The sequence below is a fragment of the Chelon labrosus genome (assembly GCF_963514085.1).
Source record: "Chelon labrosus genome assembly, chromosome: 9".
In the NCBI taxonomy this organism is placed as follows: domain Eukaryota; kingdom Metazoa; phylum Chordata; class Actinopteri; order Mugiliformes; family Mugilidae; genus Chelon; species Chelon labrosus.
In genome coordinates this window covers 13,471,793-13,543,881 of record NC_140359.1, presented here as the reverse complement: position 1 = coordinate 13,543,881, position 72,089 = coordinate 13,471,793, and the positions used below count along the sequence as shown (strand labels likewise).

Genomic DNA, 72,089 nt, shown 5'->3' with positions numbered 1-72,089 from the left:
GCCCGGAGTTATAGATTTAGATTTTTACTTCTACCATGGGTAATTCTCCCTGACAGGCTAAAGTGACTAAGTAACATTGCGTGTACTGGGGAAACTGCAACTGGCTTATCTTTGAACGTGATTATCTTTATATAATTTTGGCTGTCTGTAAAGCGGAATGAGTCACTATCTGAGGGCTATGTTTTCTCTTTTTTCTGAGCCGCACACAACACACAAAGCCTTGGATGGGCGTTTTCACATTGGACTGAAGATGTGCTTCACACTTTCCCATAAAATGGTAATAGAGGTTTCACTTGTGCTGTGCTGCACCAGTCGATCCGTTTTAATGACTCACCTGTTACTTTTGCACGGTTTACTGTATTACTTTCGAAACTGCGTGTGCTTTGGAAAAGGCATCCAGTCCCACTGTGTCATTAATTTCATTAGAGTTGTATTTTGTTTGCATCTCAAGTTGAAGTCTGTATTATTTTATCATTTCCCGGCATTTCACAAGAACTCCCTTGTCTTCTCTTCTCGTCTGCTTTTATATCAGTCTAGAATTTCATGGCATCATAAAATGAATATTATGAGATGTTCAATTCTTTATGATTTAATGCCACATTTTAATGTCCCCGTTGAATACAAAGCAGCCTTATAAATTCAATAAAGAGAACGTTTTCGAGATTAAATTGAATAAAAGTGAAGATTCTGATCTTCATTTCGTAAGAAAACCTTTAAATCAAATTAGGTAATTATTCCCTATTTCAGTGCATGCATTCACATTGAATGTTTGGTTTTTGACAGAGAGCGCACATTACTTGTATTCTCACATAACGCACATTGCATAAACTTGCATGATCCCTGCAATTATTTTAATTTTATTTATTTTTCTGAAAGTCTCAAAGGATTTGGGGCTTTTAGACCATTCAGCTGAACCTATTTTTTATTTCTTGTCCACAGAAATACTATTTCTTTGAGCACATTTCCTAAGTGCTATAATACATTGCCACCTTGCAAATCAACAGTAAAACCGGTGGTGAAACATGAATTTAAATTTACTGAGAGAAAAAAATAAGTAAAACCTAGAGAGAGACTTAATGTGAAAATAAACACATCTGATGAATGTGGAGGCGGTTATTCATAAAGGTCAAGCATATGATACCGCACAGATGATTGATTTAAAAGACCGCTGTGTTACAACTGTTACCGAACGGTGGGATTAACAAAATAAGAAAAAAAAAAAAAGTGATACATTTCAGCTGTTCAAATCACTCACAGTGTTTCTATCAACTTGTTTTGGTGCCAATATGTTCCTCCTTTTACAAAACAGCACCTAGTCTGACGAAGGCATCACCAGTCCTGTCTATCTGACACCCGCAACCATCTGTTGGGAGCCCGTGGTGGAGCCTTGATGGCTGTGCATTTGAGTGGTAATTGAGCTTGAAATGTGCTTAATAATGATTGTCCTGCCTAATATGCCACATCAGGAGCTCAGAGCACCGTGACAACCCCGAGCAGCCGAGACAGGCAGGCAAGCAGATAGGAGAGATGGGTAGAAACCACATTTCTCCTCCTCATTAGCCTCCAATAACTGGGCGCAGCGCACATAAATGTATCATTGGGAATCAGCTAAGAAAAAGACACTGGAGTAAGATTTCCTCTTAAGAACTATGATGTCTATCAGTCTTGCTATGTTGCAGGAATTTTTCCACTTTGTTAAAATATTAATGTTACTGAAGCATTCGTGAACATACTGGTTTTAATTCTTTCTCATTATCTGGACATATAGAGACCAGAAACAAAAGGCCGGATTCATGCCCCCATCCCAAATGTCTCATGTCTAACCAAATGACCACGCTTATAATCCAGCCAAAACAACTGAGATATGTCCCACTTTTCTAATTGGTCACATAATGAACTTCCATTTGAATTTATTTGTCATGTTAAAATTGATCTTGGCTGCCATGGCTGTGAACGCATCCTCTGGGAACGAGTTCCCCCATGTTATTAATGGGTATAAAATGAGTTGTAGGTATTAATACAGTGGAGCCTGTGATGGCGGCTCTGTTCACCATGACAGCTGCCCCCAGGAGACCACGTGGCAGTAAGAGGTACTTGTCAACAGCAGGTTACAGACAAAAGGCAGACGTCTTCCCGGTCGGCAGGGGACAGTGTTTGGGATCAGAGGGCGTGATATCCTGTCCAATGCCCCTGCTGAGGATCCAGAAAACCCCAACTCCCTGCACCTGTCAGGCACCGCGGGGAGGTGGTTTGACAGTGTCACACTTGTACCACAAAAGAACGCCTCTCTCCTGAGGTGTACATGTACAGTAATCATCATGGTTTCCGTTTCAGATCTATAATCAGTCGTTCAGCCTGACAGCAGCACTGTGTTTTTGGCTGTATGCTGTGTTGTGTTAAAGCTGAAGAGATTGGGTGCTTGGGGTTTGAAAGTGTAATTGCCTCACAAAGTGAACTGAGTCATGAGGAAATGAGCATCCTCAGAGAAAAATCTGTCTTACAAAGTAACTCATATACACAACAAGCAGATTCTGCTGGTGAGGCATTACTTATTCCCTCTCAACTTCCTCTGCTATTCATTTTCCAGTCTGTTCAACTTATAGTGTGTGGGTGCCGCTAACTCACCCAGCCTGCATGTGTAACCTGCTCAGCAGTAGCTAAATGTTACTCTGGGGATATAGCTTTACAAGAGCAATACCATGCATCACACAGACCACATTTAAATACCAAATATTGCCCATTCATTTCTCCCTCTCCAATCGTGAAAGAGTGCACAGCACTGAGTTTAGCGCAGGCCAGAGGGATTTGAGCAGGCAAACAGATGGGACCTGTGAAAAGGTATGGATAAGGTACAAATGCAGGAATGGGAATCCCCCTGAGAACATCCTCCTCATTCTGGCACCCACTTTCATGGTGTGTTTAGTGCCCTACTCCATATGAATTATGAACAGGCCCAGAGACTGATTGTGTGAAGCTCTGAATACAAAGCCCGTTATGTTCTATGCGTTCGTACTGAGACAGAGTTAACATTTTTGTGTGCATCAGCGCATTTTAGTATACATTACAAAAGAAAGTTGGACTATAGCGCTGTTCTTTTGAACTGAATATAACTCAAACTGTACCTGAAGTTATTCAGGCGTCCTTTATTTTCAAAATGCAATTTAATCCAAAAACATTAAAGAAAATGTTCTACATGCGCATCTCTTGAGAAATATACACTACTGCAGTGTATGGCAGCGCAGCAATCACGGCAATCAGCACTCTTATTTCAGGATTTCTTCAGACTGCGCGGCACTGACAAAACACACGTAGGAGCAGAGCCGACAAATCTGGATAAAAGATGGGCACTCTGACCTTCCCCTGGCACGCCGCCCACAGCCTGCAAACCCACTCAACATGACGGGTATCTGTGCGTCTCTGCTGAAATCGTGGCAGGCATAATTGCGCCTCCTGTCCAAGTGCGAGGAAGATATTCTTAAGGACCTTTTCTCTGTGCATCTCTGTAAGACACGACAGAACAAGAGTACTCATCCTCATCTATGGATCAGACCCCAAAGGTCCCTTCCTTTTGTCGGAAATGTAATGAGACATTGTTAACTCAATTTTCACAATTTTCAGAGGAAATGAGAAAGGCTTTTCTGCGCGACTGCGGAACATCACTAGCCTTTAATTCTCTTGTGTGGAGTCGGATGTGGGTGAACAAATGTGACTTTGACACTTAAAATGTCAAATTTATAACAAGATGTGGTAGTGTTCTTGTAGCTTGGTAGCATCCTTGTTTTAAAAACATAAAACACTGTAACTAAAAGGTGTGATTAGGCTCCTCCCATGCATGCATGTTTTGCGTGTGTCTAAGTCCGTAAGTCACAAAAATCGCCCCGCTTGTCTGATTTCTATGCTTTCTAGGTGTTAAATGGGCGATTACTACGATCACGGGTCACTCCGCAGATGTCCTGACATTTAAACATCTTTCTATGAATGCACACAAAGTCACACACTCACAGGATGTTACACTGTGTCACAATGCCCGCTGAAAAGATAGGGCACCCTTCAAAAACAACCACGCTACAAAGGACAGTTTGCAGTACCAGCACAAGTTGTCAAGACTGAGGTCATGGTGAACTGTGTCACTGTAAGCCCAGGAAACAAATGAGGTGGGTCTATTATGCCAAATCCTGGTTACATGGACACATTTAGGGACACAGCGGCTGTCTGTTTGGCATGATTCAATGCACCCTGAATGGCTGCTCCAGACAATGGGACAGAAACTAAAGGCCTTCGTTTTATCCCTGTGTCCTGCTTTTATCCCACTTCTAGCTGAAAACACATCCATCAACCACTACAAGATCTCCATTTAGCTCTAATGAGTATTTCACTCGTAAGAGTGACCCTTGCAACGGACATCAACACCTACTAGCTGTAATCTCGCCCACTACGCCCTGATTCTTTTAAACACAAGAGACTGACCAGTGAAGATTGTGACAAGACAGGAAATTTGTTGCGTGTGCACAGTTTCTTTATGTGTGTTTCATAGATTGAGATTTTTTTTTTGTTTTGTGTTTTTCCACATAGTGCATGCATGTGAATTGCTTAAGGATGCAGCTGCTGGTTTGAAGCCGCTCGTCTGTCAATCTCTTTCACACGTGATGTCTGGACTGTGATGTTAAGCTGCAGGCCCGGGGCCACAAGAGAAACACAGCATTGTTCTTATCTGTTATTACTTTCACTTCTGCTGCTGTGTTTAAAATCTGAAGACTTTTACATCTGTATGTTGCTCCTTTGTTTACAGAGTGCATCGGCCCACGCAGACCAAGTGCGTGCGCCCAATGGGACCTATGAAGGCATGGGGTGCAAGGGAATGTAATTTTCTTCTTAGAGACAGGCATACTGCCACCAATGAGGGGAGGGATTTAAAAAAATCTCAGTCTCCTTGGTAACAACATGCTTACTCCAAAGGCCAATCTCAACTATTTAATCACTTTAATCAGTGAAATTATCAACACAATTACATCATCACAGCAAACACGTGAATAAGCAGTTCAGCATTTTTATTTTTTTTTTTCCTGCCAGAATGGAAAGTTGTGTGTTTGTGGAAAATTAGTATTGATGAAAGACACAAATCCAAACACGGTTATGGCACATTAATCAGGTTTTTGGTAGTTATTAGCAGATTTCAGCAATAGCTTAAGTCCTCACTGTTATTCTTATTCTTCTCACTTTTTGAAAAGCTAAACAGAAGTATATATTTAAAACACACATTATAGAAGTCATTTTTCATTTTTCATTGCACAATAATTACAACATCCTGTTTAGTTTAACGCCATTGTGTATATTTTAAAAGTCTGCATCCGTATCAATTGTAAATTATATTTACTTGTGAATTTAACAAGTCACCATCAAAATGAAGAAAATGAAACACTTGGCAGGTGGACAGACAACCCAATCTCTAAAGTGTATTTCTAAGTTGAGCTATAACACATCATTACAATCATCTATCCACCCCCCTATCCTTCCTCATGACTAAATAACTAAATTGATACCACCAGAAAGCATGTACTTCACCACTGACACTGTGAGGGGGATTTGGTCCTGTGGGGATATAAATACCTGCCGAATCATGAAATGCCTACCACTGAGAGATGGAGGAGAGGCCAATCAGGTGAATAATGGCCACAGTTTTTACACTGTAGTTGCAAGTACTGGTTGCCATCAGGAGTAATGTCCACCTTGAAAAACCCTAAGTGTGCTGTTTGATCAATGCTGCCTGATGGGAAGGGAAAATCAAGCCCATAAATGGGCCCTTGGATGCTAAAAGGGGAGTGAGACCTGAGGGACATTGAAATGTATGGTGAGAGGTATATTGATGGCTGAGTTCCGAGAAATGCAAGTGTCCCTAACACGTTCCCCTATTGTAAAATGCATGTGTGGTACACCTGTGCATGTATGTTTTTGTGCTGGCAAAAATATGAACACAAACGTTACACTTTATACATATTATTAAGATATCCAGCGGTAGCATGGTGCTGAGAGACAGTTGTGACCTTCCCGCATGTCTCTGAGATCATGTTTCCATGGTTGAAAAGTTCATCTCCTCAAATGTAGGAAAGACTCTAGTAGTCTCTTAAAGGAGGCAGCCAGATGAGAAGAAAGGCGAAGATCTAAAAAACAAAAGAAGAGAAAAGAAAGAAGTAGCAGCAAAGTTTCTCTTCACAGCAAAGAAGAAGGCATGTTTCTGTGTCACTGTTTTCCCTTTTCATGGCAAAGGCAGGAGAGCCAAGGTCGAGCGTGTCAGTGTGAGTCAAGCCTGAAAGTGTGAAGACTCCAATTAGACATAGCCTCGGGTCTGACTCCAAAAGACAAGGATAACACACACCCCTCCGTGAAAATGTGCCAAACAACGCATAGTGCAAACACATACACAAACCCACATACATACACACACACACACATACAAACACACACGCCACATGTCTTCATGTCCCTGTTTTACATGAAATGCATGTTGATACCACAGCTGTTTGCACCCCATCCATCATCTCTAGCAGGCAACAGGCAGAATTATTAACAAGCAAAATCTGTCATGCCCTATTAGCGCAATAAGGAACCTGCTAAGGCAAGTAAACAATTTATTATATATGTACGGCTGATGTACCTAATTATCGTGTGTTTGAGAAAGACCAAATATTTATGATTTCACAGCCTATTTGCACTTAATCGAACATGCTGCTTGTGAAATGTCACAGCATTGATTATTTAATGAGCACTCGGCAGGTTTACAAAGTTTACAGCAATTCCATTTCTCAACTTCTTTGTAATGACATGACATCATCATTGATTTATTTTTCATGTTCTTGAGGCTCCAAAGGCACCACCAAAAAGTGGTGAGGAAGAAAGACACTGTGACACTTTTGCATTAGCATGTATTGCACTGTTGCTATAAAAGCAGTGTACTGAGTCAACTGTGCAGGTATCCCAATGTATTTAGTATAGGGTTGTGTAGGCCTGCAGCCCTTAATCAGATGCAGTAGCTAAAGAATCAGCATGAGTGAGAGACAAGAGTGTGCAATTGTTATAGTCAGCTGTTTCTCAGTCCTGTTGGAATCTCCTCAATTTACATGAATTAAATAATTAAATATATTCTGGTATACGCCACGCAGTATATGTTATTCAGTCATTAAGTAAAACATATATTGAGACTTTTTTGTTTTGTTGCGTTTAATGAACAGTGTCCTCATCCTAATGCAAACTTTGGTCACAAGGTAACAATGCAGAGTGAGATTATTGGACATTTATCTTTATCATTTTTCCAAGCGTTCACTCTGAACATTTCCATGGAGAACAAGCAAAACCATTTAGTTTGTACATGTAACTCTTATAGGGGCCACATTTACAAATATCAACAGAGACTCTTCTCCCAGTTAATGGTCATTAAAATCCATTAATATGTATATATATATCTATATCTATATAGATATAGATATATATATATACACACACACACACACACACACACACACACACACAGATAGGTTATTATTATCCTAACTGCTTATTTGGTCAACCCCATTTCACTCTTTTGTCCAATGAGGCCTGACTGAACCAATTCAAGAATGATTCAAATGTGCAGAAAATGCAACAAGAGAGAGATTTTTTTTGTGTGTGTTTTTTGGAGATAAAACACTACAGATAAAGTACGCTCTATACAATACAAAGTATTAATATAATTTTTATATATATATAAAACAACATGCTCACACACAAATGCAGAGCAGATGTTCAGTGTACAGTGTGGACTTAATGAGCCATGAATGATATGAGAGGCAAGTGGAGATGCCTGTCCCTCTCTGTACAGCGATAGGCTGTGGTTGGGACACATCTGGCACCTGCCCCCCCTTCCTACTGCACCTGTGTTTTAGACACTAAGGGACAGTTGTGAGGCAAACTGCAGTAATGACCTCAACCTTGGCATTTGTACAAGCCTGACATCCATCCATTGAACTACTGAAGTAGAACAAGAACGTAGTTACTGTACATCTGGTATTAACATACTCTTTCTTTAATATAATTCTTTAAAGACCTTGTTAACTATAGTAGTTGAGCAAGAGACTCATCAAGGTAAGGAGTTGGATTCTGCTGAGAGAGCTGATTTCTCATTTTAAACACATGAACATCAATCTTGGGGTTCCCTGGCAGAGCTGTGGCAGAGCAGTGGTGTTGGCATTTGTGTAATCAGCAGTCTAACGGTGTTAGGTGACAGCTTATTGTGCCTGCATAATACATTTGTATAAATATGATTGGACATTACTAGCCACAGCTGTGAATAAGCCAGCAAAGCATATTGCTAACAGCTGTTGCCAATCAGCCACTACTGTACAAGATGACTGCACAAAGACTTCAGTGCTGTCTCATAGCTAACACTATGATGCCTTTCTGCAGTCATTTTCCATCCATTGCTTTTCTAGCAGCTATCCAGAGTCAGGTCACAGGAAGTTGGCTAAACAAGGTAGTCCCAATAACCCTATCCTCAGCGACATCTTTCAACTCCATCTGAGATTTCCTTAGGATCTATTCTGAGTTATTTTACCAGTTGAACATGCCCAGAAAACCCCCATTGGAAGGCAAAGTGAGATACCCTGATGAAATGCTCCTGTCAGCCCAACTGTTATTTTACAACACTAGCTGCATTGCACTCTCCCCATCTCTCAGGGTAAGCCAAGCCACCCTACAGAGGAATTTCGTTTCAGCCACTTGTATTCACAGTCTCAAGCTTTTGGTCACTACCCAAAGCTCTGGGTTGGCGCTTAGATAAAAGCCTCCTACTGAGCCCACTCTTCTCCACATCGATATGGTACAGCACCAACACTCACTCATGAACAAAAAGCTGAGAAATATAAGTTCCTTCACTTGGGGCAACAGCTCCCTCCCAACCTAAAGGGAGCAATCAACTGTTTTCCCACATAAAACTATGACCTCAGACTTGGAGGTGCTGACTCTCATCCCAGCCACGTTACACTTGACTGCAAACCACGCCAGTGCATGAAGAAGGTCATGGTCCGATCGAGCCAACAGAACCACATCGTCTGCAAAGAGCACAGAAGGAGCTCTCCTCCCCCCCAGCTGCGCTTTTAAATCTTGTTCATGAAAATCGCCAACACTATTGGTGACAAAGAACAATCCTGGCACAGGCCAATACCAGTGAGAACATGTTTGACTTCCCGTAGTGAAACTTTGGGCATCACTCAACCAGTCTCCCTGAGGGATACTGTAAAACTTCTCCAAATCCAGATGAACTGCCAAACTCATATTACACTTATAACCCTACACCTCTCTGCAACATTGAAGGGATATGTCAGCCAACAATTTCCAGCGCCTTCATCAACTGTCCACACCTTGCCACGGAGGAGGAGGAGACCGAATGAATGCGGGCTTCCCCGAAATCAAACACGTTGCTCAGGTTTAGGAGTTCATAAAAATGCTCATTCCACCTCAGGGATGCTAATTAACTTGATAAGTGAGGGCAATATGTCTGTGTTGTAAACCTGTATGAGTACAATGAGGCATTACTGGCCTCAGCTCTGAGTTAGACGGTAATTGTAAAGCACACAGCAAACAGCTGAAACCAATCAGCCAATTTAATCAGGACTTCAGTGCTCTGCCAGAACACTATGCTTCTTTTCTGCTTCTGAATCTATTTGTAAGACCTAATTTTCAGCATTTCAAATGAAACTTAACTTGAGATAAAAATAAAAACAATGGCTTACTTCAGTCGCTGAAACCTGTCCCGAGGCAGACGTTTAAATTCATTAACAATACATAACCACTAGTATGAGGGCTTTCTGAAAGAGGGTAAAGGTACATTTCCAGCTCAACACAAACCTTGACTGACATAAGTACGCAATGAAAAAAACATGCAAAAAAATAAAATATAAATTTAAAAAAACGACAGGCTACATGACCCTATGTGAGATGTTATATGCTTCACACTCAAAACTGTTGGCTGACTACTTCATTACTTCAGTTGTCCTGTTGATGGTGCAAATGCAAACAGAAAAAAATAGCCCTTTAAGATATGTAGTTCTTGGGGGAGCTCCCCAGTTGGTTACCTTCAGGGAGTCCCAGAACAGTTTGGTCAGAAAGTGCCTAATAGCTGCCATGGGAAATGCCCCAAGTGAGGCTTGAATCATCAGTTAGAGAATTTAGCAACTCTAGCTCTCAGGCTTTGCTTTATGCTGTTGTATGTACCCACTCTTTTAGTTTGGGAACACCTCAGCATCTCCTACGAGGAGCTGAGAGCACAGTTGAGACGAACATCTAGAATCACCCACCATGACTAGAATCTTGAAATATGCCTGAAATGGATAAAATTAATGCTTTTTTTTTAATTTACCTAATTCATTGTTCCAACAAAGGACAAAGGAGGTTTAATGGCTTTAGTGGATAGTGATTAAAATATGGAGCGAGGATCATAATAGGGCAGAAATGAGAAAAGGAAGTGAGCGACACCATGAGTGAATGAACACTGATGATGATGCACTGGAGCACAGCTCTATAAAAGAGAGCCGGAGAGGAAAATCTCAGGAAGCATGGAAAAGGATGATGGTCAGTTGTTTCCCCACTGATTTTCAGCTAGCTCTGTCAGGGGCAAAGATGACCCAAAACCAGAAACTCTCCCTGTCGTCTACCTCCCAAGACCTCCACAGCACTGACCTAATTTACAGTGATTGATCTTCTTCCAAGCCTCAAAACCTAACCTCTCAGCCACTTTTCTCTACTAATAACTGTAATTTTGAACTGGAAACTTTATTTTTGGGGTTGTTGATGTTTTTAATCGATCTGTAATGCCTATTATAAATGAACAGAAATATAAGTTGCATATGTGTACAAATGTACATCCATCTAACAAGCAAGTCTATCTGACTGCTGTCTCTTCATTGTATTATTGCTCTTTCATGGTGCTTTTGTATGACAGTGAGAAAGCAGTTTAATAGCGAAGGAGTAGGAAGGAGATACAAAAAGGAGAACTGCAAATGCTCTGTGAGATCAGGCAGTGTTACTGTTTAACAAGGTTAAATGTTCTGAAAAGAGGTACTACGTCTCACAATCTGCTGTTATAGCTTGTTTCTGAAAGGAAAACATTGTATTTACTTCCTGAATGATCTGGGCCATAGCCTGTGCAAGATGTGTCTGTCAATTCAAGTTAATGGCATTTCTCTCTTGCACAAGCTCTAGTTTGAATAACTTAAATAAAATAAAATAATTATTATACTGGGTTGATCCCACATGGGAAATTCAATCGTGCTATTTGACCCATCCATTCATTCACACAGTGTTGTGTACGGTCGGGGCAGTAGGCTGCACCCTCTGGGGTGAGGCCGTGCCCGGGTAGCAATTTGGGGGTTGGGTGCTTGCTCAGGGCACCTCGGCCATAGACATTTGGGCAGACACCTTCAGCTGCACCTTCCAGGGCATCTTCGCGATCAAAACTGTTCTCCAGCTGAGGTGGGTCCTGCTGTGGAAGCAGTGTTTGTATTATATCCAAATGGGCAGCTGAAGTATAATCTTCATTAGCTGCCTGTTCACTGTTCATTTTTCACACTGCCGCTTAACTTAGGCTACGGGCAGTAGAAGAGTGTGTTTCCTGTTTGACATTGTGAGCTCATATTACCTTTGGGAGAATGTGTTAGCTTACATAATTAGCAGCATGATGAGTGACAATGCAGCACAGTGGGCGCCCTGTTTGTATATGTTAGACACATATTTGAGACCCACTAAAATTTTAGCTTGAGATTTTTATGGGGTCTCATCTGTCACTGAGGGCCTCCGAGACCAAGACCAAGTTCAGGGCGTTCTTTAATGCTTTACGTGGCTGTCATTAATATTATCATCATTGTCATCATTGCAGCAGCAACCTCAACATCACTGTCATTGTCAGGAGAATAAACAGCTGTGATTCCTTGGCAACACACACCATATATTCTGTGACTAGATCTGAAACATTACCAGAATGCAACTGCATCCATCCGTCCGTCCATCCGTTTGTCCATCTTGAAAGGGAAAGGCAAAGAAGCATTTACACAGCGGAAGAAATCATCAGAGGCCTCAGACCAGCCTCTGTAGCCTCACACTACCCTCTCCTGTCCAGGCAGCATCTCAGTGAGTTAGACTGAGTGGCCTTGCTCCAGCATGTTGAATAATGAATTAGAGGCTGATATCCTGTGACGGAGACTGGGAGAGAGCACTTCCTCTCTGGGCCAGAGTGGGGCTTGAATACCCGTGAATAATACATGGCCAAAAGTGGGTCTGTTGAAATGACTCAATACTGGGAGTCAAGTGCAAGATTATCTTTCCATGGTTATGAAAATATTGCAGCCTTCGAACAACAGGAGAGGTGAGACGATGAGCCCATTGTTGCCGTTCTGTGTGAAGAATTTGATCCTAAATGGTCCTGACTACTTGAGTTACTCTCAAATACTTGTCCAAAAGCTTGTAGGGCTTGATCGCTGTGCTGTAGAGAGATCCAACCTAAAACCTGGGTCTGGTGTAACGCTACATAAAAGAGAGGAAATGTATTTATATTTCTTTTTACCAAAAGTAGACTTAAAAGAGAGCCTCTGTTCAGCAGGGCATAGTAAATCTGTTTCAAACCAAGGATTCCAGTTACATGAGTGTGGAAATCTAATCATCACAGCACCTGTCATTTTAAACGATAAAAAGAAAAATTCTCACAGACGGAATTATGACATATTTACTTATCTTTATACAGATGTTAATTTACACATTTAGAAAGGGATTTTGGCCTCCCACAAGACTAACCAATGCCCCCTGTTTCTCACTACGCCAAGTCTGACCCTCCAAGAAAGCTGGAAACCGCAGGCTCTCGCTCAGCCCTCGCTCTCCCAGCTAACCACTAATCCATGTGTTTGATATATTAGACGCTCTGCTTGGCTTTGTTCTGCAGGGATGTGCTGTCCCTTCCTCTGCCAAGTCTCCCTCTTTCCCTCAACTATCTCTTTTGCTCGTGCTCCCTCTTGCTCCTGCTGCAGTCCAGAGGATTAGGCCAGAGTCCATGGGATTTATCTAATTGTGTTTAATTAGGGCTGGGTCGGACCAGAGTCAGAAAGCTCAGTCTGTTGGATTCGAGGAAGCCGATACTGTGGAGTAAACCCTCCACATCTGAGGGCCTGCAGGTGGGCCATAGTGAGGTGAGCAAGAAGCCAAACAAGAAAGGAAGGAGTGTATAAATAAACAGATTGAGAGCGATGAGAAAGAGAGACAGATAGAGGGCAGTGAGAGGTGGAAGAGAGGAATCAGTGAGGTGGCGACAGTGTCCGTGTTGGATTCCCCTAAGGAGAAATCGATTGCCACGCGCCTCGCTGTTCCCCAGACCTCTGCTTCCCCATGCTTTTCTCTGTGACACTGTGCGGTGGGGAGCCGTAACTCACTGTGCCCTTGGTCGGGGCTTAAGCGGATTGTGGGTCAGGAAGTCTTCCCTTTGGCATGATGCACTGTATCCCTGCTAAAATAAATTCTCCACTGAAGAGCATTAACAGCAAGTGGCCTCTTGCTCTTGTCTGCTGAGGACTACCAAGGGCTTAGAGGAAGACAAAAGCACAGAGGGGGTGCAAAAGGAAAGCACGGGTTTCTTTGATTTTCCTCGACCAAGGACTGCCAAGTCTACTGAGAGCATTTAACACTCACTATATCTGGGTTACTTGGATTCTGTGTTGTCACATTTGACCCATCGTAAGTCACCTACTAAGCAGACATATATCAGCTATAGAAGGTATATGTCAGCATTTACTTGGTCCAATACATCAGACAGTGTAAGACAGGTCTAAGATGTAACCATAGGAACTGAATCAAGTGCCTAATGATTCTCATCTTTCATCAAAGGTGAAGCATATACTGCACATGCATTATTTGCCATCAAGTAATTCAGTGAAAGGCTATTCAGTAGAGAACATACTGCTTACATGAATTCAGCAATGCATCAAAGAAAAATGTGTATCCCTGTGAAGGTGCCGCCACGTTCAATCTCTCATGCATTTTCTCCTGTTACAGACCAAATGAATCTGGTTGCCTCATAATGAGCCCTTATTATGGCATTGTGTTTATGTTAGGTGAAACAAATTGTTATTCCTGTGGGGAGAGCTGGAAAAAATGCATATGTAATTTGTGTACGACGACATTGTCATCAGGAGTTACTGTAAAAGCCGGCAGCCTCTGAAATGCGAGCTGTTGACACATGCCCATGCTCAAAAGTATGAAATGGTAAAGCCACAAAAAGGGAGTTCTGGGGCCCATAAAGTCGTGTTGATGGAGCAGCAGTTGTAAATGAAATGTAATGAAATGCTGCTGCTTGCTGTTGTCTTGATTTACTTCATCACATTAGGATCTAAGACACACTGCGCTACGCAGTGTGTTTTTGACTACCAGAGACTGTTTGTACAAGAGAGGGACTGAGTCTGTGTGTCTGCATTAATACTAACCCCTGGTTTTTAAGTTTAAGTTTTATGATTGGATTTCAACAGGTTAAGTTGCTGAATCTACAAGCGTGCCACAGGCTAACCACACTGTATAACTCTCATGTCCATCATAAGTGTTGGTTCAGCGAGAGAGACCGATGGCCAGTGACAGCCAATGCTATCAACCTCAATTGACTCCAAAAGCTCCCTCAATTACTCACTACCTCTTAATCACAATGACCCATAACAGTATCCAAGGCACTCCACTGGACTCAGAAATGGTTCACTGTACAATTATTCAAATCACTGCTGAACAAGAGCAATGGACGGAAGTGCTGGAATTGAGTAATTATAGGGGCAGCTAGCCGTGGCTCCAAATGCCACAAGCTGAGCGATTAAGTAATAGCCTTGTATCCACGGTAACCTTTCTAAAGGAAAGTAATATTTGTATAATATGGCCACATCTGATCAGAAAGAGAGAGAGAGAGCAGAGAAAATTCCAGCATCTTTGTGACCAGGAGAATATTGAGAGATGGTTTTTTGGACCAAGATTACTATTGCTTGTTTTCAACATAATCGATTAGTTAATGTGTTTATAATTGTAATCCAGAGCAATGTTTCCAAGTTATCCATTAGTATGGTTTCTGACTATCTGAGAGAACTCTTACGTCTGCTTTATGGACACTACTCGGGTATACAAGACTAGTTCTATGCATCTTACCCTTCCATCAGCGTTGTTGATACCCAGGAAACAGCCATCACTGCTTTGAACAGCCCCCTCTATCTCAACTTGCTTGACACCTGCATGTATACTACCATAACGGAGAGGTGGAAAAGGCCTAAGATTTGATCACGTGGAACCAGAGATGGAGAAACTGTATCCAACTTTATTATTCATCAGAAGGTTGGCAGGGCAAACTACCGAACACAATATATCCATTTGCATCGCTCTAACAACTAAGTCCTCTGTCATCTCCAGCATTAACAATTGAGCTCTGCATATCCGCTTTGGTCAGCACCTTTCAAATCTTCGCTTTTCATTGGATTTGTAGAAACTAAAGATGGTTAGATTTGTGTGGACATCTCTTGTATATTTAACTATTCAATTTAAACTCTAAAAAATTTATTTTTCTTAATTAACAGTACAATACTGAATGGTAATTCATATATTACTCCTATTCAGGTGTCAGGTATTTGGAAAAAAAAGGCTGATTAGATTTGAAATATAGGAAATAGTCAGTCGGATTATATGCACATTTGAAAACCATGACACCATTACGTATAAATGACTGTCAGATTCAAAATCTCTCAGTATTTGGCAGTATTTACTGTATGTGGCGATGTGTTTTGTGGCCACGCTAGAGCTGAACAGAGAAACCACTAAAGTAACAGAGTGTAACTAACTCTGAGCCTATTGGGCTCCATGAATTCGACATCTCTTCAACATCGCATATGAGAAGAAGGAAACAGTACCAGGGACGAGTCCAAGAAAAGTTTCTGACGGTCCGAATTAAAAAAAGAAACTCAGCATTCGGAGGGAAGATTGCTGTCTAAAAAAGAAAGTGGTCAGCAGCGGGGACAAACAGTGGCTTTTCCCTCATTGAAAAGCGTTGCAAGAAGAGAAGGAACTGGAACCGTCGACGGCAGGAATACATCATGGAAATGCATCAACATTATTTGTGTAATTACTCTATCATGATATCGAGTTTTGAAGTCTTTTTTTTTTTTTAGTTTGGACTTTTTTATGAGTGTCTGTTTGGACTTTTTATTCAGTTGGGTTTTCTTGTTTTGTGTGTTGATTATTTAAATGATACCTACATGTTACGTTCCTTCCTTGCGTTGTTTCCATGGAATCTTAGATTTCCTCTTATGTTACTGCTCTTGGATTATTTAGTTTCTGCTTTGTGGACATTTTATGTTGGACTGTCTTTTGGGCTTTATTTGGATTTACCCTGCCTATAGTGACTGTAGTAACCTTTGGTTCCTGTTGTTTTATTAAACAGACTTTATTATTTTATCCTGCCTTGTCCACTCGTGTGTCCTGCTTTTTGGTCCTCCTCCTTTCTTTGTGAGAAATCCTACAACGCTAACTGCCAGAAGGGGGAGACAAATGTTCTGCGCTGTAGCTTTAAGGCTAATTGAGGACATAATTAGTGACGAATGTGGATAAGACATGGACGCGGACTTGTCATTGAGTTCCGCAAACTTGGTCATGGCGTGACTTAAGTGTATACAGAAATTAATACTATTTATTTAAAAGTGATTCTTCATCTGTCATGTTTGATCATTTGAAAATGCAAAATCTAAGTATCAGGGTTAATAAGAAAAAGAGGAATGGCTGGTATAATACCCCAAAGAAGCAGATGAATAAAGGAGTGAAACTGGATGTTTTCTTAGCACAGGTTACCTTACCCTACTGAATGAAGTATGGCTGTGTTATCCTGACTGCATGAGGCAAAAGTGGGACACAGCCAGACTTAAATTAGAGAGAGGCACAGCAGTTGCATGCATGCACATAACACTGAGGCTGGTTGCCTAGTCACAGCGGAACACAGTGCTGCATCCTGGTCCCAGAGAGTGAACTGGAGATGCTGACTCAGCCAAATCCCTCAGCTGCAGGCTGAAATTGGCCCCCAGGAGCACAATGTCTGACCCATATAACTCAACACTAGGTACCATACAGTACCAGCGTACAATACGCTAAGTTTCATAGAAGTTCATTGTGGTTGAACAAGCACTTCTGGTGATATTATGCATTTCTCAAACAAAATAATTTTGAATTATCTAACCAGAGAGTAATTGAAGGACATGCTTGAATAGGCTGCGCTCGCATGACCCATCAACAGGACAGGAAATTAAAGGCAGGATTAATCACATTGTTGTTAATTTAAGTTTGTCTCTTTGTTCTCAAATCTCACACTGGTCATATAATGGACTATTACACATACTCAGGCACAAACACAAAGGGCAGCCAAAAGCGTGGAAGCCTAAGGCTAACTTTGCCTGTGGCAACAAACCACATGACCATCACTTCCCATTAACCTTCTCCAAAGAGAGAGGAGAAAAGTGCAAACAGATGAGACCCGAAGACTTTATATTTAGAGGTGTGCTGCTGAGGCTCTGCTTCCTATCTGTTCTGTCTTTGTTCCACCTTGAGAGGCAGCGCTTCCAGGCTAGCAGTAACCTGGCAACAGGTTAGGTATTCTTCACTTATTGTGTGCTTTTATGAAAAAAAAAAATAAAATAAAATAATAATATTTGTCTGTGTAACACAGTTGAGAAAGTCAGGTAAGCTCTCTCACTCCTCTGGCAGAACTACTGTTAAAATTTGGTTTGATCGGTTGAAAAGTTGGAGGCGGGATACTGGAGGTTAAACACCTGGATCGGTGTCAGAGCAGAGAAAGTAAAGGCACTAGGAAAGTGGAAACTTTGTGGGAACAAATGTGGCCTGTCATTTTGAAAATGTGGCCCTTCTCTGCTCCGATCTACTGGTCCTCATTCATCATTATTCAAGCTCAGAGTTTGTTTAAGAGCAGACTTTTGTCTGGGGTTGATCAGTACCATGGCCTCTTATCAAACTACAAGCATGGCCTCCTTTGAACAGTTAGATGTTTGAGGCTGGGAAAAAGTGATGCGGTATTTTTAAGTTTACATTATTATTGAAATATGAACTATGTAATGCTTTAATCTAAAAACGTCAAACTGTGTGACTTGATGGCACATACTTAATATCTTACTTTCAAAGAAAGGCCACATAATTAACATCGTTGTGCATTTGCCTATGAAGTCTCTTAAGTGTTATTTGGCTAATATTGTTCTGAAGGACTCCTACCATTCTTCCAATCAATAATTCAAGGTGTTGTTTGAGCAGTGAGTAAACAGGACAGGATCCTATCTATTCAGATAACATGACCTCCATTACATTATCATGAAGACATAAAGGTCATTGATTGGTAGAGAATCATTAGCCTCTGTCAAACTGATTCATCTGTGTCAAGGTAGTAAATGGAGAGGTAAGAAGATCAACTAGCCCCTACAGTTTCTAATCAATACATGCCGTTGCAACGAAAGCTCAGGGGAAGAAGAAATTGCTCAGGTTCACAACTAACTGATAAAAAGAAATAAAAAGAAAACAGACTGAGCATACTGACTTGCACTTAGCAGGTATTGTAGAAAACATTTATGGTTATACGACTGACGCTGTTTAATTTCTCAGAAGCATGAAAGCTTGTGTGCAGTTTTCCACGCCACCTTTGATCAGAGCCTTTGAGAAAATGGTCATCTGGACTGTGTAAAGGAAACTTTGTCTTAATTGTTAAAACTAACACTGTGCAACCTGCGCTGTGTTCTCCGTGGGTTTCAGTGGGCACGGCAGCGCCTGGCTCTATTTTGTTGTCAAATACAGGAAGGCAGGGAGGAGAAAAACACCATGAACTTGTATCAGCAGAGAGAGAGGACACTTGGTATTATTAATAGTAACGGACCCATGACAGTGAACAGAGAAGAGCCTGTGTGAGCTGCCTTTTATTTCAGCCACCCTCCCATATACCCCTCAACCTCCAACTTCTCTCCACCCCAGCATCTTATGAAATATGTACAAGGCAAACAGAGGTGGGGTTGATGCGCAGACCTTCCTCCTCTATGACTAACCGCTACACGTCCAGTACCATTACTTATTTATAAGGCATGCCGTGTAAGTGCCAGAGTGGCCTCGCTCGCTTCCCCCCACGCCATAAGGGCACTTTCATAACACCCTGTTTACATTTCAACCACCAAGAGAGGAGCGATAACAAAAAAGGATCTCCAATTAGTTACAGTGTCCAGAGCATGGCGAGACACCGGCGTCTGCGACCCTTCTGATAAATATTTGTAATATGTCATAGAGACCATTGGCTTTTGCTGGGCATCATCCAAGGTTATTGGAGGAGATGAGTTGAATACCTTTCCATAGGATCTCATCTGGATGTCAAATTACAGCGGGGGGAGAGTGTAAAAAAAATAAAGATTATTCCTAAACAAGATCAAGGAACAATCTGTGTAAGCGCAATTATGTTGTTCCTTTACATTGCCTGCACTTTTGAAATCATCTTTCTGCCTTCTTTTTCGGGCTAACGCAGGAATAGATCATACACACCAGTTTAAATGAGAGTGTTTGCAAGCCAGAATTATCACCAGAATTCAGTATTATACATGCATGGCTTGAAATCACTTTGCAACGCCATCCATTTTGGTCCATTTAATGATTTCAAAAAGATGTGCCTCACATTGAAACGAAAGGCTGATGTTCAATAGCTGGATTAGATTCTCTTGATACACGTGGCCTGAATTATAATTAAAAATCAATTCCGACAACATTATTATAGAAAAATCTGTGAATACAGTGATTTTTCACAGAAACCTCTACAATGTGGGAGCTTTGAAATTTGGCTTCCTGAGAAAAAAAAAAAAAGGAAACACTCATTGCCACATTGCATAGAAATAAGTGGGAGGATACATTGTCAGCAAGTAAACAAAGCAGTGTGACAAGCCAGTACCCCTCCCCACTGTTTTTCTTTTAACACAATAAAGCATCAGATCAAATCTGGATTAAGAATAAAATGCCTACAGCACATTACATGCAGCCTGAAACTGTATAGATTGCAGGGTTTGCCAGGGTACCTACCAGGGGACACCATTTATATGAATGTATATACAGGATAGTGTTATTTACTCAATGAACCCTGAAGGTTGGTGTTTTTTTTCTTCAGATAGTTGTAATAATAATCAGGTCATATAATATATGTCTTTTACTAGTGCTAGAGGCAGACATTAATGATGAAAATGTCATACTGAGAATATAATTTAGGGGAAAATGTAAGCAATTCAGGGGAATGTCTAACTGTATATGTATATACTGTATATTTGTGTACTGTGGCCATGAATATTCAGATTTTGCCTGTGTATATTGTGAAAGCTAAGCACCCTCCTCCCCTTATGCCAATGTAGGTCATAATTTCCTCCAACTATGCCTCTTGAGTGTCTCAGCATGAGAGCATGAGGCTAGCCCTGCCCCATCTCTGGATGCCACCAAACACATAGTTGGCACAACCTCATGGGACGCACACATACGCAAGCAAACACAAATACACACACACACACTGACAGATGCAGTGCCAGACAGACCTCAGAAATGTTACCATACTGCACCACTGTCTGGGACCTCCATTGCCACTGTATCCCCAAACCACTATCCAGCGCCATGCCTCACACATCCAGCCTCAGGCCAGGCCAGGGCAGCCCCGCCCAGCTGTGTGTGATCCAGCCCAGACCTGGCTGACACCAGTCCATTCTCCAACCACTTCATCCTTCTCCACATCACCCACACCCTAATCTCATCACTTGTCTCTGGATGGATGGGGGCTAGGGATTGACGGCAGGCTAGCCGCCTCCGTCCTTGCCACTGCCATCTGCTTGGTGCGCCCAAAGAAAGTGAGAGGAACGCTTGCGTGCGTCTGCCAGCCAGCCAGCTAGCCTTGCCGAGGGCCTTTGTGTCCAAAAACGCTGTGCCGTGCCGCAGAACCTTAACTCACTGTCACAGGGCCGTCCAATGTGATTGATCTGGTCCATTTAGCCAGAGCAGCCAAGTCTGGAGGAGGCCTGGTGCTCCTGTAGCCCCTCCAGCCCCCTTCATCCCACTCTAGCCTTGACATCCCAACTAGCACAACACAAACAGTAGAGCCCTGCCAGCTGGCCCACAGGCTTGACATGCTCTGCCTGCTTATCAGTTAACACACCACAGGCCTAAAATCGGGCTTACATGGCCATTCACATCTCAATTCTTTTGGCTGTAATATTGCGGGGTAATTGAACAGATTGAATTATCGGAAATGGTCTTCCTGTGATATGCTTTCAATCCATGATAATGCCATTTTGCTAGAAATGGAATCTTTCAGAGTATCAGGGGGTTAAATGAAGTTTCATTTAGATGTAGCAGTGTACCGCACCGCCAAATTAATGCTCAAAGAGAAGCTTTTTATCAGCTCCATAAAATTGCACTGATTCACAAGGCAGAGACATGTGCAGTCGTATATTTTATATTTCAACAAACGTGTCTCCCTGAACATCCTTAGTACATTTATTACTGACAGATGAAATGGAGTTCAGAGGAAATTAAAGAGGTCATCAGTACAGATTCTGAGTTTCATTTAACATCCCTCATATTATTTCCTGTTCGGCATATTTGCGTATCCTTATCCCGTTTATTGGATGGCTGGTGCTCTGGCTTTATTCACTCCAGGGAAGACATTGCAGTGGTGTTTAGTTACTATGAAAATGAGTTCCCTAGACACATAGGTCATGGCCACAGCCCTTCATCCAGTTGCTATTTGTGCTCTGTGTGTATTACATCATTTTAAAATCAGGCTAGTCCAAAAGCCAGAGTTCAATGCTCCCTTTTAACAGGCTGATTGTTAGTTTTTGGGATTTACCCACAGTTACAGTTTTCCCTAGTATTCCAGCCACATCATAGAGAGTTATTTTTCTTCTAAGACGCCTGACTGCTGTGGTGGAATCAATTCTTGAACTGCCCAAGTTCACTATATAAACAGAGAGGAATGACAGATTTGTTGATACAGATGAGACGTTTAGCTGAAATCGACAGTGCTTTAAAGCTTTAATTGTGATCAGTGAAGTGAGGCGGCGATCGAGAGCTTTTCAGAGGATTCGCAGGAGGAATGGACTCTGTGTTTCTGCGAGTACGCTGAGTGAGTTTAAGAAACTCAGGGAAGTTGTTAGGAATATTGCATGTCTTCTCGCTTTAATATTTTACAAGAGGAGAGCTTTTTCTCTGAAACTTTTCAGTATCCTTTGCTTGCTGTATATTTTTCTCATCTCACCGACCACCCCCCTCCCCCTCACACCACCCCATCCCGTCTCTCTCTCTCCCCCTCTCTCTCTCTCTCTGCTATTTCTGTATTAAGTTTGCTGCAGATGCAATTCTTTTCGGGTAAAAAGGGCAAAAGTGAAAGGTTTGTCAATTTGAAACCCCAACCAACATGCGGACCAACTTAATTTAATTTAAAAGCCAAGTATTCCTTACTCACCATGAACTAAAATCAGATGTATAATATAGGCTTAACACACTGGAGAAAACATCTTTTGTGTAGTTGTTTGTATACAGTGGCTCAATAATCTCCACGATCTTCTAACCGAATCTGAAGTCACACTATGGTGTGACAACCTAAGCAAACTCCCTATCTGACTGAGGCATTTGGCGCAGGAGTCTGTGAGCCGTCCAAGGACCACCATGGGAACTTTACTAGAGGGGTTGGCTGGAAAGATTGTGGGAGTGTAGTGACAGTTGGGGGACTTTTCTCATGTGAACAGAACCCAGCCATCCCATAGAAAAACACACCACTACAAACAAAGAGCATCCATGACCTGATAATGAGGCAATCTGAGTTAGATCTTTTTAAAAAGTAACGCCATCCTGCCACCCCTCCTTTTTAGCCCGCATCTATATTTGTAATTGTAGCCAGGTTAATTAAAGAATTCTTTCCTTAATTCCCCAGAATGTGATCATGACAGTTTTACAAGCAGCAAGGTAATATGATCCCATATTTTTGTTTATGGCTGCTAACCGTGTTGCAAAGTACTTTTAACCGTGTCTCCAATGGTGACATCTCATCATGGCGCAGTATGAAATGGTCCTGAAGTTGAATGAGACTCAAACAAAAGCGTGAGGGAATTAGTATTTGCGAGGCACATTTCCAGAAAGTGTTTATGTTCTTCTTAAAGCCTTTCTCTGGCAGAAGCGATTACATGAACGTCTCCTACTTATTTGTTTTCATCTGAACATTTGGCTGAGGGGTTTATCCATCTTGACAAGCACATAATATGGCTTTTGGTGCTGTGAGGGAGAAAATGGGAGAGATCGGAGGAGAGAGAGAGAGGGGAGAAAATGTGAAAGTTAAAACACGGGCTGTGTGGTGGGGTTTTATCACTTTTCTTGCGCTTCCCTTCCTCTCTTTAACAACATGCTTAACTCCCCAAAGATGTGTTGAAAGATCACAATAATCCCCTCGAAATGACATTAGTCCTCACTCTCCTCTTTGAGTAGGTGGAATGTATCTGAGCCAAATTACTGAAGACACTCTAGGGTGTTGGGAACGATGTGATAAACATATAAAGTTCCCAATGTAATTTGATTAAGTCTAAAAAGTATAAATATGGTATCTGCTCAGCATTCCATGCTAAGCCTATTAGAAGCTCTACAGTAAATGAATTTTGGTCCGTATGATAGTTTGACTTGACTTCCTCAGCAGTCTAAAGGTATTTATCAAATAGTGAAGATTTGTTAAACTTTCTGTCATCTTCACCATACTTTCCCTTGAAAGACCAGCATTAAAAAGGCTGCAAGTCATATTCCTGTGGTGGTAGTCTATAATCTAGATGGAAAAAGGATATGCCTTTTGATAATACCTGGCTGGACTGTCCTTTACCCCTCCATCTAAACCACTCGGCCGCTACTTGTAGCAAACTTCAAAATGGAGCATTACAGAATGTGGACCTCTTCCTCCAACAATGCTGCATTTTGAACATTGTAGAAAGAGCACCAAAGTGCTTATTTCTGCTCCATCAAATTGGGAGCCTGGGAGGCTGGATTGGAGTGCTCGACTCCAAAAATTGCTGCCAAGATATGCCACTGACTTTTCAAGCAGCTTTCAGTTATAACAGTGTACAGTAATACAGGAGTGGAGAGGAGGAACCACTATATCTATTGGTCCTATCTCTGTGTGTGGGGGCATTTAGGACTAAAATATTTTGCTAAAACTATACTTTTTTTTGCCTCCATTTTGTTTTTTCATCGTTGACCAGTATCAACCAATATCATATTTTTTATGTTTTCTGATCTATTAATTCATCTGTCTATCCATCTAGCTATCAGGTATAGCCCTGTGCGGCTATGACTGGTGTATGCATACGTCTGGCAGTGTTTTTGCAGCCCATAGAGTTCTGTATGTGTGTGGCTGTCTGTTTGCCGATCTGCTTCCCTGTGTGAAGTGTTGGATAATTAGCTGCCTTATCAGCCTGGGACATGGACAGTCTCCTCTCCACTGACAGGTCATGGAGCCCAGGACCAGCAGGAGGTTGGAGAAAAGGAGGAGGTGGGATGATAAGGCCACAGGAGGAGAGACAAGGAGGAGAGCGAGAGGGGGAGCAATAGAGAGAAGAAGCTGAAGGGAGAAAGAACAGGGGAGAATGGGAGGAGGGAGAGAGGCAGACAAAACCTGAGAGAGAGAAATGGGATGAGGAGCCAGACAGAGGAGTAGACACAGAGATGGAGCAGTTAAAAAGGGGGAGACAGTTAGGCCCCGCAAGGACAGAGCAGCTGCTCCGGCCTATCAGCTCTTCCACGAGACCTCGGCACTCATTAGCATAAATTCAAATGACAAATGTGGCCCGCTTTGGCAAAGACTAATTAATTCACAGAGGGGGGAAACTCACCAGAGTAAGAATTCAAATCATTCAACGCCACAGGCCTGTAAAAGTGTTAAGAGGGTGCGTGTTGAGCTCCTTTGTGTTTTGGAATTACTACAGTGCCTTACATGTCCCGAAAAGGTTACAGCTTTCGTTTCTGCATTTGACTTGTGCTTGATTTTTGATTTTATTCAGGTTGAGCACTCAAGTTTTGGAAAAGTCTGAGTTTGTTAATGCCGCCTTTTGTAAATATTCCATATTTATATGGCTTGTGTGGGTGTGAGTGATTAGGTTGATTAGACTGACTGGTCTTGTTCAGTATATTTTCACACATATACACACACACACAAACACTCAGGACTTCCTGATTTATTGCAGGGAACAATGGACTGGAAAAGATTGCTTGCGCTGTAGTAACGGCAGCCCCTGAAAACACAGGGAAAGGATAAGTGCTCCCCCTTGTGTTCAGCACGCATACTTCTGCCTCTAATCTTTTCTCACTCTGTAGGACAGTGTAACTTTTAGTCACATTAGTAAAATTATATCATAACTGTGGCACTCTGTCACTATGGATACCTTCACAAAGTTTGGCAAAGCACATTCAGCCTCTTCTTTTCTTCTTAGCACAGTGACTATTACCTCATTTTATCGTCCATTTGCTCGTCTGAAAAAGAGCCTGCCAATGGAATATCTGTCTTCTACGCTCTCGTTAACAAGCGGCTCATTCTCAGGGGATCTGTCTAAATTGAATCAGTCCAATATGTTGGCAAGTGACACAGAGTGGCATGGGGGGTCTAAATGATCCGTTTGAAAGCGCTTACAGATAAAGTGTCTGTTTCATGCCCCGGCTTGTGTTAGCCTTTCGTTCCTCTTTGTTTTCCACTTTACAGAATGCTTAACTGGCCAGAACATCTGGCTCTCATCAAGTCCAGGTGTTCTTGCAACAGTGCGAGTATGTGTGTGTGTTCATGTGCGTGTGTTGCCTCCTCTGCCTCTCAGCCTCTCTCATTCGATGTCTATTCCGCTTTCTGCACCTTCTTACGTCTCTATCTTTTCTTTCTATTTCCTCCATTCTCCTTGACACACCGAGCTCAGCCAGGTGCAACCGTTTTCCGTACCAAATCCCTTGTTAAAGACCCCACAGTGGTTGCCCAAGAGTGCTGCCTGCTAAACCAGGCTCTTCCTGCACCATAATTACATCAAAACAGAACATGTTGTGCAGTGTGAGGACTATTTATACATCTACATTGAGAGCCAGTTTTCGCTCGTTCTGCTTCCAAGGAACATCTTTCTGTGACTACTGTGTGTTACCGTGTGTATGCGTGTGAGACCATGTGTGGGTGCCGGGGGAGTAAATGGGTGGTGGTTGGCAGGGTTAGTGTGATTCTCCAGGTGGCACATAGGGGCCCCAGTTGCTGCTGCCCATTACCAATTACTCCAAGTCCCTTACACCTGTAAAAAACATTAAATCTTGACCAGTACACTAAAGTAAGTAGTACTTTTTTTGTCTGACAGTGGCAGACAGCTAAAACGATTTCAAGGCAATGCTATAACCAACTGTTCATTCAAAAGGGATCATTCAGGCAAAGCCACAACTATTATGGTGCTACTATTCATATCTTTGTATGAGGCCATCACAGTTTCCATACTAGATTCATGCAGGATGTAATATGATTGCTCTCTGGTTTAAACTACAGAATGGTCTTTGTTGGAGAGATCTCATAACCGTGCAATGTTCCAGCCTCTAATGGGCAATTACATTAAAGGCCCGGCCATTTATTTATTTAATACCATCGCTACCATGGCAATGACGTTCGTCTCATTCGTAGTAGTGCGCTGTTATTAAGCATTTGAGTTTATTTCTTAAATCTCCACATTCACAGAGAAAAAAAAAAACATGTCTTCAGTTTTTGTCACCTTGAGTAAAGATATCATAATGTCAGCAAAAGACGTTTAGCCACAAAAGTGGGGAGGAAAAAAAATCTGTTTGTGAGGAACAGAGAGAGAATATGTTTTGATAGATGACAATGGTGAAGTTATAATCACTTTGCCATGTAAGTAGGTGGAGTAAGGAGCTGCCTCCAAGGTTCAACAACAGCAGGAAAACAATCACCAGCAACCACTAACTGTGGTTACTCAAAATGAAATTGAAAGGCATAATTAACAAATATAGACTTGAAACGTCTGCATATGCCTTATGAGGGAGTAAAAACAATTAAAGGACTGAAAGAATGAAAAACTTTACACAGTAAAGCCTATTGACAGGTTGAAGCCATTCACAAAGCAAATGAAACAAATTGGAAATGGAGCTCTCTTTAATATTCAGGGTGCCCCCGTATTCACCCTATCAACTTCCGAGTGTCATGACCGCTTGCTCTGATCCACAGTAGGGGTTCTTACATCCCTGATCCAGGGTCACGGACAGAGCTAGCGGGCCCCAGCGAAACTCTGAACCAGTAAAATTAATTGCCACCAAAACAAAACTTCTCACCCATGACTAATTTTCTGGGGGCAAATGTGTCACAGTCATTGTTGACTGGCAAGATATTGTAATTTGGTTATGCAACAGGGTTCTCGACGCGGGTCACCAAACATTTATGCTGTAGAAATGACACAAAAACAGGAGACAGACAATTGGTCTCTTTGACCGCACACAAGACGTGTGTTGTCTGTTCCCCAGAGTGAGTAACAACAAACGCTACAACAACAAGCCCACTAGCATACAGCAGCAAAAACCCAAAGGCCTTCCACTGCCACATACAGGCCTAACACGTATAGGTGTGTTATGTTCCTATAGTGCAGTTACAATGTAGATATTTTAAAATAATTATCATCTACTCATCATGTATACATGGATTTGAACTTGGACTGAGATGTGAACGTTGCTAACCTTGCAATACCTTGCAGACGCACATGGGACGCAGATAGGAAAGCAGGGGAGGAATGATGGGAGGAAATGGTTTCATGGCAGAGCTGACTGTTTGTATTAGTGTATCTGAAATGGGCATCGTCTGCTAGCACTCTGACATGGTGTTGCTCTCGCCTTTGGCATGCATCCATCCCGTCAGACTGACACGCACGCACGCACACCCGCCGCCGCACACACGCTCGCCCGCGTGCAACAGTGACACACGGAAACGCACGTCGTGCATTTAGCTTGCCTTCCTCCGACCTCCCCGCTGTGTCTGACACAGCACCCATGATCCTTTGCCTCGCGGGCTGTGAGCTGTCAGAGTGACAGGGCATGAGGAGGTTGACATGTGACGCTGCGAGACAGGATCAAATGTGTCATCATCTCCTCAAACAAAGAAACAAAGAGATGAGAAACTCTTTTTTTTGCTACATAAGCTAATTCTTGTCAGTAGTATCGGAGCCAGGTCTGTTTTTTTTTTGTTTGTTTGTTTTGTTTCATATCTTCTAATTTAATTTAGTTAGTTTCCATTCTTTTACTCTGCAGGGACAAAAAGGCAAAGCATTGCTTTCCTACAAATAAATTCAGTCTAATAAGCAATGTAAATGTCATGACTTATTTGTTTTGGACTATATAGTGAATATATAGCACTATTTGAAGTTGCAGTTTTAAAAATAACTTAATGTAATGAACATACTGATTCAAAAATGAGAAAATTAGCCCAATAGGAATTTGACCTGAGCAGACAGAGGTGTTAAAATTAGACTGGGACAAAAAGTATAGAAGATTACTGCAGTAACCCTCCTCTCTGCTCTTGTGTTTCTGACAAGCTGTCATCAGGGAGAATATTCAATATGCGTACACACTCACACACACACACACACGTCTCTTCAGGTCTCACTAGCTTAGTCCAATCTGTCCTGAGCTGTCCAGGTCTGTGCAGTCTTAGCAGACCACACATCCACATCAGCTCTTTATTGTTCCTTCCACTGTGGTAATGGAAACAGAGTCAATGCAGCACGGAAGTCTAGGAAGAGGCGTCCAATGGCTGTGGGCCCTGGGCCCTGCATGGCCCCTTCATGGTTGGCATCTCCTTATACTCACACACATTCACACACACACATTACTGCACACATTACTCACACCACATTTCTCTCCCTCTCAGGATTTGACACGCACACACACACACACACATGCACACACACACAAGGGAGATAGGCATGCCACACTATAGTAAAAACACACACCGCCCCTGCATCCCTTCAAATGGTAGGAAATCCTGGACATGTCGAGCACATTTAGAAAAATACTTGCGGTTTTTGGAGAAATTGGAATCACTTCATCTCGGAGTAACGTGATGCTGGTCATATTAAAAAATGAAGGGGGTGCCCATATGGAAGCCATTGCAGACCTCATGCATGCACATACAAATCAAAAGAACCCCATCCCAGCTGCTAATGAGGGTGACCGTGGCGTTTTTATGTTGTTATCCTACTGTGTGGCTTAGGTAATGGCTGTAGGATGGGTGGTTTCATCCACACCAGTGCAGGGGGGTCTAAGTGGTATTGTTACAGCCTAAACACATTTTTATGGTCTTCTTACCCTAAGAAATATGGTATCATAGTTCTACACATGGCAGGTAGGGTTTAATGGTTGGTCGACAAGCTGGATTTATTTACTCTAAATGTCTCACATGAGCCAAACTGATACAGAGGCAGTTTCTCTGACTACAGTGATGTAGAATAGAATAGAATAGAATAGAATAGAAGACAGGGTTTCATTTCCATGTTGCAGAGGCCTTGTAAAATCAAAACAGAGCTGCAAAATTACTGTTTTTCGTTCTTCCCGTGCACCAGAGTGGCTTTCACAATTTCTAATTGATCTTTGTGTGACTAAAGAGATGTTAGATGTTGTGGCAATACTTGTCAGAATGCCGCCCCTGGTTTTTGTTGGAATATGCGTGTGCATGACAGAACGGTGCCTGTATATTTGTGCATCTGTGTATGTACCTGCGTGCTCCGCCGCTATCAGTCTTGGTCAGGTCCCTGCCTGGGTGTGTGAAGGTTTGTCTCTCAGTGTTGTTGCAGCCTGTGTAATCATTGTATTAATTATTAGCTGTTTGCTCTCCATCATCTACCTCCCCCGGGGCGGGCACCGTGCCGGGGCTGCCAAGGGCTGGCACTGGGCGTCTCATCCACTATAAATCTGCACGGTTAACATCACAGTCACTGGAACAGCAGCGTGAAGCACCGGGTGTTATGTCTTATTAAAAAAAAATTAAATAAGGATGATTTATATAGCTTTTTACATCAAATTAATCAAAGATGATGTGTTTTTTTTTGCCTGTCTTTGTCATTGTTGTGTTGTTGTTTTTTTCTTTTACAGCCACATAAAGTGAGCCTGAATCATGTAGTTTAGCCAAGAAATAAACACTGTGTCCCTATGGGCTTAGCCTAAATGGTGTGAGAAAAGATGTCTCACATTATCCTGGTTGGTGTCCTCAGGCTAGGCTGTGAATTAGTCTCAACTCTATCTGATCTCATATGTGTCTTTTTCTCACACTGCCACCGGCATATCTCCATCACTCGCTAACACACACGCGCTTATGTACATTTGTCTCCCTCAAATGCTACCATCGGCATCGCTCCTTCAGAGATACTTGTGAAATGAATTGTCTAAAGGAAAGTCACAGCATCTGGCAGTGATTATGATGCCACAGGCAGTGTGTCTGCAACACAGGGAGGGGATGGGTGTGTTACTAACATGGGGACAGGGTCTTTCACCCCTGTTAGTCTTTAGGGTAAGAGACAGCTCACCCCATAATTGACCTCTGGGACCTTATCCGCATTTACACATTGACTTCTGACTTCTGACAACGATTTAGACTTCAGTTTAAATCATGATTTTTCATTGACAGTATTTCTCTATTCTTCAAGCAATATTTTTCTACTGCTGTGCATTTAAGCCCTATGAAAAAGTGTACAATCAAGCCATCCAAAACACTTAAAGTCATCCAATGGATTGAAAGCAATTTAGAAATTCTTAACATCAGACTCTGTTATCCATCATTTATCTTGGACAGTTTAGATTTGGTTGCCTTTCGGCTGTTACCGCAGCCTTTGACGAGTTTCCCATTTCTTTCAAATTCAATGATAGTTATAAAGACCAGAAAAGATCATTTTAGCAAAACACATTTTACGTCAGTTTACTGAATGGAAACATAAATGATCAGTAGGAAGAAAAAAATCCAATAAAACAAAACCAGAAAGGAAGAGATTTTTCTCTGGAACCACGGCAGAGTTAATAAAAAATAAAAAATTACTTATGGTTTTAAGAGAAGCAACAGCTTTTCATTGTCCAAGGCTAATGGCCTGAAAATGAGGTAAGAAATTTAGACGTGCCTGTTGCTAGATTCAAGATTTTTTCATCTTTAGAATCAGGAAAATAAAGCAGTTGTAGATTCGGTTGCATTAATTAACAACTACCAATGTTCCCCAGTGGTTTCCAAGCACTTTGAAGATTCCTTCACAATAGACTGAGAGACTTAACCATTTACAAACTGAATGGGGGGAGAAAAAAAATCTGTGATTGGATCACAATGCCACATGTTGGCTGATCGCAAGCACAGGAATTGTATCGTAAAAAAGCAAAAAACTGCCTCTTGGGAATCATGTCAGGAACAATCCTGAGGTGGATAAGCTGCCAACTAGTTTTCGCCGATGACTGGTAAAAAGAGATTTTTTTTTTTAAATCCATTTTTACATCTTGTGCTTCAAGACAGAGAGATGTTCTAATCCTCTGTTCATTGTTAGGGCTGTGTGGGACTGGCCGAGGAAAATAGCTTTTTGATGGCAATGGAGGGAGTAGGGAGCTTTGCCAAAGAGGGCTTCAGAAGTTAATGGGCCGGTTTCTATGCTGACAGTAAAATCTTGGCTGGAGCTGTCATTAGCTTCCGAGGCGTTATCTACTTCAGCGGTTTTGAAGATTATCTTTAAAGGGAAAACAGCAAATGACAATGTCAAGAACAAGAGATGCGTTCAAAAGCAAAGGTTTAATCAAGACTTACACCACATGGAATTATCACCAAGCTAAAGCTGATTTATGTTGGATAACAGTTTAGAGAAATTCTTCCTAGATAACTGCTGTAGCCTTGAAATTGTCTCAAAAGCAAACTGCACGGATTTCACTTTTTGATGCACCACCACGCTAGAAATGGAGTTTCTACTGCCAGTGAGCAATGTTTGATCCACTGGATATAATGTTGCCTTTGGTGACAATTTGCCCTGCAGAACAAAAAGAGCCAACAAGAAAATGAAACACATTTTCTCGGGGAGGGCTCTTACATGCAGGTGCTTACAAACACTGATCTGTTATTCAGCAAGGGAGGAGAGAAATGTTTTAAGAAAAACACCGCATGCCTGAGCTCCGTGAAACCTTCACCTAAGTGGAGCACTGTGGGCATTGCAAGTTTTCACTGCACGTTAGAGCGGGGAAGATCCAAAGAGGGAGTTTTCTTGCCCAAAGACTGGCAAAGTAATCTGAAGCCTACAGGAGAGAGGAGGTAACCCTGTCCCTCGTGTTTCCTTCTGCAGAGCACTGAGCCAAAAAGCGCTCTTGCTTGCACCCAGGTGCTAGCAGCTATAGTAAAGAAGGGAGGCTGAACTCAGAGTTTTGAGACTGCTGTAGTAAGATTTTTGTCTCCCGTATACTGACACCTCTCCCAAAAACGTAATTAATCACCAAAAGTTTCGGTAAACTATTAATTTAACCATGACAGGCAGGAGTTGAGGAGCTGCTTCAGAAATGGGGACCTAAGAATAGACAGCATCTGCGTGTTGTGTGTACATGTATTTCGTGTTTCACGCGTGTATCCATGTCTATGCGCATACGTGCCTGCGCTTATCCTCTCCACCAAGTATCTCGGGGGTTGCCAGAATCTACTTCAGAGCAGAAACCGAGCCAATAAGCCACAAGCCATCAGCAGCCAGGTCAGATTAGGTTTCCGTTGTTGGCATTGTGCTGATAACGCTATAGTGAGTGGCACTTCCCTACCGCCATTTCACCTCGGCCATCCCACACTTGTCAGTCGTCCACCGGTCAGATAGGGTCTGTCAGTTAAAGAAGAGATAAAGGCAAAGTCGGGGGGGCGGGGGGGGTCTTCTCTGTTAGTTTAGCACCACAGTCAAAGGGTTTTTGTTTCTGATGAGGGTCACAGAAGGAAGGGACAGCCTTAAGACAAAGGGGAAGGAGAATTGACTGGCACATTAGCCGGTGTCTCCCTATCACTCTGTTTAATCTGAAGAGACAAGGGATCTCTTGGAGTTCGTGGGGATGACCATGGGAATGGGGAGCTGGCAAATCGAGAGAAAGGGGGACACAACTGTCGAGACTGATTTGCCTTCACGTTCCCTGCGCACAGATGCCGTCTCGCCCTCGCTGGCTGTTTATCTTTCTCATGCACGCAAATGTAAAGTTACATACCCCGCCAATTTTACCGCTTTATTGCCGCTTTAAAACATTAATGAACAATCTTTTTCTATCTTTCTATCTTGCTCATTTGAGGTTTTCACGGTCTTCTCCTTGCAAACCAATTAGTATTTCATAAGAGGCTCATCACCTTTTCACACTTATCACTAATGATTAGCCTTCTGGGATAACTTCGGCAGAATAGTCTCCTGGATAGATTTAGTCAGTCTGTCAACAGGCATCAGTTCAAGCAGGATGAGACCCATGTCAGACATTACCTCTCTATTTCAGAACAGAGGCACATCTGCCAAACACTGTTATTGAACTGGCACCACAAGAGCGTGACCTAGCCGCCCCATAAATATTAAAGGTGTATGGTTTAGAAATATTAATGTCATATTCAATCAATCATTACTACCCGAGGGGAAAATCCTGTTTAAGGTGTAAAAGCATTAGGAATTTTTAGCTTTGGAAATGTCAGGATATCCCGCTTCAGAAACGTGTGCAACAATGAGCCTCCTCTCTGCCTGTCAAAATATTTTGCCTTTTGTCCTGAGGAATCTGTTCATTTCAGCGAGCAAGCTCTCAGTAATCTCACCTTCTGACAATTTGGGAAAGCCAATGTCGCCACCTATTGGTGCGAATATGCCACTACAAGATTTGTTTTCTTCCTGTCTTTAGGAATCCATGTTTAAGTTCAGCAGAATAAGAACAGCGCGTTACAGAAACCGTGTTTACTCATGAGAAACTTTAATATTAGAAACCTAAATGTTATTAGAAATTTTCCTGTGAATACTTACTCTATTAATAAAAGCAGAACTTTTGCTGTAAATGTCATGATGTCGTGCAAACTATTGAGAGAGCATTGCGTCTTCTTACGTGAAACTAAATCAAATAGAAAGAGACATGTTTTCACAGTTATGTTTATGACTCCGTCATATAAGTTCTACCAGGACAGGTAAACCAATCAGTTGTTTGATTTTACTAGTTTGGACTGGGGTTAAGACACACATCTGTGCCCAAGAGACCCTACAGTCGCCACTGAGTACTACTTGATAGCAAGCGTGCATTGCACATTTTATTATTCTATTATCTTTTCATTTAAAAGCTCCCCGCCTCCTTAAAAGTAAGAAAACGACATTATTTTTCTCCAAAGATCTGAAACAAGCACATGACTGCACCCACACTGGCATGATTAAATAACAGAAATCCTGTAAATCTCTATTAAATATGGACAGTAACATTGCACAGTAATGCTAATATCCATTATAGATTTGTGATTAGTTGTGAGAAAAGGAAAAGGAGACAAACGTTTTAAAGCCGTTTAAGTTTGTAGAGGCTATATATTTGTAAGTTTGGAGTAAATACAAAAAAAAAGAATCAGATACAGTGAAACAAGCATACAACACAAACATACAAACCAAGACTAGAAAAAGAGACAATCTTTGATGCTTTTTTTATACATTCTTATGTACAGTGCAGAGTAGATTTCTTTTTTCATTCGTGTCTTAAATGCATTAATTTGTTAAAATCCAGATGAGAAAAAAAAGACAAAAAAAAACAGACACAATGACAAACTGAACTGATACACATCGAAATATGAACAAAATACAGCCCATCCAAAAAACAGAGTTACACAGGTGTCAAACGCAACGCCACTTTCCTCTGCTTTTTCATCATTTGTTATGCTTCTGTTCTGGTTTGGGTAATTAAACTGTGCTGTGAGACTGACAGTAACAAATACAGTGCTAGGAAATAACTCAGGAGATACAGGAAGATGATTATAAGACGATGTCTCATACATGGATACAAATGGTGAGCAGAATGGAATGCTTGTTATGTGTGTGGATCAAAAAGAAAACTATACACTATAAAAAGCTGTTTGTGCTTCTTAGAAGAAAAGCAAGTTTGTGATCTTTTGCCATTGTGATGTGATCCCTCCCACCAACATCTCTACTGTATCTCAAAAAGAAATAAGTTATTTTGGTCCAGGAAAAAGGTCTTAGCTATTATATCCAAGAAAATGAGGCTGGGTAATTTCTGCACACTTGTGAAAATAATTTGTTTTCCTCCAAAAACATCAAAATAGTGAGTCACACTTCTTCTTTATGCTTTTCTACAAAAAAAAAAAAACAGAGAGTCACGTTGTCTTTATTCTTCCAACAAATATAGAGAGTACAAAGTTTCAGTGGGAGGATTAAGGTAAGAACATGCATAAACGTGAGGGGAGATGTCGTCCCTGAGTGTGTGTGTCTGTGTGTGTGTATGAGTGTGTGCCTCTGTCTGCCTACATGGTCTCCACATAATTGGCGGGGAATAAGCCTTGACGGCCGTCTTTGCTCCTCCCCCTCCACCAGGCTTTGTCCACCGTTTCCACATCCCTGATGATGTCACCTGGTTCAAAGGAGATCTCGGATTCGTCCCCTGTGGGAGCCGCAAGATAACACGGTGAAGACCTGATAATCGCGGCGTAATTATTGTAAATGGAGGCACTTTATGTGTACACGTGTGCCGATTATCCTCTAAATGGCAGCTTACCTGCCTGGTAGTCATACAGAGCTCGGACGCACATTTGTCGCTCGGCTAAAACCTGGATTGGAGAAGAAAATGGAGTCAGAGAAAAGGCTATAATCATGGAATATAGTTCTTGGTTAACTAAAAAAAATATATAAAACACTTTCATAAAACTTTCTCATAAGATATATATATATTGTCAGAAGATCCCATGAAAAAGCCAAACCCATCAGTGATTTCAACTTCTTTCTGATGAGTATTAACAATTCTTTGTGTCATAAAACACAACAGTGGTCCAAAAACTATTAAAAATGCATCACTGAGCAACGCCTTTCATGTTCCTTCATTGTTCTTCACAGTTTAGTTTAAATGTCTCAAAGACAGAAGATCAAGTGGTAAAATCAAATGCATGATATGAAGTAGGAGGATATACAGAAGGAATTTAGGATGAATGCCTGAAGAGTAGGAACATCATTCTAACATCTTATTGCATTTGTTGACTATAACGACACTGTCCCTGCATGAGTACGATATGTCTGTGTAGACAGAGCACCTCCTCATCCTCTCCATTTTCTGAGATCTCCTGCTCCTCATCCTCAGCGATGTCATCCTCCTCTCCAGTGCCGCGGAGATCGTGGCACGCGTTCAGCTCCGTCGCGCTGCATTCTGTGTCAGACGGACTCAGGGATCGCACTGAGGAGGACCAGAGTGACAGGCATTCATCACAGTCCGACCAGAGCAAATCAACAAATGCACTGATCTTACATCACTGAATAACATTTCATAGTATAATGTTGTTTCAACTGATTTGTTGTCGAACCTATGCCATTCTGCTCCTCTGTGTCCCCATTTGTGATCCCATTGGTGGATGGGATCACAGCCTCGTGTTTGATTTCTTGACATACTGGTTTGGTATCTGAAATAATTATTTGCAAGTTGACACTTTATCAAACATCATATATTTTTTTCCAAGTCCAAGTAACAGGATGCAAGACCACATAGCTACCTGAAATTTCTTCTTTCTCTGAAAACTCTTCAGGCACAGCAGGTGGCTGACCTTCTTCTGCCTGGTTATTCTCCCCATCATCTTCATTCGCCTCCTCTTCATCTTGAGCCATCTCCACCTGCTCCTCTAGTAGCGCACGCTCGGTTTCCTGTTTGAATCCTTCTACCTCCTCTTCCACCTCCTCCACCTCCTCCTCCTCCTCATGTTCCTCCATCTCATCCGCCTTCACCTCTCCCTCATTGTCCTGCTCCTCATGCTCCACCTTCCCCTCCTCGCCCTTGTCCTCCTTCTCATCTTCCTCCTCGTGCGCTTCCTCTGCCTCTTCTTCGTTCTCAATCCGCTCCTCCTTCACCTCCTCTTCGTTGCCATCTTTCTCATACATCTCCTTCTCCTCCTCTTTCACCACCTCCTCCTTGTGTTCCTCTTCCTCCTCATCTTGTTCCTCCTCTTCTTCCTCAGCCTGGGCCGGTTCTGCGGGAGCAGTGCAAGGCTCCGGTTGTGTTTCGGGCTTAACCTCCTCATGCTCCTCCTCGTCCTCTTCCTCATCTTCCTCCACCAGTACAGCCTGTACTTTGTAGCCAGTGTCTGAGACCAGCTCAGTGTGCACGTGACTGGCTGTGTTGAGGTCTGTGGATTGAAAATTTAGACAATTAAAAATACACAAAAACACAGCAGCTAATTTATTAAGCTCAGGTGTTGCCTAAAGGCCCATGAAGGCTAATGTATACGTGTGTGACAGAAAAACAAATACTGCAAGTTCTCATGGTGCGCATCATAATATGGAATCAGTAGGAATATGGGGTTACTTCACGAATATGGCTGCAACTCTTATTTACATCTAACAAGTTATTTTAAACAGTTTTTTGTTTGCAATTGCAACGTGTTTCACCCTACCTGTGTTTGAATGTGGATTCTGGGGAAGAGGAGCTGTTGGAGCCTGTAGAGGAAAACCAGACTCAAAGAAAAAATCTGTGTGCTTGGGTTGGGTTTTATTTGTGAGTGACACGGGCAGGACGTCTGAATGTGTCTGAGAGGGGTCGTCTTTTACTAAACTTGAGGACATAGAGGCGAACAGAGTAGGGGAGGCTGGAGGCGCAGAAGGTTCTGTGGGTGATGTGGCTTTGGGCTCGAAGACTGACTGATCGTGGTTGCTGATTTGCGGAACGCTGGGCAGAGGCAACACTGGGGCGGCGGGGCGGAGAGGCGACGTGGGCGGCGACATGGGAGCTCTGGGCCTCTGCGGAGAGCTGACGGGGTAGAAACCGGGGCTCGCGGGGGGAGACATGGCGCGGTAAATGGGGGAGGGAGGAGCCCGGGAGAAAGGGGAGACGAGGGGAGAAGTGCGAGGGGAGGATGCTGTGCTCTCTTCCGCTTTAGAGAAGATGAAGGCTGTGTCTGTCAGGCTGCGCTGGTATCGTCTGAGGGGTTTGCCTGGAGAGAAAGATGTAGTTTTAAAAGCAAGTGTGCATTATACGTGCTAAAACCTTCAAAGTGCACAGCTATCCAGGGATGATAGTTGTGTTTCAATGAGCCTGTCTGGTACTTTAAGTGAACATAACGTAGCATCGCTCTCTGTTCAAGTTCATACCAGTGCGAGAGGATCCAGGGCTAGTAGGACTTTGTGATGATGATGATGACAGCTGCCTGAAGAACTCTCTGGGGTTCATGGAGCGTTGGGACACTAAGGCTGCTGCCTCCTATAGGTCAAGTAATAATCAATAAGCAAGAAAATGGCGCATATGTCACAAACATCCTGCACTTTAACGACAAATACCGTAAAAAAAAATGTACCTGCCCAAAAATTACTTACTGCTGCTTTCTCTATGGACTCACTCCTTCTAAGACGAGCCCTCATGTCTTCCTCATGCTCCCTCTGCTGCAGCTCCTGTCAAATACAGATCATCAATACTATTTTCATCATTTAAAAAGTAAAGGACGCAACCCTTGAAGCTTCAGACAATGAGAAACTTGAACTTTGTGACGTTGGCCTCCACATAATGATTAGCAGCGCAACTGCCAACACAAAGCAATACCTAGTACAGCTCAGCTTTTCTATTTGGCATCCCTCTGCGCGCACACACACAATCAATTACCCTGACCTCTCATAAATCTCAACACACTGTACATAGTCTGCACTCACACATCATTAAGTAAAGGCCAAAGTTAATTTTGTAACCCACGTGAGGGATGCCTCCTCCAAACCATTTCTCCATGCAGCCCTCTCCTAAACCTTAGAAGCTTTTCTCTTCTTCTCATTCCCCAAAAACATGTGGTACAATTGAAAATGTGTCATATTTAGACAATTGTTCACCATGTTACATGGAGAAAAATGTAAAATTCTGGCAAGATCTTTTCTCTCACCCATTTTAATTTCTCCTTCCTGCGCAGCGCTTCTTCCTGCTCTGCCTGTTTTCTCCTGCAAGACAGAAAAACACATAAAAAAACACACCATATTATCGCCGTCCTAAATTATTACCCAAAATTTAATTAGTGAGTAGTTTAACCAGTGAAAGTTAAAAATGAATGTCCAACCTCTGCTCCTCAATCATCTTTAGTTTCTCGTTCATTTTTCTGTCTCTCTCTTCCGCATCCCTTCGTTCCTTCAGAACCCTTTCTCTTTCAAGGCGCCTCCTCTCCTCTGCCGCCCTTCTCCGCTCCTCGTCTTTCCTCTGCTCTTCTTCGCGCTGACACATAAACAGGGTCACAATATGAGACTGGTTTAAAAATCAGACACTCGCTCCCTTTAATGGCTCTCTTTATGTCAAAAATAAATAAATAAATACATCGAGGTGAGCTATATTTAACCATTCAATCAGGGTGAAGCGTGTTTTCCCATACCTCTGCTCGTGCCCAGAAGGAGTCTCTGTTTATTAGTCTCATCTCCATAGCAGCATTTGTTTTTCTATAATTTGTACCCTATGAGAAAACAAACAAGGATAGGGTGATACAGTTCTATAAATTGTTAAATTTTCCAGATATTCAAATAAAATTTACATTTAGTATTGTTGTTAATAGTTTTCACTAATTATACCTAAAATCTCAATTTCAATTATTAAAGTCTATCATTTATTTCAGAGGAATGACTTAATAAATGCAGTGAAAGTCAAACTTAAAACCCATCAGTCACTGAAGAGGTTGCCCAAACTGAGTTTTAATCTTAAAAATGTGTCATAGCATGTATAGGAAAGTCTCTGTCTCCATCTGATGGACAGATGAGGGATTGCAGGAGACTCACCACCAGTTCCTCCTTGTCCGCAGACCTGGAGCTTCTTCTCACCCACTGTGTAGGAGTGTGGGCTTGGGCCTTGCTGAGCTCAGCTCTTATCCTCTCCTCTGTCACATCCTCCACCTTTTCTGCACTAATGAAAGCATGTGCTTCCTGAAACATGGAGGGAGAGAAAAAAGAGAAGGCAAGTGGAGTAAGACAGATGTGAATTTAATCCACCTTGGCTGTACTTTAGCCCCACTTTCTCTCTCTTTCTCCCTCTCTCTCTTGTACACACACACCCACACACACACACACACACACACACACACACACACCCACGCACACACACTGTAATCCATACATAAGTACACACAGCCTCTCTGTTTTCTCAGCGTCCGACTTGGAGTTATGCAAACTTGAAGCCAAACAGTTGTGCAACTGCTTCAGTAATAAGGATTGTGAGAGAACAAAAACACCAAAGGCTTCAGTGTGAGGACGAGACTCCAAGCGGTTTGGATGGTTATGGACAGCAGAGGGGGGAGGTGGGGGAAATGAGAGGTAGAAAAAAACACAGAAATCCCCTCAATTAGTCCCTTAACACTCACCAAGTGCAGGTTCTGCTGCTGCATTTTGAATGGCTCTTTTCTGAATATACATTGCTGGAAATTAACTAGCCTTATGATTCAAACTGTGAATTTCATTCTAAAATGCAAGTTTCTTTTTAAACAAAATTGCACACAAAATAACCTTTTTCCCTTTAATGCCAGGTATATGAGCACCTCTTTGTTGAATCACTATGCGCTGCACATTATATTACCATTAGTGTCCAACAAAATGCGTCGAAACCGTTTGAAAAATTAAAACTTAAAAAGAGACCTTCACCTTTTGTTTGAGTTGTTTTCACTTTGCTTCCCCGTTCCAGTCCCATCTTAAGGGCTTAACACGCAGCAATACCTCAAATTCAGTTGATACTGAGAGGTGCTTACAGAGATGCTTACACCAAAGACCAAAGTACGTCGTGCACTGCTGGGCCATATAAGCATTAAACATGAGCTGAACTCCAGTCTGTGCATGTATACGGGCATTTGTATGTGGCCGTAGCCTCATAATTTCCATGGAGAGTAATTCCAGGCTTGTTGATGGAGTTCCAGGTCTGTCAGCCTCCAAAAGGAAACCACAGCTTTATCTGAGTGACAACACTGACACTGACACTGAACAGAGCATTCAGTGTGCCCTATAATACATGTCAGTATAGTGTATAATCCATATCAATCTGGCTGTCACTGCCAACTGCACACAGAGTTGGCCCAGCGAACAGACAAGCCGTCCACAGTGCTGCCTGTGACAGTGAGAAAATCCTGGAAACATACCGTGGCTTTCAGTAAAAGCTTTTTAGTAGCGGAGTGCACTGTTAAGCTCTGAAAAAATGCAAATGAAAAAAAAAAAAAATCCCTATGTTTGTGCCTTACTGACAGTAATTGATAAAGCACAGGATATGACTCCTACTCATTTCAGGCCGCTCTATTAAGGTGACAAACTCACATAAAACGGATAACAGAATGGTTTTCTCCCGGGATAACATCTGCGTATATGTTCCTCCCTGAAAACTTCACACAAATCACTTCTAATTGAAGGTGATTTGGCTTGGAGTCATTGTACGGCTGTCAAATGCTGGGAGTTTTTTACATGTAAATCCTCCTCCCAGTCAATGTTTTACTTATTTATTTCCACTGTTTGGATAGAATAGAATAGATTCAAGTGGCAATCACAAGGCTTTAGAATCAACTCAGATTACAATACGATAAAATAGCATCAACCTGCTCAATCCCACAAGCTTTCTATATGAACTCATAGGATTGCTTCAGTAGTAAACTGTACTATTTAGAAGAATGTGTCATGTCGTAGATATTTTCACAGCAGAAAACTCAATATAGTGGCCAAGTGGGATGTTGCTTGTGAAACAGTCTTTTTGGGATTTGTGGCATTGATGACCTTGGCTGTGGAAACTCGCTAGAAAATAACCTGTCTTGGAGGGAGAGGAGCCCTAGGTGAAGTGACAGGTTGAGAGGGTTTTTTAGCTATAATTGGGCTCAACTCTGCACAAACTGTCTCCCCCGCTCTGGAACCAAACTGCTTCGTAGTCTCTCTGCTACTCAGGAGTTGTTCAGAGTAACAAGCAGTAGGTGAATGCGGGGATACTCAAGTTTACCCAGTTAAAGTTTGTCCCAGTTGACTGATGGGTTACTTAGGATGCATTATTGACAAGTAGAATTCCAAATTTGGATTCTGTTACACTTTACTTTGTTATTGTGAATTACGCTGATCAGCCACAACATTAAAGCCACTGACAGGAGAAGTGAATAACACTGATCATCTTGTGACAATACAATGTTCCACTGGGAAACATTTGGACCTGGCATTCGTGTGGATGTTACTTAGACATGTAGCACCCACCTAGACCAGACCAGGCGCCCCCACCCCATAGCAATGACGCTAGCAGGATGCAGCCTGACACAGACACACGTGCAAAAACGGTTTCGGAACAACTCAAAAAACATGAAAAACGTGAAGGTGTTGACCTGGCCTCCAAATTCACTAGATCCCAAACTGATCAAGTATCTGTGGGATGCACTGGAACAAGCCTGATCCACAGAGCCCCCTCCCCTCAACCCATAGGACCCAAAGGCCTCCACTAACAACATTCTGTTGCCAGACACCACAGGACACCCTCAGAAGACCCACGTCCATTCTCTGGTAAGTCACAACTGGTTTGGAGGCACAAGGAAGACCCACACAATATTAGTAAGGTGGTCATAATGTTATGGCTAATCAGTGTATATTCATTTTACACTGACATGCATCGTGCTTATAAAAGTTATTGCACTTACGGTACAGTTGTAATGAGATCTCATCAGCTGACATAAGACAGGAGACAAAGATTTATGCTAGCTGACATACGTCTGTTCTCAGGTGTGTGTCGGAGCAATATGACGGATGCGTAATCTAAAGTGCTTCAGGGTTTAGGGCCTTGACCCCAACATGTTGCTTTGTTCCTTATTTACAACCAGGACTCTTCTCTTTCAAATCCCAAATCTCCTGCTTTGCCTTAAAAGAAATTTGGCCTCGTGCCTGTCCATCAGGTAGTCAAATAAATGCCTGCCTGTCCAGCCTAAGGCATGTTTTCCTCTAATATCAGTATCTAATGCACACTAGCATTCAGTTCGTAACACACCCAAATCAGCTGTTGCAGACTCGCCTTGACAAAAACCCCCCCAATGCCAGCTGAGACACGCAGCACTGCAAGACATAAAAACTGAGACTAAGTGAAGAAGAAAAAAAAACAGGGAAAGAAAGAAGGAAGGAAAGAAACAATAACAAACACAGAAAATGCCAAGGGAAATTCTGTTTTCAAGGCGAAGTTGTCAAAAAAACAAGCAACTGAGACCTCAGATGTTATCATCAGTGTATGCATGTAGGCTACTGCTGTGGTTTAGCAAGCAGGAATTTAGCTAAGAGTCAGAACTGTTTAAGGCTACAGCTTCTGTTTTTACTTGGAGGACATTTAGGAGACAAGATTGTGAGTGGCAGGTAAAATCTGTCCAGCTATACTGAAGTATTGCACACTGTTGCAGATTTTAAAATCAGTCAAGATGAGAGAGATGGCCTTAAACAAGTAGCCTGTGAGATTCGACTTTGTTTACAATGTGGAAAAATTTGCATATTCTTTGTATGAGTCTTACATTTGAGTCTTTAAACGCTCATTTTGCTGAAAGAGGACGGCCACAATTAATTTCTACAAATTCTTCAGGAATTCATCACAACCCCAGATAATAACCCGAACAAAAGTCTGTTGACGTGAGCTGCATTTTACTTTCCCTATGTTTTTTGTTATTATTTATCAGTATATGTTAAGCTTTATTAGTCACTGATCAACGTACAGTACTTGAGAAAAGCAGGAAAGGTGAAAAACCAAAATGTGAAAAATGTCACATGTTCCTGCAAAGTTGGAATGAATAAAAATGGGATTGCTCAGTTATATATCACCACCGCATTTTTTTAGGTTCAGTATGTTTCTGCAAATTGAAACCATATGCATGACTTCGATGCCCATTGTATGAGCATGTTCTCTTTAAATCTGAATCAGCTTTAAGTAATAAATCGACGTTTGAACCGAGAAATGGAAAATGTTCATGTTCTTTTTCTCAGACACAGGAGGACTGTAGGAACAACAGTTTGGTCTCAATTTAAAATAAATTCTTTCCGTTCCCCTTTCCAGTGTATTCACAGGTTAGCAGTTACGCCGGTGACTGCGCATTACAAGGTGCTGTCGCGACACAGGACCAGGCGTTAATGTCTGATGTGTGTTTGTGTTTGCTACGGTTACAGGTCACATGTCTCCCACAATCCACTAGCCTCCACATCCAGTCATTTCACCAAAATTTAAAAGTCCCACATGTCCATGGGCTCGAGAGTGAGTGCATTCACACGTCCGCAGAGGGGGTTAAGTGAGTTTTTAGACAGTTGCTCGCCAAAAAATGCCAGATTCAACTTTGACTCAAAAAAACAACAAACATTCCACAGATGCTTTTGCAGTCAACTGGGTGATGCCTTTATATGGAAACTAGTAAACCCAGGGGTCAGATAAACTGCTCCTACTTACTGGAACGCTAAATAAACACAGTCTGAAAGGCGCAGACGGAGGCGAGAAGTTGCAGCTAACGCGATGCTCCGCACACAAGGCGCTCGGATCATAAAATACACGCATGCACCTGGATCATAAAAATATGCACTTCTCTATTTTTTATTACGTCTACTTCATGTTTTTTCAATCAGTTTGTCATATGACTCCGGGTGGCATTTACAAAAAAATTAACTTTTAACCTCAAAGTTAGTACTTCCCCTAGTAGCAGAGTGGCAAATAGACCAAGCCTACACATGGGGAATAGAACAGGAAGGGGGCTGAGGACAGGAAACTCTCAAAACAATACTATGTAAACTCCTGTGTGTAAATATAGGGTTTTATAGTACAAAGTCAAGAGTCCAGGAGGTAAAGACAACAGAACAGAATGTAACGTTTTTTCTATGCTAAGAGTTGAAGAATAAAGTAAAAATGAATATGTACTGTGCTGCTTCTGCTCCACAATGCTACTAGTTTCACCACTGGAATTATGTCATCGCCAATAAACTGTCGAGCAGTCAATCAAATACAAACTCTCGTGCCATGTTATTAATTTCAGCTTGATGTACTGCACCTTAAAGAAGTTCTTGATGGCTGGAATGTGGCTGGCGCATTCTGTCCTGCGGTAGTCATCCACATTTGGGCCGACCTGCGGACAAACACAGGATGTAGACACTTGCGTTCATGTCATACCTCTGTCTGGAAAGACTAAAAAAAGATGTGCAGGAAACAGGCTGAAGAACAATAGGATTCATAATAATGAAGGTCTGGTGTTGTCGCCAAAAAAATAAATAAAATCTAAAGACCTCTCTAAAAGTTGTGGATGCCCATGAGTGTGGGAGCAATGGACTTAATAAAAGCTTCAAATTATTTTAAATATATCCTTTCACTGTCAGAAAATCATCTACAAGTGGTGTGGATTTCAGAGTACTGCCAATGTGTCCAGGACTGGCCGTCCCAGCAAACTGCAGATGCAAAAAGACATCTCTGAGAACCTCAACATTTCACCACAGGATCTGCAGGTAACTCTTTTAAATGTCAAAGCGTTTGTCAAGTCAGGGAGAAAAATGTAATCTGCATGGAAGACGTGGAAGGAAATGACATTTCTGCTACTTCTGCTGCCCAAAAATAACACCAGAGCCGAGCCACAGTTTGTCAATCAACATAAAGGCAAAGAATATTGTGTTCTGGACATATTAAAGAGCTATGAGGTAGTTATGTTTGGAGCAGACCAAAGACAGGCTTTTTAGGTGAAGAACATCATAGCAACTGTGAAACATAGTGGTCGAAATGTTGTGGTTTTGCTGCCTCTGGGAGTGGCAAGCATGCAGAAACCGAGTCAACCATCAGTTCTTAACGTATTTAATAGTGCTTGAATGTGAGACTGTCTATCCAAAAGATGCGGTTGAACCAGGAGTGTGCCTCTCAATGGGATAATGGTTCTAAGCACACTAGCAGAGTCTCTATAAATGTCTGTAAAAAAAACAGAAATGAAAGGCTTATATATAGTCTGAATGGACTAGTCAAGACTAAAACACAGATTAGAGATTAGAACCTACATGAAATACTGTGAGAGGATTTGAAATGAATACTACATGCAAGAAAACCGTCTAAACATCTTGCAGCTGAAAGACCTTTTCATGGACTTTTTGAAAGCAAATGTCAGAATCTGGTACTTATTAAACAAAACACCTACACAAAGTTATTTTCAGTGATTACTAGCTTTGACAGAAAAAACAAATTACTGGATTTATTAATATTTGTGTTGAATGACTGACTCCTGGTGTATTTGAGTATATCACCTTATGCTCAAAAAAAAACTAAAGCACTGTGCTTACTTCTTCACATGACTGCAGCTTGTGACATAAATCAGCATGGGCATTTAGGTGTTCTTCTTGCCGTGTGATTCATAATTTTCCGTAACACAATGGCAAGCTCACAAAGCAGTTTCCCGCATTTCAAATGCCGAGTAAGCTTGTGTCAAAACATGATCATAGGATGTGAATAAGCCGAGTAGTTTAGTTTTTCTTTTAGCATTTTACAGGTTAATTAGCCCATAGACTTTCCTGTCTGTGACCTCATAATATGTTAAACTCATTATCTTGGATCTGCAAAATACTCTGCCGTCTCGAAATGAATGCACGTCTGTGAGCGCGCGCGCGTGTGTGTGTGTGCGGTTTACACATGTATGAGGGAAGCATACATGTGTGTTCCTATAATTTGTGCTGGTACGTGTGTTGTAATAGGCTCATGCTTCCAGTGCGCTAAGCCCCTTGAGCCACTCACCCAGCTGATCATGGCAATCCGAGGGGCTCCCGTCTCGGCGCTTCCCACTTTGCACAGTCCATACTGAGGCTTGGCGATGTGAAACTTCCCCGCCAGCTCCGTCACACCGCCCGCTGTTTGAAAAACGACAGAAATAAGTAAAGGTTAGAGGGAACAAAGGAAGGGGGATATTAAAAAATGTCTTTTACGGCAAACTGTTAGAATTCTCAGAACACAAGAGGACATGTGATAGCCTTTGAAGCTGAAGTGAAGAAGTTTTATTAGTTTATTAGCTTAGGTATTTGAAATTTTGAAAAACTGACAGTCCACTTTACCTCCTGAGTCAGCCAGTTTGAGCTTGTTGGTCACTCCATCATATGTAAATAATGCCCTGAGAACATACAGACACACACACACACACATATGAGCCACAGAGAAACATATGACAAAGACATGACAGACAAATCTGTAATGTTGACGGATGATTTCTCAGGAACTTTCAGGATTCTTTTCTACGCACGAGCGAAAGCACGTCTAAAACTTTTAGCATGCAGACAGCTGGGTGTTTCGCGTGTTCAAAATTTCAGTGCGCACAGGGGACACATGGAGGCACACAAGCGTAGCCAGATGTTTCGCTGCACATACCATTCCCTGCAGTGCAAGCATCATTACAACACAAGAAGGAAAAATGGGTTATTACATGTATAAAGTAGAGAGGCAAACTGCAACATAATAACCTGCTGTCGTGGTGTTTGCCTTGCAGGTGTATGGGCTCCTGGATGTGAAATAAATGCAACCAGTGCTAAAAAATTTTTGACATTTTTGCAGGTGAAAACCTGTCGTACCACACCCTCCTGTCAGTTGACTATTGTTGCAGCAACTTAACAAGTCATCATGTCCATGGAAACACTGAGGTACAACTCCACTGCTTAATTAAGGGCAAAGTAATCTGAGAGAGATACATACGAAGAGAAATACTGCAAGATTCATGATTTACTATTGCCACTTTTATGGTGCAACACATATTGGAGGTTGTTTAGCCGTGGTGCAGAATCCCAAACCCATGTGTTATTTGAAAAGTCCTATTTTTGATAGAATCTTGATTCATGTGCGTGTTTTCAGCACAACTGTGGAAACATGTTTGTGGTTGTGACTTAACAAGGCGGCACGCGGAGAGAGGAATTGTTAAATGTTCGTGGGACTGCGTGTCTGTGTGTACGTGCATGTGTCTGTGTCTGACTCTGGGCCTGCGTACATTCTTCTCAGCAGAACTCCTCGAGGTGTGTTAACAACATCTGGAGCTGGGCTGCAAGAGGCCATGAACAGCTATTACAACAGGCCAAAGGTGAATGGTCGGTCGGTGTCTGTGTGTGTGTGTGTGTGTGTGTGTACAAAGGAGTACAAAGTGTCAGTTTAACATGTTTGGTCCACTATGTTGCGCTGTACAACACTAGCATTGGGTCAGCTAACTCAGTTTGCGTCTCTGACTCACGCTGTTATTTTTTCCTGATACAACAAGTCTGTCTTTGTTCTTTCTCCCCTAAGAACAAAGACAGCCAAAAGTCAGTCAGTCAGTCAGTCAGTATGCAAGTGTGCTGAGGACACAATAACCATATTGTGCAGCCCATTGAACAAGCTGCATGCTAGTCTAGTGTGTGTGTGGAGGCAGGCTGACATATTTTGCAGTGCTGATTTGCTTACAAGCGCTAACTCTGTATGTATCACTCACCGATATTTTGAAATGGGAACATTCTCCACGGCCTTCCAGTATTACATGAGCTCTGTGTCACCTGGATTATTCACATATCTCTTCGGGGATTAGTCTAGCCACAATAACAACACACTCTACTCCCTCATTAGTCTCACCAGCATCCAGAGCTTAGGCTCCCAGCCACATGCACTGATCCTTGGTCCTCTAGCATTCCTAAAGGTTACCACTCGCCAGCAGTCAAGGTCAAAGGTCACTGTGTCTCTGAGGGAGTCTTAATTGCATGTGCAAATTCTCCACCCACAGGGAACAGGCATGCACATGAGGGTACACTGTGCTGTGGGACTCTCTTTGTTCTACCAGAGCGTTCGCTGAGATGGACTTTGCAAAGATCCCGTTTTCAGGTGTTTCGTATTCCCAAGACTTTACTTAATTTCAATCTTAAAATCAGTTTTCGAAAAATGAGTGCTCTCTTGTCTAGTCTTATCTGAGCAAGGAAATGCAGTGGTACAATAAAGATTTTACTAACTTTACTATAAGAGTCAAATTACCATCTTTACTATCCTTCAATGTATTTTATACTACATAGCTTTATTGTAGCCGAGAATAAGTCATAAAGTGTGTTATGGCGAGTACATTATAGATGTTTATCATACATTCAGTATTTGTAAGTAAGACAATGAGGCCAAAGTTGTTTTGGGGGTCTCTCTTCCATAGTTGACCAATGGTGAGGAACAAACCATGACAGCCAGCGGGATGTTTCTTTACATGCTTGCTTAGTTACTGTAACGCTATGGTGGCATAAGCAGTTTCAGAGGTAGTAAGATTTTTCCTAACTAGAGCGTATAGACCCCCACACAGACACTGTCTGATGAGAAAAACAGACTCTCTTGTGTCTGTACTCCAGCCCACCTTTCAAACTCGGCCAGCTATGACCTCAGAGGGGAAGAGAAGAGAAGAGAAGAGAAGAGAAGAAGAGAAGTGTCCATCATTAAGCAAATAAGGGGTATGAAAAGGGGCAATGTTTAGGAAAAGAATAGAGAAAGCAATGATGCCATACTCTGAAACAACATTTACGAATAATTATCATCACCAAAACATCTCTAAAACAAAGGCATTTTCAGCACACTCAGAGATGCCTGTACAGTTTATAAACCCAGACATGCACACACACTCACACAAAGGCACATGTGCACACAATGTACTATGAGCCTGAGCCACTAACAATAGGGATGGTTTGTTTTGGACTGCCAGAGACCCTGTAATATCTCCAAACTTGCTACGCTCTACCATTTCAAGATTAACATAACAGAAGCAGATGGTGAGCTGTGCAGGAGACGGCCCTGTCATCACTTATCTGGGTGTATTCCACGATACCAGGCCGAACTCTGAGCCGTTTGAGCGCAGTAATACACAGGAAATACTTGGACACAATGTACACATTTCTCTCATGCTGTAATTTTCGAAAGAGATTTGGGGGTAGATTTGCTTTCACTGTGTTCACATCCAATTTGTTATGATGTTTTCTAGGAGTGCATTTTGTTTGCGCTTTATTACGCAATAAGAAAAAGCTAAATTAACCCCATGAGGACATATTTTGCACCCCAGAACCAATAACTGCATCTCTTATCCATTGTTAACCTGTCACCATCATTCCTATTCTAAATTCATTATTCTGACCCCTGCCTCCAACAACAGTATATTTCTTTCCCTCATACCCTAAATCCTTTAGCACAACAAATCTCATTTCACATACCTCTAAAGCCATATCTCATCCTCATCTCTCCTCCCCCCCGACTCCACACTTCCTACCCCTCTGTGTCTCTCTGACAAGAAGTTCTTGTGAGCTCATAGGTCATTTATTCATTCCGTCTTTGCCAGCAGGGGAGATATGAGAGATTTCTGGCTATGCGCGCTGTTGCAGTATGATAAACTGTGTATGAAGAAAAAGATATGAGAAAATAAATGAGAGGCCAGGAGCTTTCACCAGGATTCACTGCCCAGATTAAGCTCTCCGTCAGTTCATTATTTTTGCTCCCTTTACTCCTCCTCTTCCCCTTCCACATGCGGCACACATATCCCCAGCAGTCCCACCAACTCTCATGTAAAGCCTTTGTCAATTTGTCATTTTTTGCTTCAACAGTGGAGTCTTTTGAACGCTTCATTTGTGCTATAGCTTCTTAAAGAAAGGTATTTTCCATCTACTGTGTACCCTATATATTATATGCTGTACCTCTCCGAAAGATTCTTTCTCCCCACTTACTGTAGTTTTACATCATATGTTTTTTTTCCTCCCCTTCCCCTTCAGCTCCCCAATTCCTTACTCTTGGCTCAAAGCTGACCTGAGCTCCTGGTTCTATTTTTAGCCCGTCTCACAGTCTACCTCTCGGGCTGTGTTGGAGAGGGGAGCTCAGAGAGGTCCCCACAGCACACAGCACTCATTTCCTCTCTCCAAACAAGGGCAAAATAAGTCTAGTCAGACTTGACCGTTGAAAAAGTCGTTTTTCCTTCCCCCGTCCGGCATGTTACTCATATAGTGTCCATGCGGCGACCCCAGCGGTAAACGCATTCCTCCATCCGTCTGGACTACAGAGACACGTGGACGTTTATGGGTAGGGGCTGAGAAATTTGAGTAAGGCAGAGGAAGTGAAGGGAATGGCAGACTGATAGAGCATTCAAGCCAAAGAAAAAGAGAATAAGGAAAAGAGAGAATGGAACCACATTAGGGCCTCAGTGTGCTCTGAAGTGATGTATCACAGCAGCGATCACGACTGATAAATCTGGCATGCTAAACCAGAGGCACATTCCAGTTGTAATGAGGTGAAACATGTTGTTTTTGAGAGCATACAGGATTTCAATAAATAAAAGTCTAACTGGGCTTTCGAAAAATAATTCCAAAAATGTGGCCTTAAACCTGGGGCATTAAAACTGCCCAACATCTCCCATCTTTAGTACTTGCAGTGACCCGCGTCAGTGTTTGTCTCTTGGCCCCTCATTAAGTGCTGAAACGTGGATGTCAAAATAATGCAGACTGCTGTTGAGAGATGGTGTTAATGTGGACACCCTGTATCAGAGTTGACCCATATCCACTCAGAGAAAGAGGAGGAATCACAAAGAGAGGAAGGGAGATAAATGATGCAACAGCTTCTCTTGAAAAGAAGGTAAGAAAAGAGTAATATCTCTAAAGAGAAGGCCCTCATTCTCATGACCTGCTGCAGACGAGTCAGTCAGGTGCCCTGCAGAGAGTGGACCGTAATCTTTGTAATCCTCACAAACTAAGCAGCAGGGTCCTTTAATGAGAGCTGCTGCTGAGCAGTAAGGGTTTGAGACATGGCACCCAAATCTCTGCAATGACAGCTTCAAATTACGAAGTACTGAAAACAGAAATGTAGTTTATATTAGAACATATTGCTCATTGCGTAATAATGATTGATGTGCGTAGAGCGAGGCATAAAGCCGACAGAACCCAGAATAAGAAATGTTTGTGGATTCCTGCAGCGATGCGGGGTGAAGTCTTATTTAAACAATCCAAAATATCCTCTGGCAGTACTGCGGTTTATGAAGGGAGGTGTAATATCCTGCTGCTGTCATTTCTACCGAATACAATACTTAACAAGTACATCTCCCACTGAGATCAGATTAAACTAATGCCAAATGAGATGCACAGTGTATACGTTTTTTTTTGCAAGAAAAATACGCAAATGCATACTTTCATTATGAAACACCAGTCCAGCATATAGGAGCTGCTCTTTTCCAGAAGTAAAGCGGGCTCTGGAATGGCCTCTGGCAGAGGATCTGTATCGGGTTGTGTTGATCCACCAGCCAAATCACGTCCAAGTGCCAATCAGCTGCTTATGCAATGGCAAGATATTCTACTGGGCCCGTATTGCACTGATGAAAATGATCAGCAGCATAAGAAACAATGCATCTGTAACATCACTAATATTTCACCAACAAATCATTTAATCTTCAATTTGTTATTAATCCAGACATCTGTAATTTAGATCAACATAAAGCTGTGGGATATTTATCATGACTCTACATTGCTCTTTTTTTATAATAAGCTTGCAATCTAATATTTGGCACTGTCATGAAATGCTAACGTCTTATATATATATTTTATATATTGGCAAAGATTTCACTTTACCAATAGGAAGCTGCATATTGAGTGAACTTGCAAGGCTCCAGTGACTCCTGAGCAAAGTAATGCTTGCTCTGCATGCTTCAAATACTTCTGAAAAATGTGTAAGCCTGACTACAAGAAAGAAGACTGAGACATGCTGGCAAGGAAATGTGACCTCATGGTTCAATGTTAGTTCAATTTCACAAGCACTGTTTGGCTGTTAAATAAATAAAAATAAATTAAGTATCATATTGAGAATGTTAATTGTCGACATTGTGTATTGCTAGTCAGAGCAACATGTACTCTGTCACCGCGAAAATATCTATTAGTCGCTTCATTTAGCATTGGTGGTGGTGTAATGGTTGTGTCACAGTGAGGATAAATCATGTTTAACGTCACTTTTAACAACAGCTGCCTGACTGGAAATATGAGTGGGTTGCCTATTTGACCCACAAGAGTACTTGCTCAGATCCACCCTCTGAGTAACACTGACTGATCTTATGATATTTGACAGGGTGGAGGACAAATCAGACTCCTCTGGAGACTATTACAGACCACTGCAGCTATTTGCCCCGGAGAAACTGGTAAATTAGCGGGAGGAATGACAGAGGGGACGGAGAACAAATTTATAAGAAAGGACAAAAAGTGTGGCTAAACTAAAGGTAGGAAAACATTTAAAAAGTTAAACAAGAGATTGCATCCAGGATTGCAGCATTGAGGGGGGGGGTGAGGGAGGACGGGAGGGAAGGGCAGAGAGAGAGACTGGATGGAATGCTGGGAGGAGGAGGGGAGGGCAGAAAATTTCTTTTCTCAGCAAAAGCACAGAGCCAGAGAAGTTTAGAATATGACAAACTAAACAAATAAGTAATTAAATCACTGCCAAGGACCAGTGAGAGAAAACAGCCCTCCCTGTGCTGAGGCAGATGGAAAAGAGCGGGGGATGGACAAAGAGAGCGGGAGGGACACAAAGCATGCTGCTGTGTGGTGGATGTCAATTCAAAATGCCCCTGCAAAAGAAACAAAAAAAAAAAAAAAACACATCCATAACTCTGAAAGACTGGGGAGTGAGACGTGTGAGCGGCGGTGAGCGTGGTATCAGGTGATGAACTGTGAGAGAGAGCTGGTGAACAGTTGGTCTCGTGTTACAGCCTTGAGTTAATCCGCAGATAACGTTAACCAGTCTCTGTGCAGGCAGAGCTGCTGACGTTCTAATTACTTAACCATAAAGTTCCTCTCCGTGTAACATAATCCTTTATCTATCCTCTAACTTTAAAGAAAGGCAAATGTACAGTATGTCGCTGCCATGTAGGTGCATGTGTTAGTTTCAGCATACTTTGTCTCCGTACAGATTTAGAAAACAATACGCATTAGCATAACATGGCATATTGCACTAAATGCATTGGACGAAAGAAAAACAGAATGACACTGGTTTTAAAGAGAGTCACAGTACACATGTGACCCATGTATCAGTTTAGCGGGAGGAAAGAGACTCGACCACCAAACACGTACAGACGCACACAGGAACTGATAACACAGGAACCACTAATCTCTATCTCGTTATAGCATGAAACAGAAATCAGTACTAATACATCAAGTTTGTTTACATTTTTTAAAGGTTTTATTTTATACTGAGCACTAGAAAAAACACTTTTATTTCGTTTTACTCTATTACAAAATTGACGCTTCTTTGAATAATAAAAAATATATATGTGGAACTGACACTCTCTTCAGCATGGTGGCGTTTCCCTCCATGTGCACGTTATACGCTGAAACACATTTTAATTTATTTACTCAAACACGCAGCGAAGTGAACCCATTTTCAGGCTCCTCCCATTTCTGTGCCTGCTTCGGAAAGACATCGATACTTCTGCTAAAACAGTGGTGAAATCTGCGTTTAGGGCTGGGGTGTCAAACTCATTTTAGTTGGGGGGGCATCATACAGCTAAATCTGATCTCAAGCGGGCTGGACAAGTAACATGTCAACCTTTTTCCATTTGTTTTAGTGCAAAGTACATTATGAAAATGTATTTAATGAACTATAAACAATCAACATTTTAACAAATAAAGTAAATGCAATTTTGGCACATTGCAGCCATCTGCTGTTTTGTTCTGGCACTCAATGTTGTTATGTCGCAACTCTGACTAAAACAGTGTGACCCCTAGTGAGCAAATTAGAAAAAGCAGTTCTACTGTCTTCTATGTAATTTTTTTCGCAATTTGCAAATTCATCCCGCAGGCCAGATTGGGCCCTCTGGTGGGCCAGTTTTAGTCCGCAGCCCATATGTTTGACACCCCTGGTTTAGGGTTTAATAGAAGATGGCTACATGAAATTCAACGTCATGAGGGCGTGAGCTTCAAGTGTAATGGGGCACATGGGAGTGAGATGTATTCAGGCTGGAGAAAAGCCACTCACAGACAGAGCTCACACTGGGGAAAACGATGAAAAGCACCAGGGATGTATATAGGTATAAATGGGGAGGCTAAGAGGGGCACATTTAACAGAGGCACACAATGGGAAGCAGGCAGAGTGCACTGGAGGTTTCCAAGGGGGCAGTGGAGTATGTGGTTAATGGGGCAAGAGTTTTGATGAAACTAATACGAGGGAGTTGTCTTGGGTCTGTATGGGGTAAATTGTTATGACTTGGGGAGGCATGTCCCATAGCTTGTCCAGTTAGCTATGGGGGAACGGATGGGAACAGAATTTATGTTCCTGCACCTGACACGGGAAGGGACCAAAGGAGAGGAAGGGGGATGAGTTACGATAAGTCCTCTGAAATCATGGTCCGATGGGATCACACTGGCATTTCCTGTTCCTGCTGTCACACACACACACACGAAAAGCCTGCATTCTCCAGTTATCCCAGTTATTATGGGACCACTACAAATGTGATAGCATCTTATCTTCAGCCATTTCCTTCAGTTAAACAAAGCAAACTCTCACGTATCACATCTCCACTTGAGCCTTATTTGCCCCGTCTTCTCTGCAGCTTCTCTTAATGCTTTGATCTTTCTCTGGGTCCTCTTCACCCCTTCACCTGTCCTCTCATCTTTCCCTTTTTCTACACTCTATCAGCGCCCCAAGTTCTATCATTTGCAGATTCTGCTTTTCAACGCCCTCTTGTCCCGACCACCCTCATGCACTTTGTCTTGACTCCGCCGCAATTCTCTTTCCTCTCACACGTTGCGCTTTCTCATCTCGTTATTCCTCCATATTTCTTACCAAGTGTCCTAGCCCATTCATTTGCAGCCCCTTCTAAGCCTCCTCAGTCACTCTCCACTCATCTCCCTCAATTCATTCAGTCTCTTTAGCAAACAGCCTAGCTTTCCCACCGGGGTCGTCAGGACAACAGAACCCCCAACTCTCCACAAGGACCCCGCAACTCAATCACACCACCAGCTAGTGAACAAACATGAAGAGAAAGGCAAGTGAAGTTCCCAGCCCCTCGTTTAAGGGTTACTTTGCTACAGTAGGTTACCACATTTGAATATGCGCGAAATGGGTCGGTGCTTGTCTGTGATGATCTCATACTTGCGCAATTAAAGGGCAAATGCAAATAAAAATAAATGTTATCATCTGTGAAACACGTTGTGGCTGTTAGACACCGCTTGTGTTGTGCTTGGCCAGTTTACAAGAAAATGAGCCATGGCAACGAAGAACGTGGCAAAATGTTTCAGCATGCAGTCGGTTACTTTCACAACATTCGCTCAGGATCGTTACTGTCAAGGCTCCGGATGTAAAGGTGTGAATCCTTCATTCATTCATTCATCTTCTGTAACCGCTTGTCCTGTGAAGGGTCGTGGGGGTGCTGGAGCCTATCTCAGCTGTCATCGGGCGAGAGGCGAGGTACACCCTGGACAGGTCGCCAGTCTATCTCAGGGCGTAAAGATGTGAATTTCAAAATGAAGTCTAGCTTTTTAAAAGAAGAGATGTGTATCAGAAGGAAGAATGAAATGCAAGACACAGAAGGCAGGAAGAGAACACTAAATGGGAGCTTTTGATAAAAAGCTGATGAGGTCCCAAAGACTAAACACTAAAGTCCATGAAAGAATAGCCTAAAAAATTAAACTGAGCACAACAAAAGATTTGTAAATCAAACCGGGAAAATCTGTGCTCTATTGTTGTATTCACAACCTCGTAACTGTACATTTCCAACGTTTTCCAAAATAGTAGAAGAATATATTGCAATCTAGTTGTAAAGAGGCTTCTTCACAGTTTTATAATACGCATGAGTAAAATAATGCTTACCAAAGGCCTCATCTCTTCATAACAAATACATTTCTTACATTGAGTTATCTGGTTGTTAGTTTAGCATCTGTTAGCCTCTGTGGCTTCTAGATGCCAACAGTTGCCGAGCAATGCTCCTTTCACGACATACGGTTGACGTTACCATCCCATCCCATGTCATAACCACAACTTTACAAGTTCATTTGAAGGCAGCATAAATATACAAGGAAAAGAAGTGTAACGTAACACAGGCAAAGAAAAGACAAAATAAAGTCAGAACAACGACAAAAACACTTGACAAGAGCACTTTCTAGATTTTTTAATTAACGTAACTGCTGTGTGGTTTTCTGGCATCTGCAATACTGTTATGTGAGTTCCAGTGTGCTTTAATGCTGAAGTGTTGGTTTAACAGATTTTATCTTTGGCAAACTCTGCAGCCCAGAAACACATAAATATCAGTTAAGTCATTTATTTCCCTCACACCATATTGTTGCCCTGACATCTCCTAAAAGCACCTCAGCTGGGCTTGGGGAAACACGTTCACACACCCTACAAACCGTATTCATTCTCTCGCCAATGTTTGAAGAAACACTAAAATACAGATGTTTTCAGACAGCTATCTGACACACCCTTGGAAAAACTGCACCTCTCCGTCTGCTACCCTCACTGCTCATTACATAGATTAAATGAGCAGGTCACTTCAGTGAGTTTGTATTTTTTGCAGCCTGAAGCATGAAGGAAATCATGTAGTTCCACAAAGATACTAAGTTTTCCAACAGTGTGTGTGTGTGTGTGTGTGTGTGTGTGTCAGCCTTTATCTTGAACTCCAAAGGGAGACAATAACATGTTTGTTGTGTCCACTGCTGTAGGCTTGAAAAGGCCGGATTTCCAATGGAAACAATGTGCAAAGGGCATCTGAACTGAGATCAATGCAGCTCTTGAATGAACAAAAGGGGGAATTGATAGAAAGGTCAGGTGTGAGGAGGACTGATAAAATACTTTGAAGCTCATTGTTCACAGTGATCTTTATATAAAACATTTAACATGATATTAAATTAAAAAAGATTAGTCGCACCTCCTGAATACATTATCTTTTTAAAGTTAGGAGCTCTTTGTTTTGTTTCCAACAGACAACCGACACCAAGATGTATAACAGCACACCGGTGCCACGAAGCCATGAAACATTGATTACTGACATTTTGCATCATTTGTGGGGCAGTTACAAGTCACAAGTGGACACAGTATGAATTTGTGGCCTTCTACCCAACAGTTTACACACAGAGGAGCCAAAACATAAAAAGACATGCACACGAATACACACATACAGTATAACCTTCTGCAGTCACGTCTCATCGTGCCTAAAACCTACCATTACCCCAGATGAATCTAAACTATACTTAAGGAGATGGTAAGCAGTTGTTTAGCGACTGCTCAAATCACTCAATGTAAGTTCATCAAAACAGGCATTATATCTATCATTGTCATCATCTTCCAGTGTGCCACCCACAGACTTGCTCACACAGGCAGCAAGGCAAGCTGAGGGCACAGCTTTGCAGAAGACACAACCTACACGGTTCATTGGAATTGTTTTTTTTTCCTTTTAAACAGGGGCTCCTCCTGTTGCAACAGCTTTTTAACAAATTAATTTAACCTTGAAATGCGTCCGTCCCAAAAGAACACCTTATCTGTGTGCTTAATATGTGTACTTATGTCAAACTAAAAGCACTGGATGGCCCAGGAACCACTCCGATCAGGCCAAATCGGTGTTCTCAGCCAAGGAATCCCTATAGTTGGATGACATTCTAGTTAAAAACTGGTGTTACAAGGTTTTCGCAATGAAAGTATGTGATAGGCTGTGTTTTTCTTCAGAAATGAGACAAGACACACAAGACAGCTATTGCAAGGTGCTGACTGGGCATTGGTCCAGCGCAACCGCCATTTGACTTCCGCTTTTCAGCACACTGCTATGTATATCATGAATCAATCAAAAGTGTGGTGTTATCTTTCAGCCTGATAGCAACACTCTGTGCAGCCTTTGAAGCCTCATCCTGAACAGCATGGGGAAACCAACTAGACTACTTGGTTTCCTTTTGTGGGACTCCACTGTGAGATGATCGGTAGGGTGTGTTTCAACATACAGAGTTGTAACAACATTTACAGAGCTACGTTTAGTTTACACAACAGCCTGTGCAAGTATTACTGTGCTTCTTTTGACGGGTGGATCTCTGTGGATAGTTAAGGAACTGAACAAAATGCAGAACCTGTGCAAGAAAGTTCATGCAGTGAGTGGCTCGCAGTATCCTTGTCTAACTGACTTGCTGCACTTGCATATGCAGTGCACCTCTGGGGTCAGGAGCGACTGTAAAACTACTGTATACACAGGCAGAATCACTCAAGCATGTGCATCTACACACAGTGACAGACAGCTCCGCATTTTACCCTTCATCCTCTCTCCACACCCACAGGTGCACTCCATCTAGCATGTAACTCTAGACCCAGGGACTCTTCAGGTATCAGTTAATCATGCATGAGCCTGTGGAAATTCTGGCAAGTAGGAGCAACACAAACACCCCGGGCCTATGCTGAAATAAAGGCTCCTCCATTCATCACAAACACAGTCCCGTCATGTGAGATCAGAGGCCTGGAGAGAAGGGATAATGTGTTGCTTCTTAAATGAAAATGGGCTTGATTAATTACTTATGTTTTGTGCAGGCTCTCAAACCTAAGAAAAATAATGAAGGTAATAATAATGTTTCAACACCAGATAATTAATCTATTCAGTAGGTTGAGCAACATGTTGCATATTGCTTTTTGTACAAATTCAGTTCAATACCGTTTATTTAGTGCGACTGAAAATTTCGAGTTAATTTCTTTTTTCAAAGGAATGCTCAAATGGAAATATAAGTCTGTAATCCTTACCATCTGATGGCAGGTTACTTGGACGCTACACCACAAGTGAATGCTTTACATGAGTCAACAGTGAGCGTTCTCAAATCAACGAGGAACTTTTATCAAGGAACCAATTTACCCTGCTTAACCACCTTAAAACTATATGTTTCATAAATGAATTTAATCTGACCCAAGACAAGAACTCAAACGAGGATGAATGAAGACAGTCTGTTTCTTGTAGGAATCCTCTGTGTGAAGTGAATCACTCTGGTAATACAGTGAAGTCAGATATTTACTTTATGTGTCATTGCCTAACTGTGATAATCCCAACGAGAGAACACTTACCACGGTATCAAAGTGTGTCCAGAGAGAAGAAGAGGAAGTTGTGTTCCAGCTTCACTGAGGCCCACAGATGTCTAGATATAACCCACACCCATTCTGATGAATTGCTCCACGATTCAATAGGAATTCCTATCTGATTTGCTTTGCAAGGCTGACACAATACTGTAAACATTCCTTCTAAAACACCCCCTTCTTTGGACAAGCTGGCACAGTAGTCTATTTCATATTTGGGAAGACGTCCCCGGTAAAGCGTGCTTCTCGATTCATATTGGCGTCGTCCTAGAGGTGCTACAACTATACTGCTTGCATTCTTTGTTTCATATGACAAGCAAAGTCTAATGACGTAAATCAGGAATTACACTGATAAGAAATGAAGGTGTTTCCTGCACAGTATCACTGGGAACACACATTTACTGTTGATCTGTCAAACCTTGACAAACATAAAACACACACGCTGCAAGTTTCCAGCCTTTGAGCAACACACTTTGTAGTCGTGCGCGGTCTGGGAGACTGAGCAGAGACCTCCGAGGCTGCATGTTGAGCAGTGAGGTCTGAATGGAGGATGCATTGAAACTGCTCCTCTTTTCTTCGGAGTCTCGCCCACAAAGGGTCTGTTTCCCATTCAGGACACAAGGTCATTAGATAATACACACCGGGACCTCAAGGCCACGCAGTGGGGGCGGGATCGTTCAACAAAACAAGCCTCCTACCCCTCTCCATGAAAACTTCTCAATGTCCTCAACTCACTACAATAGTCTCTGTAGGATGGAGATACCCATCCAGAAACGAGTATATTCAAGTGCAAACTCACATGCGCGCACATTAAATCTCTCAAACACACACACAGTGGGTGAGGCTCCTGTCTCTGTAGTTTGACAGTGGGAATAATGGCATCATCATGTTCCCCTCCCACCTCTCTATCCAGTCACAGCAGAGTTATTTGGCTTTCTAAAGTGTGCACAGTGAATGCTGAGGGGATCTCCCTTTCTATTTTTCCTCTCCAGCAAGTACAAGCGAACACGAGTATGTTAAGGGAAATATACATCTGCACATGTTTGTGTGATTGTTTAATTGGCGGCTTGTTGGCAGAGGCACAATCCAGACTTGTGGTTCACTGAAACTTCCTCAAATAAGGAATTGCCGGATCAGTGAAGAGTCAATACGGAGCTGTTGCCATGGGACAATAACTCCATAGTGATACTGAACATGGAAATTTTAAAAGATTTTCCAAATGCAGGAGAGAATGGAAACGGAGCAAGTTCTGTTTGGATTGGGGAATGTCTTTCCAGTCCATTCATCAATATGTCAGATTTCAACTTGTCAAGGTTCCCTCACAATGCTCTGAATCTCATTTCCGAAATGGCATTGTTAGCTCCAAATTAAACCCAGGAAGGACGTAGAAGGAAAGTTGGCAGGGCAACCTTGCTGAAGAGAGAGAGATGTGAGGCAGAGGAAGATGAAACAGAGATGGGCACAATCAGACCTCCAATTCCAAATCACCACATGGGAAATCTTAAAGCACCAGCATATTTTCTTCCTAAACTATAGCTCCATCATATTGAGCAGATATGGGGCAGAAGAGGGGTCATGGTGCATTTATTTTTCCCGGTACTAGTTGAGTATGGCAAGCAACAACATGTTTGTAGCCGGAGATTACACCACACACAGGCAGCTGACTATAAGAGAAGATAAAAATTGAGCAAGACAATTTACCAGGCAGGCTGGTACTGTTTGGAAAGGATGGGTAGATCACCCTAGTGACACACCGGCCAAACCCTATGACAAAGGAAACAAATGAGCCATGTGTCAAGTGCTCAAGTTACAGCATGACATGGTCTCATATGCCAGTGCAGGATCAATGGAATAAATAAATTCCCAGAGCTAAAGAATTAAATTACGCTGAAATTTAAAACTTTCTCTCCCAACACTGCGTTGAATGTTCTTACACTTTGTCGTGTAAAGGCTGGTTTTGAAGGCCTGTCTGTCTTTAGTATTTCTTCCTAAACAACTTTCAGTCACTGGAAATAGCAGTTGAGTAATTACATTTTAATTAGTGGTTAGTCATGTGGGTTTTACTCGTACATCTAATGCTGTCTGTCAAATTACTGAGCCTCTCTCTGAAAGACAACTCCTGTCAGGGATCAGCACATCAGCAGAAACACGACCTGATGATGCCTCATAACTCCTGAGGGAGAATAGCAAAGTCATGGAGCGCAGAGCCTGGCAGAGGGGACGCTGGCCAGGTGCTGCGCTCTGAGACACACCAGACGCCTGGCGTGAGTATTGGACGGCAGTTAAAGTCTGCGCATCCGCCTGCCGCTAAACCAGTAAGCACACATTTGTCACCGTAAATGTAGTCCAGATTGCCTGCTGTCTCCATTTTTTGGCTGGCCATACCCCTCACTGGATTAATTGAAATCAAGCCTCCGCTTACGCAACCTCCTCTCTGGTTGTGCGTAAACGACTCATTCGATAAAACAAGCATGAAAGTTTTCGGAAAGTTGCTGATTTTCTTGCAGTCGTAATAGTCTGTCTGTAATGGCAAGCTGATCTAAAGTTTGACATTTAATCATCTGTGTTATGACAAAGAGAAATCACTCTCTGCTACGGCATGTAAAAGCAATTTTTTCAAGAGCAATCTGCGTTACCAGTTAGTGGAAGAACGGGGGTTGAGGATGTCCTCTTTGGCCGTGAGCAGCGACAGGCTGTAGGTGTCAAGGTTGACCGACTGCGTGCTCATGATGGCAAAAGTTTCCAGACCACTCCCGCAGCTTCTCTGTTCACAGGTCCCGATGGTTTTCGGGGTCGGAGTATGTGCTGGAAAACAGCCCCAGCGAAATAACGAGGGTCGCCCAAGAAAACTGCCGCAAAGGTATGCAGGTTCATGCAAAGAGGGCTTTAGTTCCAAGCTGGAGCGATATCTGTGGAGGCGCTGCGCACTCACAGCGTGGTGGAGGCTGAGACTGCACACTGGTCTTTGTGCAGCTGGGTAGAATAAGTTTTCACAAAAAAGCCCCACCTCCCGTTGAGAGAGTGGAAAGCATAATGACTTCACTAGCTGGGTCACTTGGAAGAAAAGCGTTCAGAGTGCAGCACAGCCACTCAGCAACGCACGCGGATCATAAAAAAATAGTATCACAGGTTTTCCTTAATCTAATATTCTTTCCATAACCTTTCTCGTTTATAAGGCAACATGCCTGACCTTCACTTACCTCACACAGTGAACAACACACAATTAACTGTGTTAAAGCGAAGCACATACGTGTTTGCATCACATCACTACATAATAATAGTCCCAGTAAAGGAGTGACAACAGAGGGTGAAAAGCAAGAACCAATGTGAGTATTTTTTTTTTCTTTGTAATATTATTAGTGAGATTTATTTGAACAGAAGAAAACCTCGGAATAAGAATTGCTGATGTTGTTTAGAGGGACTACAGGGGCAGTGCGGCAGCTTTGGATCTCTCAGCCTCTCTTTGTCTCTTTTTGCCTTTCAATCGGCCCCCACTGGCCCTTGGCAGACTCCAGAGAAGCCATCTACAGTGCAGGCGATCTCTCAACAAACCAAAGAGGAGCAAATTTCATGGGAACTGAGTCTGAAGCAGGCTGCACATACAAAAAAAAAAGCAGGGGAGGCTGGTTCAGTGTTTAAGGACGGCTGGGGGTCTGTTCAATTGCTGCTCAACAGTGACGCACACACGCACACACAAACTGACCACAATCTAGCACAATCTAGACACTGCAGACGCCCCAGACATGCAAACGTTTACGTGCACACACACACACTCGTGAACTGGTATTTGTCTGTGGGTCAGTGGCACAGGGGTTTAAGATCTTGGATTATGGGAATGTTCCTGAGCTCTTTAATTTACTTAGCAGCCATTCTTAGATAATCCAGGACAGATGCAGAGGATAAAAGTCACAGGTTTTTATATTCTGGTGTTTCAGGCTCAGGCTGGATTTGTCCGCATGAAATCTAACTTCACATAACTTCCCAGAGCAATTAATTGCTGAATGCCATGGTAAGGCTTTAACTGGAAACTCTTCGCAATGAGTAATCCTCTGGTGAATATTGGATTGACACAGTCACCCAATGCAGTCAGTCATAAAAAACACGTCCTTGTTAGGTAAGAAGTTTCCATTTCCTCTGGTGAATTGTTTAGATTGTTATGGTGGCCATCAATAGGCTACACTGCAACAAAAACTTTTTTTTTTTTGTAAATAATGTAGCACGTTCCGTATTTAGATTAGATGAGAGCAAGCCACTGTGGCATTGTGGTGTATTGCTATTATCTAAATAACAAATGGCACCAATCTTACAATACTTTGACCTGTAAGGAATCACTGTGCCACTTTTTGTTAAAAATATGTTTTGCATTAGGCCTACATCTGGTAAACCCCTACTGTAAGCCATGTGAAAAAACGTAGAAGTAAGTGTGCAGTACGGTCACAGTGTTTGGCCCAGAGCTTGCATGCCACAGGGACAAGGGGCATGACATCTCCATACCACTATTATTCTTACAACTTCCTGCTATTAGAGGCTCTCCTGCCCTCCCAGTCTTTCAGCCCTTCACTGTGGATGTGAACTGCAATGCTGTTATGCTCCACTTCAGAGGACTTTGGCATTTCCTCTGGTGGGGTGCGGTGGCAGCTGTTGTTGAAGATGGGGTCTAAATGTGGGAATGATTGTGTGTCCAGTGGGGATTTGGATGTGTGTGTGTATGCGTGGGCTAATGGGGATTTTCTCCTCATTTGCTGAAACTTCTTCTCCAGTTGGAGACGGGCTTTTTGTTCAGTTTCCTGCCTTCTTCCTGGCTAGCCTAAACTAATAGTTTGTGTGTGGATGACAGAGCGCTGAGTGGCCCAGTCACAAGCAACATCCTCTCTGAGTCGCCTACAGTGATCTTAAAATCAGAATCCACCCAGGGACATGTCTATTTGAAATTCTTGTTAATAAGTCCGTGTCCGTGTGTGTTCCATCAGTTTATGATGTTTGGCTTTGCATAAAACACTGAGCAAAATCTCCCTCTGACTTGACAAAATAAACTTCTGCCAAAACAAACCACGATATCATAAGCAGGGATGTCTCCAAAACTGATGGTTGACATTTGAATTTTAGGGGTCAGATATCCCCCTCCCCCCTAAACTTCCCTACATTTTACTATCAATGTGTTTGTCATTCGGCATATTTCGACAGGCCAGAACATACTGTCCTGCATGTGCGAGTGTGCGCCATCATATTACATGTGAATGAATAACTGCAGTCGTTGTAATCTTCTGTTCCTTGCTGTCATGGATGTGTCCTTTCCTGACACTTCCTCATTAGGTTGTAAATTTTACAGTGTGAGCAGCTGGAATTTGCATTTTCACCAGCTGTACGCGCTCACACAAAACATTGCTTTACTGTACGTGGTCCTATTTTCTCACACCACCATCAAGAATATTCACTGATATAGGCCAAGAGAGAACAGTGTCTATGGAGCAATTATGGTTACATAATTTACTCAGAAGATATTTGTGTGCAAATTTACCTTCGTTACCTTTAGCTATCATAACATACAGGTTCATCGGTATCCCTGGAATTTACTGTAAGTTAGATTAGTTTTACTGCACATTAGGTCACAATTAAAAATCTTCACTGAAACCTTCCTCTTTTTTTCTGCTCTACTGGCCAAATGCTTTTAATTAAACTGAATTTTACTATCCAAATTTCACTTCCGGATCTTTGGTTTCATTTCCTGTGCATTTCTGGTCTTGTCTGACAAATGTTTAACATCTGCAGATGGTGGCGGGCACTATTATGTGCAAGAAATATAGTTTCAAATGACAATGTAACACATTACTAAGACTTGTTTATTCCAACAGAATGGATCTGCCTCCGCTCCTCTTATCATTTAGTTCAGGAGACATACTATTGCTGTCTGGGAGGAGCATTTAGATAATAAGATGGACGTGAGAGAAACTCACAGGAGGCGTTGATGAGTAGAGCCGAGTGGGCCACGGGTGACATGCCAGCAAAGAACACACATTTATCTGACAGCCGAACTCACAAATGTATCAGCAGCTGGGGGTTAATGACACCGTGATTTGCCCTTAAGAGGCAGCCGAGGTTAATTCAGGTGCCAGACAGAAATGATAGGGAAAGCGAAGTTGCAAACAGACACTTATTGGAGAGATGAGGAGAAAGAACGGACAGTGTATACGGGATAGCCAAACATACCCTTTGCCTGCGTGAGAGACAGAGAAGAAGAGGGGGAAAGATGAGCAACCTACACATGCTCTGTAAATCTGCGTGTCTCCTCTTCAGGCTTCCAGGTGAAGTCACTCCTCAGCTATGCGCCTCCACAACAACCCTGAGAAATCTTTCCCTTGGGCCTCAGAGTGTGTGCATGCAAGTCCTGGTACAAGTATGCATGTGTGATGTGCAGTTTTAAGTCGCATTTGCACCTCTTTAAACACACAAACCTCCACATGGGCAGCCCCCTTTTTTCTACACTTTGCCTCATTAGGAATCCATAAACATGAGCTTTTGACTTACCGTTCAATTAGACCACGGTCGCAGGATGATAAAGTATTCATAAACATTGCGTTGAGAGGCCTTGATTTAGAGATGTTTGCATGTTTGTTGGGGGTTTGGGGAGGGATGTTTGTTTATGGAGCTGACCTTGGAGAGGTCTAGACGAGCATCATGAGGATGAAACATACTTAGAGGAGGGTGAAATATACAGAGAAACCAGTGGACCTCCATTTTATGTTCGGTATTTCTAGTTTGTCCAATTCTTATAAAATCTCAAGTGTCTGCGAACATCAAAACGTTATCTACCTATCTACCTCTATGGTATGATCAAGTCTTCTTTAATGCCAAGCATGGGACCAGAGTCATCTATCAGATTACTGGATTACTCGAGCTTGAATTGTGCTGTTCTCCACTGTCTTTTGCTCTCAGTTCAACTCATCTTATCGGCTCCCAGGAGAACCCAAGGAAATGAGATCCAGATGTGGTGATGTCAGCGCACGCCTGCGACTCTAAAGTTGTGTTGTACGAGGCTGCGGTGCGAGAGCGGGGGGCAAGGTTTGTGGGAAATTCGAACACAGCCCACAGTTCAAACAGCTGATGCAGCACGAAGGTCTGTAATCGGCGCTCGAACTGACGCTCGTGCCGGCAGACGCTGAGGTCACAGCTACAAAAATCTAGTAAATTCCTCCATTTACAAGAAAAAGAAAGGAAAACTGATGCACGTCACTGACTGTTAAGAGCTTGTTGGTAGGCGGCTTGACTGGAAGAGCCTTGTTCTAACACACACACACACGTCAAGATGGCACATGGGCGCAAATATTCCACTCCCCTCGACCGCCACCTTGCCTTGTCACTCATCAACCACATCACTAAACATCTCCATGGCGACGCCTCCCCCCACTTTTCTGTGGGTTTCTGTGATCCCTCGCCAGACTTTATTAAAAGTCTCAGCTCGGCGCATGGTGATCTCGAAGATACATGTGTTCAAGGAGCCGCTCGGTGGGAGTTGCTGACTCATTCTCTCTTTCATCCAAAGTTTTGAGTAAACGTAAGAGGACGTAGAAGAGTTTAGGCTCGAAGGAAAAAAATAGGAAATTATAGGGTTAAGGGTTTAGGGTGTTGTTTCTGTCGGTGTGTCAACTGCCAACAAAAAAAGGCTCTAATAAAGAAACACTATTGCACAGTGTTGTACAACGATCAGGCATATCATTATGACCACCTTCCTAATATTGTGCAGGTCTCCCTTGTGCCTCCAAAACAGTTCTGACACTGAGAATGGACATGGGCCTTCTGAGGGTGTCCTGTGGTGTCTGGCAACAGAGTGTTGTTAGTGGTGGCCTTTAGGGAGAGGGGCCTCTGTGGCTCAGGCTTATTCTAGTGCATCCCACAGATATTTGATCAATTTGGGATCTAGGGAATTTGGAGGCCAGGTCAACACCTTGTGCTGTTCTTCATGTTTTTCATGTTGTTCCTAAACCGTTTTTGTGTGTGTGTCTGTGTCAGGCTGCTTCCTGCCGGGGATGGCTGCTGCCATCAAGGAGTGTCATTAGTATGGGTTGGGGGTGCCTGGTCTGCCAGGTCCAAACGTTTTCCAGCAGAACATTGCATTGTCACAAGACAGTCAGTGTTATTCACTTCTCCTGTGAGTGGTCATAATGTTGTGGCTGATCGGTGTAAATGTAAGCTTACAATATGTGGCACTAACCAACTTCAGCCATTATACTGTTTTGGGTGCTAGATGTCCTGGCTGACTGAACTGGCAAATTCAAATTTATGTATTTAACAGGAGATCTCCTGACAGGAGCCCAGTCTTAATGTTATTACAAAAACAAGAGATTGTATCTCTCTCTCTCTCTACTACTACTACTACTACTTCATTGTTTTTGATCTCACAGTTTTTTATGTGTACAAAATAAGTCCACAACCTTTCCTGTTCAAATGGACAGTATTTTTTCTGTATTCCACCCATTGCGGTGGCACAGTTACAGTTAATTTCCACTAGGTGACACAGTTGCATCAAACACAGTGCAGGAGTCTGCATGCGGCCTCTCAGGCAAAAGGCTGAGAAAGTCAGATAGAAAAAGACAGAAGCAATCAGAGTGACAATTTATTTCCTTATTTATGCTTTGGGATTAGAAAGAAATGCCTACTTTACACCGTCACGTTTTCTATTTTCTTGTGATGATCATTTATTTATGTATTCACTGTCGTTTTTTTAAGAATAAGAAAATCTGCACATTTCTCTGCTTAGTGTAATTACTTTATGAAGCTTTTACTGCATATAAGTAGCCTTAAATACAGACTTTACACTGGCACCACGACATAATCCTCCTGGAAACTGGTGTTTGTGAAAACAACATTTAAATAAATTAAAAAATATTATGGTGTGCATCTGGTTGTTAGAGACTTTAAATTCGTAATCAGCACATTTTCAAGCCGTCTGTTTTTGTATTGGCATAGTTAACCACTAACTTACTTTATAGTGCTAAAGTGATATGTGCTGTGTGATTATCTACACTATTCTAGTGTATAATCAAACTCACACATTACTGCATTTTCTGAAATTACAGATACTGCTGCAGTATCGTCCTTTCTGTTTTGGAAATTCATCATTATATAAAATACACACACACAATAGCAAAAATGTGACACAGGTTCAAAAGATTAACAGTTTTAATAAAATTCATGTCAAACATCCAAATACTGAAACGGCAAAAAAAAAGAAAGTTTTTTTTTTTTCTACATTTCTTTTTTTCAATTTTTGTACAAATCACAGTGGTTGCAAAATATTACAAAATTTTAGTTTCAAAACATTTTTTGCAACAGCAGCAAAACATTCTGATTGTTGTATATTTTCTAGAAAGCCCTTAATAGATTGTGAGTGTGGTGTGCTCTTTCTTTTGCCTTTTATTGTAGAGGAACACAATAACATAAGCAAGTAAATGTTAATAAAACTCAAATGAGTCAATGGAAACATTGTGCATAACAATACTATATAGTATATACGATCCACTAAAAAAGTTACAGTATAGACCAGGGGTTAATAACACCATGTCTGTCTATATAAAGAACTCCCTGCGCATACAATCCTATGTATACACCAACTTAGTAAATAGATGCAGTGTGATGAGCAGTAAGAAGGTGAGAGTTTATTTCTAGCTGGGACTTATATTAAATTTACAACACTGTACTGTACTTTGGATAATAACTACCTTCATTAAAGCATAATATATTTAGTTGTCACAGATAATATCTGTTGTTAATTCAACCAGTAGTTCACAGATGCTGTTCCCCAACAGAAAGGACACCGTATGTGTGTGTGTGTGTGAGTGTGTGATAAATAATGGAAGCAATAAGAGTACACTGCTGAATTTGGCTTAGAGAGAAAGACTTAGTGGAAAAAGTATATGATATTTTCATTTCAATCGAGAAAACTGGTAAATACAAAGACAGCATAAAAAAAGTCGTATTAGGCTACATAATAGAAAGTGCAGGCACCTGAACCAGTGCGGAAAGATTATTCTAAAACTGCTGGTTTGCTGGGTTTCTTGGTCGTTTTATAATTTAAGTCATCTATTGCGTGGCTTTAGCCTAGATGATGATACATGCTGAAACCTGTGAAGCTCCTTGTGTTATGGAAGTTAACATGACCCCAAAAGCCAGGAATTGCTTTATGCCTAAACATATTTTAGAAAGCATAGGCAAATCCACGTGATAAGCTTTAAGATACTGTATATTAATGAAAGCTACCTACTTTTATTTCTGTGCTCACGTGAGTATTTCTTGGCTTAACTGACATTAATTTGAGCTCAGAAGGCTGCAGGTGCAGTGCTGCCGGCCTGTGCAGAGCTAAAAGAGTGAGATTCCACTAAAGGCACAGGAGAGGACACGCCAAAGACTAAAAACAAGGTGCTCTCTCAGTCACTGGGCGTCACATTAAAATATGGAGATCAGCCCGGCGGAGAAGGAAGAAGTGCGTCATGAAAAATAACTGAGGAAAATGTGACAGTAAAAAAAGATTGGACGTGACAGAACAAGACAATCCAAATGAATTTCACAACACTGTCCTACATCAGAATGGAGAGATGTAACTTTGGCCTGAGGGGGTCAGTCTGGTGCAAATACTGAGGGTTAGAAGGACAAGGCTTAGATTTCTGAATCTCCGCCTTGCCCTTTCTGTAAATGAGGGTTTCCTCGAGCTTCTTTTCCGGCTTGTAACTATATTTCTGCTTCCCACAGTTCTCACCCAAAAAAAAGTGTTGGATTTCATTTGTGTTCAGTTTTAGAAATTCAATTTCAAGTGACCCCAAAGAGGATCCGAACACCAAAGGTTAAGGACCTCTGCTGTGTATACAGTAGCCAATATTTAACCCCAAAGAACATGCATTGTGCTTTACACATTTCCTCTGTCGTTACATGCAAGCTAAATCCAAACATTACACTTGGCTTTTCAGCCATTTAGGACATTCCTAAAATGATGCATCATATAGTATTACAATACTTGATTTCAATCAAAGTTTTGATTGAAAAGCTGTTTATGCTTTACAATTTTATGCCCAAGCCTAATATCATAAAAATTTTAAGAATACGCTGGATTGACTGTATCATCGTAACAGCATACCAGGAGCAACTGTAACACTGCACAGCAGCAACAGATCATCTGTATTAAGTAAGTATCCACCCCCGCATATTATTTAATAAGTGTTGCTACCTTAGGCTGTGCTGAGCTAATTTAGTAAAACACACTGGTGCATAAAGCCCCATAGCAAAAAAGAAGAGCTACTGAGTGGTTCAGTGCCAACAAAACCCTAAAGAAGCCGGATAAGTTATGTTATCCAGCTCCCCACTAAAAAAAGATGTGGGGAAATAAAAATACAAAATGTAAAAAGTGGAAATGCCGCGCTACAATCATCAGGTTTAGAGACAATCTTACATAAGGATCAATTCATGCTAAGTACAGAAAGGTATAGTATAGACAAAAAGAAAGAAAGTGCAATCCAACACAAATGTCATTATAATGACAAAGTTAGGCCACCATGCAAATTAACCACATTCTAAAAGTGGTTGCACCCACACAGCACACAGGCCAGCCAGTGCTTATTAAAAAGCTTTGCTTTCTCAAAGTCAGTGGTTTTAAAGTTACACCGCAGGAATCAACCTGCCAGTTAGAATTAATCACTACATCAGGTCAGCGGAGAATCCCATCCATGACGTGAGTCTCAATCTAGAGAAAACATCCTAATCTAAGGCCATATGATTGAACCCACCTACTGTACTACACTCTAAAAATGGTTTAAAAGGCCATTTGTCTGCAT

The 72,089-nt window shown here is 42.1% G+C and overlaps 2 protein-coding genes across 7 annotated transcripts in view; both read right to left on the bottom strand.

Annotated features, from left to right (window-relative positions):
• Positions 1 to 34,337: 34,337 nt before the first annotated feature.
• Positions 34,338 to 63,332, bottom strand: LOC311492421 (uncharacterized protein). 2 transcript variants are annotated; one of them, XM_084550699.1, is made up of 16 exons: positions 62,907 to 63,332; positions 47,307 to 47,362; positions 46,993 to 47,105; positions 45,281 to 45,355; positions 40,056 to 40,199; positions 39,659 to 39,736; positions 39,353 to 39,504; positions 39,182 to 39,236; positions 38,631 to 38,705; positions 38,409 to 38,517; positions 37,715 to 38,251; positions 36,821 to 37,447; positions 36,635 to 36,730; positions 36,368 to 36,507; positions 35,839 to 35,890; positions 34,338 to 35,724 (listed from the first exon to the last, which is right to left on the bottom strand). In XM_084550699.1, the coding sequence occupies exons 1-16, from the start codon at positions 62,996 to 62,998 to the stop codon at positions 35,588 to 35,590; spliced, it is 2,538 nt and encodes an 845-aa protein (XP_084406825.1). In that variant the 5' UTR covers positions 62,999 to 63,332; the 3' UTR covers positions 34,338 to 35,587. The 2 variants fall into 2 exon arrangements, with proteins under 2 accessions (XP_084406825.1, XP_084406826.1); XM_084550700.1 differs by lacking the exon at positions 47,307 to 47,362 and having other exon boundaries at positions 34,339 to 35,724; positions 62,907 to 63,329.
• Positions 63,333 to 69,299: 5,967 nt separating this feature from the next.
• Positions 69,300 to 72,089, bottom strand: part of rhobtb4 (Rho related BTB domain containing 4) — a 41,231-nt gene continuing 38,441 nt past the window's right edge. For all 5 annotated transcript variants that reach the window (XM_084552047.1, XM_084552046.1, XM_084552048.1 and 2 more), the window contains one exon: positions 69,300 to 72,089. This exon is cut by the window's right edge and continues 2,791 nt beyond it. The gene's annotated coding sequence lies outside the window, so the exon portion shown is untranslated.

Bases quoted from the DNA above. Each gene is read 5' to 3' on its own strand.
- LOC311492421 (XM_084550699.1), bottom strand. From the start codon at position 62,998: ATGAGCACGCAGTCGGTCAACCTTGACACCTACAGCCTGTCGCTGCTC. The intron at 40,200-45,280 runs GTGCAGTACATC...TCCATGTTTCAG, and splicing joins CCATCAAGAACTTCTTTAAG to GAAGCACATGCTTTCATTAG. The intron at 39,737-40,055 runs GTGAGTCTCCTG...GTTTTCTCATAG, and splicing joins CGGACAAGGAGGAACTGGTG to GGTACAAATTATAGAAAAAC.